Below are 72089 nucleotides of genomic sequence, written 5' to 3' on the forward strand. Positions count from 1 at the left end.
GGATTTTTCTATTTGAATGCAAACATAAAGAATTTATATATTTGTACTCGAAGGAAATTTTTTTATTGTATTGTAACGGCATTTACTCTGTCAGGGATATGTTCGTATTTTAATATCAAACAGACATGAGACTTGGTATTAACTCTTATGAAACTAGTTTAAAAGCAAAACTGTTGCATGATAGAAACACGTTGCTTTTGGTATCACTGGCATATTTTGTCAAAATGAAGGAAACATATGAAGATTTGTAATTTTTTTTTAAATAAAATTTATCACAACACATGGAAAAATTACTTCTGGCCTAAAATTAAATTAAACACAATTTATTAACTGTTTGGATTTTACATAATACTGTTTTCCCCCTCTGGGATTGGGATAGCATTTTTCTTCTTTTTTTTTGAAAAAAAAAAGACTGGATTTGTTATTTTACTGGCCTTTCCTAAATTAGGCCTTTTCAAAAACTTTGCAAAGACTTGGTATCACTGGTGCTGAATTCGAATACTTAAAACCAAAATTTCTACATATTATTGATGTAAAACTTAAAAAACGCAGCTATATTGCTAACGTTTTTGCAGCTTAACGAGACATAAAATGTGCTTTTACCATTTAATTATGGACTAACTATTATTTAATTACAATTTACAGATTATTTAATAACTGTTTAGTTATTGTTTAATTAATATTGGGCCATCCCACGAGAAAGTAGTCACTTTGTCCAGCACGTGATGGTTCATATGTTTCATTAAAAAGTAATTATTTAAAAAAGTAATGACGAAATCTTTTGCTTAAGGAATCACACATTTGTTTGTAATTTGTTAAGCAGTAAAATTTTTATCATTACCCTTTTAAGTTATTATTTTTAATGAAATATATGAGGCGTCACTTGCGGGACAAAGTTGCAATTTCCCGTGGAATCGCCTTATTTAATTAGTTGTTAATTACTGTTAAATGGGGTGGTTTCCTTCAGTCAAAGTACTACTTTTAGTCATTGAAATGGATAGAATGAGCAAAAACAATTACATGAACCCAGAAAATACTTTGATTTTCCCAAGAGTTTTTTTTAATTAATTTTTTAAAATGTCCGATTTTTCAAACAAGGCTTGGTCTTTGTGACGTCACAAATGATGCAATTTGGCGCATCTTTCTACTACGTTTCCACGTTATGATAATCAAGCAGCGAATTCAAATTGCGCTTTACGCTTGCTATCAACCATATCGTTGCGTCACGTATACACGTGAGTAAAGATGCGAATTAAGTATTTTATTCTGTGAATGGCAACATTGAGTGGCATTTCAACATTTGTGATGTCACACGACAGAAGTGTAAACAACGAAAGCGCACCGATTTAATTATTTTTTTAAAAATATTAAACTTAAAGAAATTATTTAAAAAACGGACAGATCCTATGTTTTTAAGCATGTTCTTTCAGAAAAAATACTTTTAAAATTTTGGGAACGACCCCATTGTTATTTAATTAATATTTAATTATTATGTAAGTACTTAAAACGTTTTCCTTCTTTTAGGCATGGAGCCGCAATTCGAGAAAAGGAAGCCGGAAGAAAATCAACTTTTAACGCCTTACGACTACGAGTCCATCATGCATTATGACAGTTTAGTCTTCAGCTACGACAAGCTTCGTGATCGAAAAACAATAACCCCGAAGCAAAAAGGAGTGGTTTTGAAGACAACCAGAGAAAAACTTCTTAGTCCTACCGATATCCTTAAAATCAACAAGCTTTACAAATGTTGAAAAGAAATTTTCTAGAATATGTACTTTTTTTTTTTTTGTTTGAATAAAGATTATTTTAAATATGTATTATCAATATGTATATAGCTTTGACAGAAGATTGTTTTAGAATGTTACTTGTTTCACTTAATTAATTTCAGTTTAATTTTTTCTTTTAAAAACACTAGTCAAGATTGGCAGATCTTGTGATTAAACGGAAATATGGGGCAGATTGAATTGATTGATTGATTTGATCTCTTTTGAAATGAAGACACTGAAAATTTTTAAATTGCACAAAGGAAGAACAATGTATTTTATAATAAAACTGGCATTGAAGCTTTTTTTTTTTGAACAAACACATTGCTTATTGTCTCATTTGACTGTTTTTGATTATCCTATGATTTTATTCCCCCCCCCCCGCCTCCCTCTGCCCACTGCAGCACCACCGTCGACCGGCCTCAACCGATGCTGCTCCACTGGCAAAAAGTCTCCAGGTTGCGTCCATATCCCACCACACACATACACACATACCTACACACATACACACACACCTACACACACACGCATACACAAACACACTCGCCTACATGCACACACACATACCTACACACACATACCTACACACACATACCTACACACACATACCTACACACATACCACACACCTATACACACACGCATACACAAACACACTCGCCTACATGCACACACACACACACACGTGATTGCGAAAAACCTTAATTTGAATTCAAGATGTCAAAATTCAAATTAGTTTTTGAGCAATCACGATTGCTAATTGCTTTCATTTGACTGTCCTTGATGTTTGGTTCCTTTTTCAATCCCCATCATCCCCTGCAGGCGCGACTCCTCCTTGTAGCCGCTGCTCTTGGTCGGTGGCGTCCATATCCCAGACACACTCACGCTCATACACACTCACACACATACACACACGCGCCTTTACACATATACACACAACTATGCACTCGTAACCGCCCAAGAGGAGGGACAGGAACCGTTTCTAAAAACAAGCGTGTGGGGTTGTAACCAATGAGCAGGGTCCTGTCGCAACTCGTGATTGCGAAAAACGTAATTTAAATTCATAATTTCAGAATTCAAATTAATTTTAAAAATTCGAAAGTTTTTTTTTTTTGTAGTAAATTTGTACAGTCAAAAAAAAAGTGGAAAATTATCACTCTTCTGTTTATGGGACAAAGGAAAAAATGAAATATTTTACTAATGAAACATTTTCTATTGGATTATGAAAAATATTTTTGATACAATGAATGAATAAATAAATGAAGAATGAGTAAATGAATAGATAAGGAAACAATAAACTAATAAAAAATTATTAATTATTTTAGTATGTCAGAAAAAGTAAATGCGTGAATAAAGTAATGAATGAATAAGAAGTTATGTGAATGATTGAATAAATAAGTGAACTATTATAAAGAGGAATGTAGATGGGCTAATTAATAAATTAATACTTATGTGGTTCACTAAATGATGGAATAAGTAAACGAAATGAACTATTTCACTTTGTCCTGTCCACTTGCCCCGCATGCACTTAACTAACTGTACACAACATTTAAAATAAAAATACGTAAGCTAAATATTAAATAAATACTGCACCGAATGCTAGTAGGTCTCAATTAATGTTTAAATTGTGAACAACAAAAACTTCATTGCTTTAAAATTAAAACAATGTTTTTTCACTTAAAACAAAATAATACAATATGAATATCAGTTTTTGAAAATTGCTTCTTATGATTTGGTCTTCAGAGATAACTTCAATTTTATAGGTGCATCATCTGCATTGGAAACAACAGAGGAAACGAGCTTATATCAATCCTAGAAAATATTAAATGAATGAATTACCAACGTTGTAATGCACAAAAATTGCAAATTACAGCAAACACGTTTTCGTAGTTACGAGGAACCTCTTTTCCAATGCAAAGAAGTGTGAGCTTTTGCATAAAAAGTCATTCGAGGAATAATGTGAACTTTTCCTCCAAAAGCTCACACTTCAAAGATGTTCCTTGTAACCCCGAAAAACGTGTCTGCAGTAATTTGAAATTGCTATGCATTAAAACGTTGGTAATTCATTCATTTAATTTTCAAGCACACAGAAATTTATTCGTTTCCTAGAATACAGAATATATTTGGTAGGGCGTAAGAACAATACATTGTCATTAATGGGCAAAACTCTAAGATTATAGATATTATTTTAAACTGTACTTTAAAATGTCTTAAAACAAAGAGATAATGTTACTAATATTATTGAAACACTTTGTAAACTTTATTTTTTGAAGCCAAAAGACCGCTGTAACTTGTAGCTCTTTAAAAATTTCTGAGTTCCAAAGTTACCCCGTGAAAAGAAGAAACTTTACAATGTAGAGGTTATAAAACATAAAACTTATAATAACATAGTTACTTCTATATTATACACTTGAGTTTGAGGAGGTACTTATCAATGTGTATTAACCTGAATGCAATTTGATGTGCATAGTTCTTGAGGCACAAGCGAAAATTTCACCAAAACAAGAATTTTGAAAAATAAATGGCAAGAATAACTTTGCTGTCTCAAGAACTGGCAGAGGACTATAGTCTTGCTGTCAGGTAGCAGCGCAATGTCTACTCAACCATGGCTTTCTCCGATCCAGGCTGATCGGAGAAAGCCATGACTCAACAGACGTGATTGTAAACTGAACCAAAGCAGTGTGTTTCTTATTCTAGAGTGCAAGAAACTGGCAGTAAAAATACAGTCAGATTTCAGCTTAAATTAAGTTTTCCGTAGACTTAACTTGCATTTGAATTCGTAATATTAAAATAATCATTCTCATTAGCGCGTTGAAATTTGTATGTTTTGCTTACTTATGAAGTTGAAATATTTAAAACAACATATATGGCTTACCGAAAAAATCTTAATTCTTGATTGGTCTAAGCCTAAGCAAAAAGATGGGTACTACATTTTTAAACCCTAAGAATATTCTTCATGCTGTCGATTGCTCTCTTTATTCAGTTTCTGGATCATCCAAAAAGACACTGCTTTAAAAATCGAAAATAGCCTTGTACGGTTCAGGAACTTTTAGATTTGGCGACGGAATCGACAGCCACTTGGTGTTATCTTGCCAATATTGTCATCAAAAATGGTTCAAAATTCAAAACAAATTATGTAGCATTATAAAGCATTCTCATCAAAGGATAGAGCATTTCAAACAAATAATGCAGCATTCTCATCAAATGATGGAACATTTAAATCAAATGGTACAGCATTCTAAGCAAATGATAGAGCATTGCAAGCAAAAACATGCTAAGCAAATGGTCTGATATTCTATGAAAATGATTTAGCCTTTTAAGCAAATGACACGGCATTCTAAGCAAACTATAAAGCATTCTAAGTAAATGATACATTATTCTAAGCAAATTCAATAAGTGCGAGTGAAGAGAAAAATATTTCAAGAGAAATATACGTTAGACATTATAAAGTAGGATAATGGGGTTGTTTCCTTCAGTAAAAAGTAGTACTTTTTGTCACTAAAATTGATAGAATAAGCAAAAAAAAAAAAACATGGACTCAGAAAATACTTTCATTTTTACAACAGTTGTTTTCTTAATTAAATTTTTTAAATGTCCGATTTTTCAAACAACGCGTGGTCTTGATGACGTCACAAATGATGCATTTTGGCGTATCTTTCTACCACGATTCCACGTTATGATAATCAACAAGCGAATTAAAATTGCGTTCTACGCTTGCTATCAACCATATCGTTGCCAATACACGTGAGTAAAGATGCGAATTAAATATTTTGGACCGTGAATGGCAACACTGAATGGCATTTCATCATTTGTGATGTCATCGGCAGAAGCGTTAAACGATGAAAGAGCACCGATTTAAGTAATTTTTTAAAAATATTAAACTTAAACAAATTATTTAAAAAATTGGTCAGATTTTATGTTTTTAAGCATGCTCTTTCAGAAAAAAATACTTTTAAAATTTTGGAAATGACCCCAATCCGATCCGATAAGCTAGTAGGATAATTCCGATAGGAAATTGTCAACATTTTCCACCATATTACACAAGTCGTTTTTCGATGCAACGGCAGTAAGAAAGTGATCTAAAACTACGAGAAATCCATATCCACCGTATCACCTGTGCGACGAAACATTCTCAAAAAGTATTAAAATTAAATATTTTCTTGTACATAAGTTAGTACCCAGGACTTCTTGATTCTGAAAGATCGAGAATACACTTACCGCTTTTGTAATCTAAAGTTCAAGGATATGAGCTTAAGAAATTTAATTATTAATAGAATGAAAACTCCTGAAAAGAAAGACGGAATTTAGAATCATCCTTCCATTCATATCATTAACATTTTAAATCTTCTTGTATAGTAAACCATCATAAATCTGGATCCTATTAAACTTGACGTCGAATAATCTGGACAGCTATTTGGATTTACATTAGTAGGGGAATGTGGGGCGAAGTGAAATGACTATAAGGTGACTAAGCTTTTTTAAAGTGAACAAATTGGAAATTTGTTTTTAAAATTACAGTACAAAAAGAAAGACCAATTTATTTATTTTTTTTTAACTTTCATCAAAATATAATTTTTTGTTTTTGGTAGTAGTTTTGAGTCTTTAAAAAATAGTGGAAATTTTTCACTTTTTTTCATGGGGCGAAGTGAAAAATAAAATATTTTTCTAATGAAATATTTTATAACCAATTATAAAACATACTTTTGTTCAAAAGAATCAGTAAATAAAATTTTGAATTAATAAATGTATAGAAAATGGAACAATAAACGAACAATTAAATAATTTAATTAATTAATGTATGAAGAAAAAAAAGGAATGAGTGAAAGAGGGATGAATAAGAAAATAAGATAATAAATGAATAAATAAAGGAATTACAAAAAGAAGGAATGTAAATGAATTAATCAATACATGAATACGTAAATGTTTTAGTAAATGATTGAGTGAATAAATGAAATAAGCAATTTCACTTTGCCCCATCAACTTTGACCCGCATGTACCCGACTACTGGAGCAAAATATTTAAAACACAAATAAGCTCAATATTAATTAAATAAATGTTGTACTGCATATTAGAAGGTCTTAAAATGTTAATAACAAGAACTTGATTATTTTATAATACCACAAAAAATAATAATAATAATAATAATAATAATAATTTGAATTTTGACCTCTTGAATTCAAATTATGTTTTTCGCAATCACGAGTGTGTGTGTGTGTGTGTGTGTGTGTGTGTGTGTGTAGGCATGTGTGTTTGTGTCTGTATGCAGGTATGAGTGTGTGGATAGTTGTGTGTATGAGTGTTCGTGTGTGGTGGGGTATGTGTATGTGTGTGTAGGCATATATGTTTGTGTCTGTGTGCAGGCATGAGTGTGATGAGTTTGTGGGTAGTTGTGTGTAGGCATGAGTGTGATGAATGTGTGGGTAGTTGTGTGTAGGTGTGTGTGTAGGTGAGTGTGTGTATGTGTTTGTGTATGTGTGTAGGTGTGTGTATTTGTGTGTGTGTGTAGTTGTGTATGTATGCGCATGTGTCTAGGATATGGATGCAACCTGGAGACGGTTTTCGCTATAGGAGCAGCATCGTGCGGAGCCGGTCGACGGTGATGCTGCAGAGGCTGCTAGCGGGAAAAAAAAAATCATAGGACATCAAAACAGTCAAGTGAGAACAATAAGCAATCGCGATTGCTCAAAAAAATTTGACCTTCAATAACTATTACAATAACAGTATCAACTTTTCAATATTGCATGTACTATCATTTGCTTTAATATTGGACAGTATTTTTGTCCTGACTGGAATGGACTACATGTGCAACTACATTGTTAAAAAATTACCAGATAGATGGCGCTAAATGCAAAGTAAATACAAATACAAATACAAAAGTGACGACCAGCAACAGGCTCTGGGCCCAGCTAGACTGGTCCTAGTCAATTTACAATCCCCAGTGAAGATCAATGGCCCTCTTAAAACTGTCTACTCCTTTGCTCATTACCACCTCTTCCGGTAAGCTGTTCCAAGGTTCCACTACCCTGCTAAAATAATAATTTTTCCTAATATCCATGTTAGCCTGAGATTTAAATAGCTTAAAACAATGACCCCTTGTCCTGTTTTCAGTGCTAAACTTTAGCCCCGTAATATTTCACCTTTTCACCTTGCGCCGCTATTTCACTTTGTCCCACATTCCCCTATATATAAATGACAAGTGAGTTAGTGCAATAATGTATTTTTGCAGGTCATTACAATAATGTATGTACATACTACGCTTAATTTTCACTTATGGAGTTTTCTATTTCATTCTCTTGAATTCAAAGTAGAATTTTTACGGAGTAGAGCAATTTGTTTATTTACCTTGGCTCAATTTATAGGTTATTTTGTTCAATCTCTACTTTCGTTACTTCAGATAACCTACATCCCTTATTAGTCGCGGAAAAGGATTCTACTGTAATTCTAATAAGAACTATACAGTATTCAAATGATTAATTTTTAAGTTTAAATAAAATTATATGATTTTGTTGATCTTTTTAGAGTTAAAATTTTGAATGTCTCAAGAAATATTTAGTATCACAAGCTATCAAATCTAAAAGAATTGTAATAAAAATATCTTTTAATACTTTTAAATATATCTAATATCACTATAACAAACAAAGGAAACATTAGTGGGCTCTTTAAAATTTAGATAAAGATATCAATTTCAATTTAATCTTTCAGCACTCAAGTATTTCAGCCCTAGTTTCCCATTTAAATTGACAAAAAAAATGCAAGCAAACAAAGATAAAATGTTATAGCGGTCATTAAAAGCCTCATCGTTTTGAATAATTCAGGTTAAATTGGTTAACTCTTATTAGAAGTACCAAGGAACTTTTAATATGTTCAAGTTTATTGCTTTTTGTGTTTTTCTAGTAGTTATTGAAGCCTTTCCAGTCGAACAGAATGGTAAGTATATTTTATAGCATTTGAATATTCAATAAGAGAAATTTGACTTGAACTCTTGAATGATCGCGGGACAAATGTGTCCTCTTAATTTTTTTTCCTTTAAGTTTGAATACAAGTAGGGGAGAGTGTAAATGAAGGGGCATTTCTTTCCTTTTATTTTTAAATTTTTTTTATTGGTCAGATTTGTTTCAAATTCTCAGGGTACTTTCCTTACACATTCGGCAATAAATGAAAAAAAAAATCTAAAATAGGAAAATAAATCATAAGTAATAAACAAAACTAATTTTATAAAATTTAAAAAAAAAACAAAACAATTTTTCCCATTCATTCCTATCTGTGGGGTTGTATGCGTCACTAGTACTAATGAATGGGGCTTAGCGTGATAAAAATACTAAAGAAATATATATTTTTTTAATTTATGTGATGAGTACTTACATGAATAAATAGCAGAAAAATACTACGTTAATAAGCTAAATATGCTTTGTGCTGAAAAGTAAAGTAAGATTTGTCGGATGTCTTTTCATCCATAAGCTCATTTCTTTCACATTGAAAAAGGCGTTCCTTGTAACGCCGAAACACGTGTCTGCAGTAATCTGCAATTTGTGCTTTTTGCGGTTGTTATTAATTACTTTACTGCTTTAATAGCTAAGTAAAAAAGAAAACAACAATACCATTTTATGCAAAACTTGTTTAATAAAATGACAAAGATTTAACTTGTAGCTGCTATTTTTAAAAATAGATTCAGAGAGACATTTTTCCACATAATATATGTTCATAATAAAAGTTTAACTATTATAAAAATGCTTTTGAAGTAGAATATATATTGGAAGACGATCTATTACTTCCTAATCACATTAGTACCTAATTAAAAATTCTTTAACTTGATTTCAAAACTTACTGCTTTCTCTGAGAACTTGTTTAACTACTCAGAGTTTTTGGTAACTCCCGTAATGGCGTAATAAGCGTACTAGTGAAATTTTGAATGTTTCGTCTTTTTTACTTTTCCGCATTAAAAATGTAGTACTTTTATAAAAAATAATTTACTTTGCATCACATTTCTGATGGGGCAGTAACTTTGAATAGCAGGAAAACTGTAAACCAGGCTAATGTTTAATTTTAAATTTATTTAACAATTATTGTTTTTTTTAACTATGGACAACAAACAATAGTGTTTAAATAAGCGTTAAATAAATAAATAAAGCAAAATATGCGTGGGGCAACTTAGAATAGAAAAATTGTTGCTCAATGTTTCTCTGAATGTCAAAACTACTTAAATGTTTTTTATTTATTTTTTTTTTTCTGTTTTTTGTTCAGATGATGAAAGTTTTGCCCTTGAAAATCCAGATTTGATTGAGGGGGACATAATTCCCGATGATGAAGACGATTATGTGAGTGATATATTTTTTTAATCTGATTTTTCGTCTCTATTTTTGCCTTCATGTGTCATTTCTGTCAGTACTTAGACATGCTTTTCTTGTATATGAATCTTGCATATGTTACTTTTGTACACGTATTTGCCGAATCTTGATTTTATCAAATTGAGATATAAATCCTCCATTGAAAATTTGCGCTTTTTCGCCCATAAATAATCGATTTTTTTTTCCGATTGAGCACTTTCAATGTACGATCTCTGACCCCTCCCCCGGCCCCCAATGCACACAATAACAATAGTGATATTGACAACGACTGATTGGTTTTTTCTTTGAATATTTCAGTTATATAAATTCTTGATTTAGGGAAAAGGTTTTGAGTTACTCATATAAAAATTACAATGAATTTGTACCGTAACCCCACGATAAATTGAAAGAAATATGTGTAATGCAGGTGAGAGAGAGAGAGAGAGAAAGTTGGAGCTAATTTCATCGTAATAAACCAAACACCGAATTGATTACAGCGTCATACCTTTCAACCATTATGATGTGTCAGATTATGAAACTAACACATGAGTTTCATTTCATTCTTCGGTAGCGAGAAAAATTACGTTCAGATTCCTAATTTAGAGTTGTGTCTTGTGCATCCATTTCTGTAAATCACATCACTTTATGACGTACTTACAGTAAGAAATATACAACATATGAACAGTTGTTTAATAAAGTGACTATTTATACAAAGCAGGAATACTCATCCTTGTATAAATAACTAGTGATACCCGCACGGCTTTGCCCGTAATAGAAAAATCAAAAGGTCTTTTGGTTCGCCTGTATATTTACAAATAATGTAATGGTGAATTTTCTCGCCAGTTGGCTTGTACCCATCTTACGGTTCCACGTTATGATAATTTCGTACCTCGCCAATTGGCTTGTGCCCATGTTACGGTTCCACGTTATTATAATTTCGTAATTTACTCGTCCATCTTATGATATTTTTTTTCTTAAAATTGGAATAGAAAAAGAACCACATCGAATTTTCAAAAAATCTCTTCGAGATGCACACCCCCATGCTACATACTAACTTTGTGCCAAATTTCATGAAAATCGGCCGAACGGACTAGGCGCTATGCGCGTCACAGACATCCTACAGACATCCAGATATCCAGACATCATCCGGACAGAGAGACTTTCAGCTCTATTATTAGTAACTAGTGGCACCCGCACGGCTTCGCCCGTAATAGAAAAAATTAAAGGTCTTTTGGTTCGCTTGTATATTTACAAATAATGTATGGTGAATTTTCTCGCCAATTGGCTTGTACCGACGTTACAGTTCCACGCTATGATCATTTCGTATCTCGCCAATTGGCTTGTGCCCATGTTATGGTTCCACGTTATGATAATTTTGTCATTTATGATAGTTTTTTTTCTTAAAATTGGAATAAAAAAAGAACCACATCGAATTTTCGAAAAATCGCTTCGATGTGCACACTCCCATGCTACATACTAACTGTGTGCCAAATTTCATGAAAATCGGCCGAACGGATTAGGCGCTATGCGCGTCACAGACATCCTACAGACATCCAGACATCCAGACATCCTCCGGACAGAGAGACTTTCAGCTTTATTATTAGTAAAGATAAAGAAGATAGCCAATGAAATTTTACTGGTAAGACTCATTTTAGGAGAATGAAGAAATAAAAAAGGGGTCAACAATGAACGCTATCTATTATAGTTTATGGTTTACCCACTGGAGTTAGGGTTAAAATTGCAATTATCAAAATATCACCAAACAGGCAATCGCTTTGTTCAAATGTGGAAGCAATTTTCACCCGTCATACCTTGACGGACGATTTTCAAATAATGTTATAAGTATCAATGCTTGAAAATTATCACATGCTTTAATCTTCAGAGATAACTTTTTCCTGCCTGGAATAGACTGGACGACTACATAGTATTACGAGATAAGGGGTGCTAGAAACAGAGCTAATATTTCACCATTTCCTTTTATCCTGCTAATTCACTTTGCCTAAGATTTCCCTACTGCTTAGAAATAAAAAAATATATTTTTGCTCAAAAGTAGAAGTTTTTACATCCAAAAGCTCACCTTTATTTCATTGAAAAAAAGGGAATTCCTTGTGACTCTGACATTCCTTGTCACCTGTGTCTGCAACTTCTTCCCAATTGTGCTACCTTATCGTTATTGATTATATTTTTATATGGTAGTACTGTTAATGCTTGTATGTGGTCCGAAAATTAAAAATCATAGCTTCGAAAAATGAAAATTAGAAAGAAATATACATGCATTTTGTTTCTTGCAAAGTCAAAACAAAGTATTTCATCTCTTTATTTTTCTTTTAACAGGATCGAAACGCGATTGCGAGTTCAAAGAAACTGTGGCCGAAAGGAAAAATTCCATACGTGATTTCTTCATCCCTAAGTAAGTTATACCAAAAAAAAAAAAAAAAAAGTGTAATTAATCTTCTGAAAACTTTCATCCACAAAAACACTTCCTCTAAAATGTAGTTAAGTTGCTCAAATTGACGAAGTATTTAAATTTATCATCATCAATTTCCATGCAATTATCATTCATCAATGTCCTTACCTTGAAACAATAACAGCATTCAATGCCATACGTGATTTCTTCATCCCTAAGTAAGTTATACCAAAAAAAAAGTGTAATTAATCTTCTGAAAACTTTCATCCACAAAAACACTTCCTCTAAAATGTAGTTAAGTTGCTCAAATTGACGAAATATTTAAATTTATCATCATCAACTCCCATGCAATTATCATTCATCAATGTCCTTACCTTGAAACAATAACAGCATTCAATTATTAAATTTTATAAAATTTGCAGAAAAATTTACTTTTTTCAAAAATTCTTGTTCACTGAGACACAGGGCAAAACCTGTAAAAAAAATTTTATTTTATTTTATGCTTATGAAATTTAAAATCCCAACATACAGGGTGTCCTGAAATAGACTAACTGTTTTTGAAAATTCGTAACTGGGAAATGATTAATCACAAAACAAAAATTCTCCCAGAAAACTCACGTGGCGGCCCATAAATCCCCCCCCCCCCCTATTTACAAATTTTAGTTCAAATTTTTTCCAATAGATGGCGCTGCAGACAGTGAGCCCGTTAATCAGGGAAAGATAGAGAAATGCAACATAATTTTGCGGAAAATGTTTTTAATGCACAAAATTACATAACAATATTTTCAAAATATTTATCTTTGGCTGAAATCACATGGCACAAACGGAAAGGCACACGGAAGGAAAATCGGAGTATTTCAATTCTTCGTCTTTGACTTATGGTCTTACTAGCTGAAGCGCCATCTATTGAAAAACATTTCAACTAAAATTTGGAACCCAGGAAAAAAAGTTACAGCCCCCTGCATGATTTTTCTCCAAAAACTTTTGTTTTATAATTAACCGTTTTCCTGTAATGAATTTTTGAAAACAGTCAATTTCAGGAAACCCTGTTTATACATACATTAAAGATAAGCAAAATTTAAAAAAATATATTTTCATAAAACTGAGATTTGTTGTTCTATTAGGTGACAAAACAGAAAATATCATAAATGCCATGAAACATATTGAAAGTCAAACCTGCATTCGTTTTGTGAAGCGCACTAAAGAAGCAAATTACGTCAGAATATATAAAGGAAGTGGGTAAGTTTTTTTTTATTTTGATTCTATAACTTTTCTCCTATTTTGAATGCAAGTGAATCAAATCTTCACTCAATGTAAACTTTTTTTTTATTTCCTTTTACAAAAAAGGAAATATTGTATTGGCGAAAAAATTTTCACTCAAAAATCGACCTTAATTTCCATTTTACTCATCTCCGAATGAATGTTGAGTTTTTTTTTTTCTACTCGACCACACGTTAATAAGTGCCTAAGAACGTATAGACACGCGAAATATCCATTTTGACAATTCCCGAGTTAGTTACAACGAGTTTTCTCGTGACGTCTGTATGTACGTATGTATGTATGTGCGTATATGCGGATGTGCGTATGTGCATATTTGCGTATATATGTCGCATAACTCAAGAACGGTATGTCAAACAATGTTGAAATTTGGTACGTAGACTCCTAGTGGGGTCTAGTTGTGCACCTCCCTTTTTGGTTGCATTCGGGTGCTTCTAAAGAGGTCTTTTGCCCCTTTTTGAGGGGAAATCATTGTTAATTTCAAAGTAAATTCAAGTGGTGTTATAATTTGGCGGATACTTGGCGATAAATCAATAGTCTTTTGGTCGCCAAGTTTTGTCGCCAACTTGGCAACAAATTTGGCGATTTTTTTTTTTAAATCTGGTTTCAATTGATCACTGTTGTTATTTAGAGAGTAAACTATTGAATCACATTAAAATTACCAATAATGGGAAAATGACATTAAATTGGAGTAAAAGTGATGTGAGGCACACATCAGCTCGTTTCAAACTGTTGTAAAATATTAGTAGACTGGAGTATTCAGTGCATAAAAATGATCTTCTGGCTAAAGAGAGAGAATTCTGAAGAATGTAGTACCAAAGAAGTATACAGTAAACTCCCAATTATCCGCTGATCTGGATGGCACAAGTGTTGCGGATAGTAAAATCGTGGATAAACCACAAAAAGGCTGAAATGAGGGACAAATGATGTAAAAATTGTCCTTCCTCAAAAACTTTGCTCTATTGATGCATAATACTTTCTACAGACAGTAAAAATATTATACAGTGCAGGAAAAATGTTTTGTATTTTTACGCAACAGAGCTTGACACCAATAAAAAAAAAAAGACCTGTGACCCCCACTTCCCCCAATCAACTCTAATTTGAATTCTGAAACTTTGAATTCAAATTATGTTTTTCGCAATCACAGGTTGCGACAAGACCCTACTCATTGGTGTTATTGTTTCCAGAAACGGCCCCCCTCCCAAGCATAATTCTTCTCCTGGTTATTTATGTGTGTAAAGTTGAGTGTGGGTGTGTGTGTAGGCTTAAGAGTGTGTGTGTTAGTGTGTGTGTGTAAAGGCGCGTGCGTGTGACTGCGTATGTAAGTGTATGAACATGCGTGTGTAGGACATGGACGCCACCGTCCAGCAGAAGTGGATTCTGGGGGACAGTGCTCAGGACCAGAGGAGCTGCGCCGGTGGACGGTGGTGCTGCAGAGGCACCTGGTCAAAGCTGAAAAAGGAACAACAACATCACATATGGTCAAGTAAGAACAATAAGCAATCGGGATTGCTCTAAAAAAAAATTTAAAAGAATGTACGATGAAGGCACAATAAAGGAATGAAACAAAACAACTGAGTTTTAAATTTACAATTTTTCGACAAAAAAGTTTTTTCTTGGTATTTGCATTTGCTGCGAAAATACATGTTCCTGACTGTCGATTGACTCGTGGACAATCCGCACCGTGGATAATCCGCACCGTGGATAATCCGCTCGCAGATAATCGCGGGAGTTTACACTGTACTTCTAAATATTGACTTGAACATAAACTTAAATTACAATTACACTCTAACTTGTTTTCGTGAGCTCCTTATTTATTTATTTATTTTTTGCAAATTAATTTTTAAAATTCAATTATTTTTTTTTAAAAGCTCGCATGTGTATTTGAAAAGAAGATGTAAACTGTTTTGTGAGATTCAGAGAAGCTGTTGTGTCTTTTATTCATTTAAAGAAGCAATTCCTAGTTACATCGCAATGTTTTGAGTTAATTTCAACGTCAGACTTTTTATATGCGGTTCCTTTTTTTTTTTTTAATTGTTGTGAAATCTATTTTTTTACAGCCATTCGCGAAGTTTGTGGCGATTTTTTATACGCTCCCTATCAACCGCACAAAAATAGGCTTGAGTGTTCTTAACGAAAATGAAAAGGCAGCCACTAGGGAAAGAAAAAAGCATCCGGCAATTATGATCCAATTAAATGCACAATTATGTATTTTTTTGAAAAAGAAGAAGTAGGGGAGACCGGGGTTAGTTGTGTCAAGGGCAAGTTGTGCCATCGAGCCTCCTGACTGAGCCGATAGGTTTCAACACCTGTCGTGTCATGTGAGTGAGCAAGTTGATGGTCTCAATGCCTTGTGTAAGTTTGGAAGTATAGCGTTGGACTGTTTTCAAGATATAAATATTTATCGTGTTTTCAACAGCAAAAGTAAATTTTGTGACCTGCATTGGAATTGTCTTTGCCACTAAGGATACTGAGGTGTGAAAGCTTTCCTAACATTATTTAAATACCTATGTCTTGAGCTGTTATTCCATGCATTTCATTTGTTGATTATGATAATATTTTGGAAACTATTGAGTAAAGTTTAGAATGACGTAACACGGGGCTAATTGTGACAAAGTCGAAGGGTCACGTTGTGACAGTGTCACTACTAACCCTGTTCCGTTATCCGTCAAAGATGAGAGCGTTGAAGACTAAAATGATAATGAAAATAATGAATATGAAGCTGTTATCAAACCCAGCACTTCAGCAATACGTTTAGTCAATGATATTAAGAGTGCAGAACAGTCTTCAGAAGTGAGAAATCTCATTGAATTAGGTGAGTCTATGACAGTTGACATTAGCATGGTAATTGCGATACGTTTTGTAGAAAAAAGATGGCCACCTAAAGCTGGAAATTGAAAGTGCAAGCACTCCGCTCGTATATGTTTTAAAACCTGTCATTCCAGCAATCGCACCTAAAGAGAAAATTCAAGCAGTTCTTAAAACAAGAGAACGCAAGAAACAAATTGAAGACGGAAATGTCAAAATGTGCACAAAAAATTGCACCAACGTTACTAAAAAAAAATTAAAGAAAACAGATTCGGATAAATCTGAAGATGATAAAAATTGATTATGTCTTTTACTTGGATCAATACAAAGTTTCTAGACCCGTAGAATACTGGGTACAGTTCATGACACTTAAAAACTGGTCTCATGTCAAATGTACCAAAAAAGAAACTTTTTTTTATTTGCATTAACAGCACATTATATGTTGAAACAAGCGATGATAATGAATGATTATAAAAATAAGTAGACCTGTAGGGTAAGATATGGGCCTACACATTGTACCGAGTCAAAGATTTATATAATCAAAAATTAGTGTTGCTCTACCTTTCATCTTTCCTGATTAACAGTTTTTTAATGTGTCCCTAAAAAAGAATTCACAAGTGTTAATAATTTAACTATTTTATTTTCATTTCGTTTTAAGTGTGGTTAAAACATGAAGACGTTCATTTTTATGTTAAGAGCATTATAAACGAATAACTTTTTCATTCTTCACCAAAAATATAATTAATTGCATTTCTCACGTAATTTGAACATGTTACAACGTATTTGTACGCATTTTTTGTGTCATAATGTGCCCCAAGCATGTTACTACTAGCCCCGCTACGGGGCAAGTTGAAACAAACTTCGAGGCTACGCAAATTCCATTTTACGTCATAAAAAACTTTTAAAATGTGAATAATTGTTTTATACATATATTGCTCAAGAGTTACTCTAAGATTTGAACCGATATGAAACATTTAGTGCATCATAAGATATGATGCACTAAATGCTTCACATCAGTTCAAACCTTACGGTAATATCAAGAATGACAAAAGTGTCACCACTAGCCCCGGTCTCCCCAAAGAATAAAAAAGGAAATAGTTTCATTTTCTCTTTTGTTGAAAAGAAATTTTTTGGAGAAGAAGAAATACGAATTAAAACGAAGTTTTAGTGATAAATAAGTAGCTAAGATTCGAAATACTAAGAGGAGATATTAATTTCCATGGAATAAAATTGGGCAAATATTTGTCTGGGTAAAGTTAATTCAATTGAAAGTTTCAAGGTCAGAAGTTAAAGTACGCCTGAGAAGAACCACATAAAATTTGAAATACTGGTACAATAACAACCTCTAGCCCCAGTGGCTTTGAATGTAAGCAAGTAAACGGACATGCTTGCGATAAACCACAACCATGCCTCCAAAACGGCAGTATCTCTAGACCAGCGAAGAAAAATCGGTCCTCAGAGTGTTTTTGTAAACTCACGTTAAAAATTTTCCTTACTCAATGAAATAAAATAAAAAGAAAGAAAACAAATTTTGTACCCTTTAAAAAGTTAAAATATTGGGCATTTTAGTTTTTTGCGTGAATTTTGGGATTAATCCTTGCATTTTCCTATGATTTTACAAATGTTTATTTATTGAGTTATAATTGAGTTGTTTTCAAAATTGTAAAAGTATTTTTTTTCTGAAAGAGCATGCTTAAAGACACAGGATTTAACTATTTTTAAATAATTTGACAAGCTTTAGTATTTTTCAACAATTATTTTAATCGATGCGCAGATTTAATTTCATTTTTTACGCTTCTGCCCATGACATCACAAGTAATGAAATGTCATTCACTGAAGTCATTAGCAAAGAACGCAATATCTTCATTCCCATGTACTGGCCAAGCCATTGACAGAAAAACGTAAACATTCAGAGCGCCAAAGTAAGGCCCATGGCTCTACGCCAAAGTACACTACTTGTGACGTCATAAAGACCACGACTTATATCTAATATCGGATAATTTAAAATTTTAAGTAAAAAATAACTGTTAGGATAGCAAAAAAGATTCTAGCTTCGTGTTTTATTTTTATTTGTTTATTTATTTATTTAATAATTTTTTTTACAAGATTTAAACGGTTCCTGAGTCATTCTTTTTTGGGCCAAAAAAGATTTAAATTAACGCCACCGGTCCGCGAAATTTTTCAAAAGATTTTGCCTCTCTACGGGTCAAAAAAAGTTTAGAAACGCGGCTTAAAACTGAAGTCATATGCTTAAAATGTGAAACATTAGACTAATAGTTTGCCAAGAAATATAAAAATAGATAACCTTACAAGATGTAAGAAATACTTTATACTTTATTGACACATCCATATAAAATAAATTGCTCAACACCTTTTCAAAGCTGTGCGTATATTACTAAATCTTTAACGCCTTCATTTCAAAAACTTTTAAATCTCGGTGTGAAATGTCATTTTAAGTGGGGAATTTATGAAGGAAACTATTTTCTCTTCCAGCTGCAAATCGAAAATTGGAATGGCTGGAAAAGCCCAAGATCTTTCCCTTGGCGAAGGCTGCCACAAGTCTGGAACAATTATCCATGAATTAGCTCATGCTATCGGATTTTTTCACGAACAAACTCGTTCTGACAGAGATGATTACATCGCTATTCACTGGAATAACATTCAGAAAGGTAAGACAGCAACTTTCTTAGACCAATGCAAGAAAAATTAACTATAGTACGAACCATACTTTTGCATATTATTAAAAACACATAGCCTCTTTTTTGAGCAATCACGATTGCTAATTATTTTCACTTGACCGTCCTTGATGTTCGGGTTCTTTTTTCAACCCCAACGTCATCTGCAGGCGCGGCTCCTCTGGTCCTGAGCAATGTCCCCCGGAATCCGCTTCTCCTGGTCGGTGGCGACCATGTCCTACACACACGCACGCTCATATACATACACACTCACACACATACACAGTCACACACACACACGCGCGTGCCTTTACACGCCAACGTACATTCACAGAGGTCTACGCACACACACAAGCCTACACATACACATACACAACTATACACACGTAACTGCCCAAAAGGAGAGGCAGGCTTAGGAGGACAGGAGCCGTTTCTAGAAATAGTAACTCCAATGAGTAGGGTCCTGTCGCAGCTCGTGATTGCGAAAAACATAATTTAAATTCAAAATTTCTGAATTCAAATTATTTTTTTTTTCAAATGTGAGCACTCTTTGTCATTTTGGCATTTGCCCTTTCAATGCCACGAAATAGCTGATCTTTTGCAAAAGCGCTTTTAATAGGTGAACCTTCTTTTTCCCTAACACAGATCTATGATAAACGCTGCAACCATCGGGAGATGGCGTCTCTAGTCAGCTCCTCTTGCATGAATTGGATCTGCGATTGTAAGAGAAGGAAAAAAAATTATTTAATGAGAAACTGCTCTTAAGTTACTATTTTACAATTTAAATCATTATGCAGAGTGAAATAAATGGACATGGTGCAGTAAACGAAAACATACGTATTACGTGCTTTGAGTTACACTCAAGGAAAATTGGAGCATCAACAAATGTTGCCACTCGAAAAAAGATGCGTTGTAGAATATTTCGCTGCAAAATTTTCAAAGTTTTGATTTAATTATAAAACATTTCCCTAGATGCACAAAAGATTGTAAAAATTTTTTAAATATTCGTTCAAAGGAAATTTTTTCAATTGGTTAAAAATATTCCATGTCCGGAAAAAACGTCCATCTAAATTTTCAGTCGCCCCCCACTGTTGTTTAAAACCTTACAGCTTTGTTTAGGGTTGATCATTACCGAATTAGGGTCATCCTTTCAAATTTTTGGCATCACCGAACACTTTGAAGAAATCTAAAGTGAATTGGTGCAAAGCATTCATTGCTTAGTATGGAGGCAATACTTGAAAAGATCTTCAGAAGAGGATATTTTCTTCTGACCGTATCACCAAAAACTCAAACCAAGGTGGAAATTTTAGGGGTTTTCCCATACAAAATAAGATATGTTTTAAGAAAATATGCGCGTCCAGCAAGTCTCAAATTATCAAATGTATATCACTGCTTAGTTTCTATAAATTTTGCAGTTCTGATTTTTCTTCAGCGATGTTCTTCGGAACTCATTTTATATTAAACTAGCAAATATACCAGGAGTTCCCTGGGTCAGTAATAATTATGAGAAACAATTGTTACTTGCCTTTGTTTTCTGTTTTAAGCGAAAGAGTTTAAAACAAACCTTTTTGACGTGATTAAAAATCGAGCTTCTTCCTTACTCATTAAACTAAAATAGCAATAAGTATAAAGAACAAAATAGTATTCAATTAGAAACGAAAGCACGACATTTAAGCATATACAAATTTGAAGATTTCCGAAATGTGAAATTAAACTTTACATGTTTAAAAAGATTTATCTGTTAGTACTTTTTTTTTAATCTAAAACCTTCTATGTGTGGCTATTGATGTACGAAGTGTTTTAAAAAATGTAGCCGCCCGTGTTCCCCTTACACTTGCTTTAGTTATTTTGGGAAATTTCAATTTTTGTGGGCACTTGGTGCGGTTTAAAATCTTACCAAATTTGCGAGAATCATTTTGGGACACTTTCGATAACACTCCCCCTCCTTACTAATTTTTATTATAGAAATATTGTTCCCAGATGCTGAGATACTTTTGGTCAAAAAAAAAATGGCGCTAAACGGTTTCATCCGAAATGTTTCCAAAATAAGTAGTAAAATTTGGCGATTGTTTGAAATCGTGCGAAAAGAAAAAGTAATGGAAGTTTTTGTGCGGTTTATGGATTTGCCTAATTTAGTTGTTGAATTATTTTACACAGTATTTTTTTTTTTTTTAAGTATCTTTGATTGGCGATATTTTGTTTATATGGTGAAAGTTGAGAAACATTATTACGTAGTCTTTGGGCTCAAAAACAGCGACAGTGGAAAAAACTGCCAAATGCATCAGCTACTGAAATCTTTCTAAAAAAATTCTGGCGATATTTCGGCTGGTTGGTTGGATATAGTGAGCAAGTGTCCAATCAGCATAAATAGTAATAATAAACCATTTATTACATAAGTTCCGTTTAAAAGTAAAATGATCAGCCAAATCCATTTATTTTTAGCCAATCTTGTGGAAAAAAGTTACTTTAAGATTTGACTTGAGAAAAGCCTCAAAAAGTCGGTCAAAACGCAAAAATATTCAACAATACAACAATTCTTGGGAGTTGAGATGACACACTAAATAATGACTTGGGTTAATGAAAGGCTTCGAACAGGGAACAAAAAAACTCATAACTCGTTTTTTATACAACTTAGAAACTTCGAACAGATGCTATCTTCAGCAGAAACATTGGCACTTTCGATGGACATATAATGTTAATATGTGCACGTTTTTTTCCACCCCCATATTGGAGCATTTATGCGAAAATTGGGACTAAAATTGGAATAAAAAGGGAACTATCAATCGGATTTTTTTCGAACTGGTCTATAAACCTTTCCAGTACCAAACTGAACAAACGGTGAAAGTTTCAGCCAAATCTGCCGGGTAGTTTCTGAGATCTTAGGGAACAAATTTACCAAACTCCATTTTTATATATATAGATTATTTCTTCGCCAATTTACAATTTCAAATCTAATAGTTCAGAATTCACTGTTTCGAAGCTAATACTTTTGATTGGCTACTTGTAGTTGTTGAAATTGTTTACGCCCCCCCCCCCAGTTTCGCCGACATTTAAACTTTCCTCTCCCCTTAAATACATTAAAAGGTATTACAGCTGAAAAACAGGGGAAAGGAAACTTCGTGTCGGCGAAACTGGGAGGACACCGTTGAAAATCTTCACTCTACATTGTCATTTTCTATGCAATACGATGCTATGAAATGAAAATAGAGAGTTTTCAAACAGTAAAAACTTTTATATTTCTGTGTCAAAACTACAAGATTTTTATTAAAATAATTTAATTTTTTTCCCCATCCATTTTTATTCATGGTTCAAAATCACCCTGAGTAGCAAAATAACTTTGAACCAGGTTAGAAACTCATTTTAAAGGTTTTTATTATTTTTATTTCTTAGTCTTGGGTAACCATACAATATAGTAACATTTCTTCTTTCGATGCAAATAGAAAAAATAACACTATTAAAATTTGAGTGGGCCAGTTGGAAATAGAGAAATTGAAGCTCAACGTGACTCTGAGTGATTGAACATAACATGTAAAACAGTAAACTTGATTAATCTAAATTTTCAAATCTAATTTCAGGTCATGAAGCTCAATTTGAGAAAAGAAAGCCTTCGGAAAATAAACTTCTAACTCCATATGACTATGAGTCGGTGACACACTACGACGGTTTGGCTTTTAGCAAGGACAAGCCCGGTAACCTCATGACGATGACACCAAAGAAAAAAGGAGTGGTTTTGCAGAAAACAAGTGAAAAGGTCCTCAGTAAAGATGATATTAAAAGAATTAAATTGCTTTACAAATGCTGAATATTGTAAAACACTTTCAAAATAAAGACATTTGAAAGTTGAAAATAAGTGAATTTAAATTACTTGTTTTCAATTAATAATTTTTTTATTCTTTCACAAGGTTCAGGGTTTAAAATAACAATGCGTAGCGTGACTACCGTGAGGTGGATCGAGTTCCTGAGTGACACTCTTCTAGGGGGTGACACCCAGAAGGGATTTAAAATTTTATAAAGGATGTAAATACTTCAACTCTAAAAATTTTCCCAAATATATCTTGGGGCAAATTTTGTATAAAATTCGTTCATAGTTTATACTTGTCTTTTGATGCTTGCTTTTGTTGAACAAATAAATGAAAATTTGTTTCTGGAAATTGCACTAACTCATCTTAATGTTGACACAAATTATTACTATTGGGGGAGGGAGGAGAAGTGACGTCAAAAATTACAGCCCCGTGTGACACCCACGCTAGGAATGCCACTGAATAATGTAATATCTTTCAATGTCCACTATTTTTTCTGTAGACTTAAAATAACAGTTCATAGTTGATTGAAAAGTATTTTTGAACAAACCATGGACACAAAACCGTAACACCGCAACAATAAAATAAGGAGAGTTTAATGGTGAAAAATAGTGAATTTATATTAATTGTTTCTATTTTATTGTTCCTTTTTCTTTCAAAAAGCTCAGGACTTCAAATAATATGTAATATTTTCCAAAACAAACCCCTTTTTCAATGCAATTTCAAAAAATGTATATTGTAGTTTGTTAAAAAATACTTTTGGACAAATCATTGCAAATACATCAAAAAATATTTGTGAAATGCAACTCTTTAAATAAAGCAAAGATTTTTTTCATAAAAATTGCTAGAATACGTACTTTGACGGAGCCGAAACCGATATTTATGAAACATGAAAAATAAGAAAACCAACATAAAGTTGAATATAGCAATAAAATTCGATTTATTACTGGTTTAGCATTTAGTACATTGATTTCTCATGCATTATTTCTGCAGGATATAATAAGCGTTTTACTTATATCAAAAAGGCGTAAATACTACACATTAACTGCAATATTTATTTCACAATTTCGAAGTTTTTTTCTTATCATTTTGCTTTGAGACTTTGCCAGTGAGAACTTCCATACTTAACCAATAAACTTTTTTCATAGTAAAATTTTTATGAGCATCAATGAAATAAATATAATGCTAAGCTTAAAGTGGAGGTCTAACAAATTTTATAAAATTAGCTTTTAACCGACATCATGCAAACACTGCAGATACATTTTTCTATACTAACACTGCTAACTGAAAAAAATGTATGATACCTGTATTGTAGTATATAAACGGAACACGAAAGTGACCTGAGTGAATGGCCATTGCAGATGAAGCAAGGTTTCTTTTCTAAGTAAAATTTTTAATATCACCTCTGGAATAAACACTATGTTAGCTCTAAATGGATTACTTAAGATCAAACAAATTTTACAAAATGAGCTTTTAACTTACATCTTGCAAACATTGTAGGTATATTTTTCTATATTACAGAAAATTGAAAAAAATACATGATGCCTGTATAGAGTGCACGTTTTCAAAGTAAAATGTTTACGAATATCTCTGAAATAAACATAATGTTAAGGTGAAAGTAGATTATTTAAGGTCTAACACATTTTATAAAATTGCTTTTACCTACATCCTGCAAATATTGTAGGATGCATATACAGGGTATCCCAAAACGACCGCATAAACTCAGCACAGCTAGATTACTCGTTGGGAGTACATAGAAACTGCCCAAAGAAGCGTTTCTATACGATCCATAGTTTACGAGAAAAAATACGAAAAAGAAAGTATGACTTCACTGCCGGTGCAAGAAAAAACTTTATTGAACACTAGTGGTACCCGCACGGCTTTGCCCGTAATAGAAAAATTAAAAGGTCTTTTGGTTCGCCTGTATATTTACAAATAATGTATGGTGAATTTCTCGCCAATTGGCTTGCGCCCATGTTACGATTCCACGTTATGATTATTTTTGTAATTTACTCGTCCATCTTATGATAATTTTTTTCTTAAAATTGGAATAGAAGAAATACCACATCGAATTTTCAAAAAATCGCTTTGAGGTGCACACCCCCATGCTACAAACTAATTCTGTGCCAAATTTCATGAAAATCGGCCGAACGGTCTAGGCGCTATACGCGTCACAGTGATCCTGACAGACAGACTTTCAGCTTTATTATTAGTAGGGGAGACCGGGGCAAGATGACGAGCCGGGCAAGATGACGAATGCCTTAATTTTTCCGTTTTAAACTAGGTAACTGCATCAACTGCATGCTACTGGCTCTCGTATCCGCTGTTCGTTCAGCAATAGTATAGAGACGCTGAAATCGCCATATTTGTGTTAGTTCTGAAGCTCTGATTGTTTACCGTTGCCACGATATAACTTTTATGCATTTGTAAATAAGCTCTGCTGCATATACATATATGATATATCGTGTCTCTTGAGTATTTATGAGTAACTTAGTTTAAATACTACCTATTACCTTGAATAAATGTCAATTAATCGCCTTTTTTTATGGCAATGGAGAAGAATCCGTTCAAACAGGCCTTCTGGGGCAAGATGACGGGCAGCAACGCGGGGCAAGATGACGAGCTTGCCTATTGCCCGTGTTTCGGAATTTATTAAACTAACTATGTTGTCCACTTTATTAAATTCCTGTAAACGCTGTCTGTTTGTTCACGCGACCTTGCGCTTCTCCTCTGGGGCTAAAGGACGCATTGAATCAAGGTAGGTATCGTTCGAAAGTGGGTAACCAAGGGCTATTTATAAACTAGTTGACCAAATGACTAATTGAATGAATTAAACCAAGCAAAGAATCTCCTGCTCTGCTGATTATCGACAATCGTAAACAAAGCTTTGCAGGCTATCTTATATCGCAGTGAAAAAACATTATCATGGTTGGGTTGCCATTTCACACATCCCATCGTCTCTAGCTCCTGATACGTCTTTTTTCTGCCCATTAAAAACCTACTATAGCCAAGCATGTGACAACTTTATGGTCATTCATCAAGTGCAAACTATCACAGAAAAAAATATTGGTGAGCTTTTGAGCACCGCTTACTTCAAAGCAGCTTTGGAAATGCCGATAAAGGGTTTAAAGAATAAGGTATCGAGTCTCATAATTTTCTTGTTTTTTAGCGGACTAGGACGTTGTTGGCTCTGAAACTGAATAATAGTGCTAATCCTCAGACCTTGGGAGTAGAAAACCAACATATAAACCCTCCAGACGAAGCAGAAGTTATGACAAATGCTGATTCCGATACACCAAAGAAGCATGTTAGTGTTTTTGATTTCAATGCATTGCCTAAAGCAACACAATGCGAGAAAACAAAAACTGAAGCTCAAACATTCTTACAAGCACACCCGTCAAAGAAATGTCAGAACAAGGAGCAAAGCGGAAAAAAAAGAATTATTTAAAAAAAACAGGGAAAATAAGCTCGTGAAGCTAAAAAGGGAGTAAAAAAAAAAAAAAACTCAGACCAAATTCCTGTAGGCCCAAGTCCATTAGTGCGGGCCCGTATTCATGCTAAGCAATGCAGTTGCAACAAATTCAAAGAATAGTGTTCTAAGATGCCTTGCTTGGAAAGTGGAATTTTGAGATCCTCCAACAGAAGAATGGATCCAGAGTTGTAAAAGCCAAGAGTGGTGGCATGAGGAATGTTCCAATCATGAAAATGGTATTTTTATTTGTGTCTGCTGCACAACTTAACACTTGAACATTACGCTACAACGCATTACGCTTAATTTGATACTTAGTAAGATGTTAAAACACAGTTATCATTTGTAAAACTAGGTAACATATTCAAAATAGAAAATATGTTCAACCTTTTTCAACGTTGTCATCTTGCCCCTAGGTCAAAGTCATCTTGCCCCAGTACTGGGGCAAGATGACGATTTGTTAAGGTCATGAAAAAATAAAAATATCCTTCGTTATTTTTATTTGAAAAATTAAATGGCAATATATTTAATACTACAAAGGACTACTCTAACAGCTCATGTAAAATTAATTTTTCTATCCTTAAAAATAAATTAATAAACCACGAAAATTGTTAGCATAGTCATCTTGCCCCGGTCTCCCCTAAAGATATCAACAACAGTATACGTACATTGCGTATGATAACAAACACGTGAAATGACGTTTTAAACATTATCGTCTGGATAGATATGAAAATACCGTTGTTGATGTGTCCAATAAAGTGTTTTTTACTTTCACCGGCAGTGACTTCATACTTTGTTTTTCATATTTTTCTCGGTTAACTATGAAACAGGAACTTTCTTTGAGCAGTTTTTATGTACTCCCAACGAGGAATCTAGCTGTGCAGACTTTATGCGGTCGTTTTGGGACATCCTGTATTAACACTGCAAATTTAAACGAACTGATGTGTGCATCACATGACTTCCTTTTACTCCAATTTAATGTCATTTTCCCATTATTGGCAATTTTAATGTGATTCAATACTTTGCTCTCTAAATATCACCAACAATGGTCAAATCAAAACCAAATTTTTAAAAAAAAATCGCCATATTTGTCGCCAAGTTTGCGACAAAACTTAGCGACCAAAAGACTGGCGATACATCGCCAAGTGTCTGCCAAATTATAACACCACTTGAGTTTACATCGAAATTAACAATGATTTCCCCCCAAAAAGGGGCAAAAGACCCCCTTAGAAACATCCGAATACAACCAAAAGGGAAGGTGCACAACTAGACCCCACTAGGAGTTCACGTACCAAATTTAAACTTTCTAGGACATACAGTTTTTGAGTTATGCGAGACACATACACACATACGCACATACATACGTACATACAGACGTCACGAAAAAACTCGTTGTAATTAACTCGGGGATAATCAAAATGGATATCTCGGGTGTCTGAACGTTCCTAGGCATATATCCACGTGTGGTCGATTCGAGAAAAAACCCAACATTCATTCGGGGGTGAGCAAAATAGAAGTTAAGGCCGATTTTTGAGTGAAAATTTTTTCGCGAATACTATACCTCCTTTTTTGTAAAAATGGGGTGCGTAAATGGGACCAGAGTAGAGTAGCAAGCTATTACGGATGAAATAGATCAATGTATTAATTCGTCCGAAGCAGTTCTTTCTTGATAAAAAATTGCAGCTTGTTTTTTATAAATGAAAACTACATGGAATACTGAAATTAACTTGATTATGTATAAATTTAAAATTTGCTCAGTTAGACTGTTCGTGAAATTGTACAAGGTATTCTTGGTACTTTTCTAATAATTTTTCCAAACATGAATAGCTTACTTAAGAACATGAAATGAATGTTATAGGGTCTGGTGGGGGAAAGTGGTCAATGGGGTAAAGTGGTCATACGTCGAATAAATAGCTATAGCTTAGAACTAAATTTTCGAATGAATGAGAAAATTTTATTTTAGAGTAGGGCGGTTAGAAATTACATTTTGAATACAAAATTTTATAACTGGCAAAATTTTATTTGGTAAAGAAAAATATTTTGTGTGAATATGAAAAATTTTAAAATCAAAACACCTCTTTTAACTTCGTTGAGAAATTTTGTTTGTTAGAATTGAGAACAGACTGACTGCACAGGAAGCTTCCTACATGTCTCAAGAACTCTTACTCATTAGCAGTTAGCTGAATCTAGTTTACATATTTTTTTAGAACAATTTAAGTAAGATGGGGTAAAGTGGTCATAATATTAGGCTTAAACGAATACTGTTCTTCTAATGTCACTTAATCTTTAAGTATAAGGCAGATATAAATTAAATATTAATTTCTCTTAATATGTATTGTTTATACAGTAAACGGAGTTGAGTATACGAGTATATGCGTATGCATAAGCATATATTCGTGTAGGCACGTATATAGACGTATTTACATAAATGCACCAATAAATACGTACAATGAGTATCTGCAAGTGTGTTTTATCAATACAAATATATATTCGACTATATACGTATATATTCGTTTATACTCATATTTATACGAACACATATATACTCAGGTAGACACGTATATACGCGTACGTATTCGAGTAAACGCTAACATACAAGCATGTGATATACAAGCATACAGAGTGAGTTTAAATTCTTGGGCAATTATTAAAAGATTTTAGAGGGGAAAACAAGAATAACATAAGAAATATATGGTCGCAAACACAATGCTGACGCACTACATGCACGCAAAGCCAGAAACTGATGGATGCGAAACAGATCACAAATTCACGTTACACAAAGACAATTTTACACAGCATTTTAAGTCTTAAGAAAGTTTTAAATCGATTGATGAAATTTGCGGCCTGCAGCTGCAATACATGCGTCGCAATCACAAAGTAATAACGAGGTTACAATAACGGGACTTTTAAAAAACTTTCATCGGTCCTGCGCTTTTGTTGCGATGCGTGTATTATAGACCTACTACAAGCCGCAACTTTTAACAACTGCTTCAAAAATTTCTTAAAAATTAAAATTGTGGGTAAAATCATATTTGTGCAACAAATTTGTGACCTGTTTTGCATCCATCAGTTTCTGGCTTAGTGTGCATGTAGCGCGTCAGGAACCATAAGTTCCTTACGATCCTTTGCATCTTATCCTCCCCTCCCACACACTTCTTAGATTTTTGTCCAAGAGCTTGGATTCACTCTGTATGCATACATGTATATAAGCGTATATACTTGTGTATACATTACATTTACTGGTTTATACACGTAAATGTACGTATATACGTCTATACAGGTATATAATCGTGTTTACACGTAGACATACGTATAAATACTCGTGCTTCCCTATAAAAATATATATACGTGAGTAGACACGTAAAAACACGTATTGGATGTATCGTCGAAATAACTCGTGATCGTGTATACTCGTATATGTAAGTATGTACACTTATATATGCGTATATACATCTACTATACACGTATATATCCAAATATGCACGTATATAATCGAGAGACAAGTGCATACGCGCATATAATGTTATATACGTATATACTCTTATACAGACGTGACACGTATATACACGTGACATTTTAATACTCATGTAGACACATATGCACTCCCTGTACGTAATTACGTATACATGCTTATACACTCGTGTATGCACATATATACTTGAGTAGGCACGTGCATGAATGTATCTGATGTGTACATGTATCTACTTATATGTGAACGTGTTTACTCATGTTGATACGACACGTATATACTCGTGTATACACACATATACTTATGCATATATTTATAACTATAAAAATAATCGAAACATAAAAATATTACCGTTATATATAACGGTTTTGCATCTGTTTTGAATTATGACCACTTTACCCCATGCTATGACCACTTTCCCCCACCCCGTGGGGTAAAGTGGTCATAAATACATAGGGAAAAGAAAGTGTTATAGAACTACTAAAATCAATATTTTTTTCCCCTAAAATTCGATGTATCGTATTCTTTAATAATGCAATGTAAAATAATATTAAAAAAAGTTTAAGTTTTTAAAGAATTCATTGGTATTTATTATTCACTTAAAGTGAAAACCTACGATTTTATGACCACTTTACCCCACCAGACCCTACTTTGTGTGGCAAAGTGGTGCAAGGATCTACTTTGACCATTTCGTTTTGCCTGATCACGTTAGCCAAAACCCCATTCAGGTTTTTACTGACCGTAAATTTACGCTTAACACACGACGAAGTATCACGTGTTCTAGCTGGTTTAGCTGACGTAGTATAAAAAAAATCATTTCCGATAATTCCATAAGTAATCTGATTGTAAATATTTTTAAAATACTGTCAAGCCCGCTTAATGGAATAACCATTTTTCCCCCCAAAAAAATATTCTAACAAGTGGAATATTCCATTAAAAGAGATTAAAATAATAGACAACAACAACGGTTTGGTACATTGAAAATGTATTACATTAAGCGGGATATTCTTTTAACAGATATTCCAATTTCGCGGGCTTGACTATAAGAGCAAATTTTCTTCCTATTTAAAGCAAGTTAATCGTAAATCACTCTCATCTCATCTGTCTTTCGCCATCATCTTGGTTTTTTACCTGACGTCAAGCAGTCTGAGAGATACTGGAAAACTCTAGAAAGATACTAGATACTCTACAAGTTAATCGTAAATCACCCTCATCTCATCTGTCTTTCTCCATCATCTTGGTTTTTTACCTGACCCCAAGCTATCTGAAAGATACTAGAAAACTCTAGAAAGATACTAGATACTCTACAAATTAATCGTAAATCACCCTCATCTCATCTGTCTTTCGCCATCATCTTGGTTTTTTACCTGACCCCAAGCTATCTGAAAGATACTAGAAAACTCTAGAAAGATACTAGATACTCTACAAGTTAATCGTAAATCACCCTCATCTCATCTGTCTTTCTCCATCATCTTGGTTTTTTACCTGACCCCAAGCTATCTGAAAGATACTAGAAAACTCTAGAAAGATACTAGATACTCTACAAATTAATCGTAAATCACCCTCATCTCATCTGTCTTTCGCCATCATCTTGGTTTTTTACCTGACCCCAAGCTATCTGAAAGATACTAGAAAACTCTAGAAAGATACTAGATACTCTACAAGTTAATCGTAAATCACCCTCATCTCATCTGTCTTTCTCCATCATCTTGGTTTTTTACCTGACCCCAAGCTATCTGAAAGATACTAGAAAACTCTAGAAAGATACTAGATACTCTACAAATTAATCGTAAATCACCCTCATCTCATCTGTCTTTCGCCATCATCTTGGTTTTTTACCTGACCCCAAGCTATCTGAAAGATACTAGAAAACTCTAGAAAGATACTAGATACTCTACAAGTTAATCGTAAATCACCCTCATCTCATCTGTCTTTCTCCATCATCTTGGTTTTTTACCTGACCCCAAGCTATCTGAAAGATACTAGAAAACTCTAGAAAGATACTAGATACTCTACAAATTAATCGTAAATCACCCTCATCTCATCTGTCTTTCGCCATCATCTTGGTTTTTTACCTGACCCCAAGCTATCTGAAAGATACTAGAAAACTCTAGAAAGATACTAGATACTCTACAAATTAATCGTAAATCACCCTCATCTCATCTGTCTTTCGCCATCATCTTGGTTTTTTACCTGACCCCAAGCTATCTGAAAGATACTAGAAAACTCTAGAAAGATACTAGATACTCTACAAATTAATCGTAAATCACCCTCATCTCATCTGTCTTTCTCCATCATCTTGGTTTTTTACCTGACCCCAAGCTATCTGAAAGATACTAGAAAACTCTAGAAAGATACTAGATACTCTACAAATTAATCGTAAATCACCCTCATCTCATCTGTCTTTCGCCATCATCTTGGATTTTTACCTGACGCCAAGCAGTCTGAAAGATACTAGAAAACTCTAGAAAGATACTAGATACTCTACAAGTTGATCATAAATCACCCTCATCTCATTTGTCTTTCGCCATCATCTTGGTTTTTTACATGACGCCAAGCAGTCTGAAAGATACTAGAAAACTCCAGAAAGATACTAGATAGTCTACAAGTTAATCGTAAATCACCCTCATCTCATCTGTCTTTCGCCATCATCTTGGTTTTTTACCTGACGCCAAGCAGTCTGAAAGATACTAGAAAACTCTAGAAAGATTCTTGATACTCTACAAGTTAATCGTAAATCACCCTCATCTCATCTGTCTTTCGCCGTCACCTTGGTTTTTTACTTGACGCCAAGCAGTCAGAAAGATACTGGAAAACATGGCATATCTCGAGCTAGTAAAGTAATAGACCCTTCTCCTTTTTTAGGACATTTACGTTGGCTTACTAAGTTATCTATCCTTCCGTTCTCAAGAGCTTGTATGCAAGTTTTTAATAAAAATGAAGGAATTCTGCAAAAGTCGTGTCTCTGCCAACGTAGTTTTAATGCAGTAAAACTCACATGCAGTTACTACAGTATGAAACTAGTATCTACTGTACATTATTAATGAGAGTAAAGGTTCTATTTTTAAAAATCTTTCGCCAATATCTGACTTATTTATTTCATGAAGACATTTAAAATTAAGTTTCCTGTCTCTGAAAATAGTCGGGATATTTTGGTAAAAATAGTTAATTCAGTTTAAAATGACTTTCTCCTTGCAAAAATTATTCATCAGGAACAATAAATTTTCTTGCAATATGAAAGTAAAGCACGGAAATTTTTATAGCCGAAGCAAACTTCTACCCGAAGTCATGTTCATTTTTTCTTTTAATGGAACTTGGGCCAAATTATAGCATGAATACTCAAAGTATAAAAACCTGAGTGATTTTTTGTAAATTGAAAATTTAACGAGAAGCCTACCACTAGAGACTTTTCTTTGCATGTTGTTAAAATAAGAGTGTAAGCATCTATCACATTAAACCTATGCATGCTTTACTATTACATCTTTTGATTTTAAAAAAATAGTGAAAGCTGAGTAAGTTATTCATAAAAAATGTTCTTTAATACCAAATTTATTACATTAATTCATACAACTGAAGTAAAAATAGATTTTTAGAAAACTGAAAATAAACTATTAATGCAGAAGAAATATATTTTGATCTGTTCTACCGAGAGCCGGTAAAGAGCAATAACTGCAAATATTTCATTTTTGATTTTACTTGTTTTTTATTTTTATTTTTTTATTTTTTATTTTTTTTTTGTCGTGTTACGTTTGCTTTATTATACAAACTCGCTTATTTAATTTCCCCTTGGGGAAAAAAAGCGTAAAAAAAGCGTCGAATTCCAACATTTCTCGATTGTTAGTGTGGAACCCAAAACGTATTTTTTCAAATATCTCTAAAATACATTTCTGCAGATATTGCACTTTACCTGCTCACGGCAGTTGGTTCATATGTCTATAAATCTTTGTCCCTCTAAACTAGTTATACTAGTTTGCCTCAGGCATGCTAAGTTATACAGTTCGGGAAGCATTTTCATACAGTATAACCCCGATTTAAAATTTGTCAACAGACTGGAAAAAAATCGTTTAATCAAGGATGTCGTTAAATTGAATAGCATAGACATTCAATGAGTAAAATCCGGACTAGTGAAATGTATCGTTGAATTGAGGAAATCGTTAAATCGGATATCGTTAAATTGAAGTTATTCTGTACTTAAAAGTTCTTTATTAACATGGTTCAGCGTTTCAGTGTCATGTTTCGATACTCGATTTTAAAGATTTTTTTTTTTTAATTTTGAAAAAAAAGAAACCATTTATGATATTAAAAAAACTTTTTTGATGTACATTTTGAAAAACATTTGATTTGAAGCATCAGTTAATATTTAGGTTATCTTAACTTCTGAACCAATAACGCACAAAGTGCACTGAAATTCAAAATTATTGTAAGTATTTCAGATACATTTCCCTGTTTTTATTCAATCAAATAGAATAATGCTGTCTCAAAAAAATTCCCGTAACCGTTATAAATGCGTGTAAACTCGTATTCTTGCATTGCTATATATTAAAGAAGTCCGTGACACATTTTTTATTGCATTAATAAATTGCATACTCAGAGACGTTCCATAAATCAATTCTTAGAAAGTGTAAACAACACATATTGTGTCTTGTTTCATAGGATTTTAGAAAACAGAAAATAAGAGTTGTACTTTGAATAATATTTGTTCAAAGGTTTCTAAGCAATTTCAGAAGCATAGAAAGTAAAAAAAACGCAGCAAATTTTAAATAAAATATTTGCAGTAAAACATAGCTTCTACCGATTTTTATTTTATTTTGTTTTCCACAACCTTTTCTTATCACTGAAACCTTAAATTTATAATCCCTTTCACAGGTATCAAAACTTGCCGTCCGTCGTGAATTCTATGTTACAACTAAACTTCGACGGCAGTTTGTCTGCTTCGACCTTGAAATCGTGACTGTCGCTATTGTCGAAGACAAAATGAAGACACGATTTGCAGAATTATTACCAACGTAAGAAAGACAGACGTTGTCACTGAATATAGCCGTATTTTATTCATTTGTTTGATGTTTGTCAACAGTTACGTGAGCGGCTAAAACACTATCTGAATTGTCTATTAAAATCTTGCCTGCTGATGGTCCGGCACAAAGTTCTAGCTGGATACTTCATTCTAAAACTACAGAAATGGGAAAGATAGCTAGGGACTTGTTCCTGTTATTGTTTTGTGTTGCATATTACCCAGGAACTGAGCCGACAGGTCTGTTGAAATTTTTCTAATTTTTAACAATAAATCCCTCTTTATATCGCGCCTTGTTATATGGCTCATTCGAATGTTTCGTACTTTCCCTTTTTCCCAAAAATTAATGGCTAAACATTAGAAAATTAAGGTCAAAAAATAATGTATTTATTAGAAAAATATTTTTGATTTTTCTTTCAACGAACCAAAAAGCACAAGGATTTTTTCTATTCATTAAACCTCTTCATTTTAAAGTACAACTGTTTAAATAATTTAGCGACCAAGAAAGAAAACTAATAATTCGTTTTACTAAAAGAAAGCAATCGGTTTTCTATGGGGTTTTTTCAAAGCTTTTTTCAAGGTAATTATGAACTAATTTCATTAGTTAGGTACACGAACTGCTTACTTGTAAGTTAAACGCTTTTGCAGCATGTCTTTTCCTCCACAATTTCACTTATTTTGAATTGAAAAAAGGGTTCCTTGTAAACCCGAAAAAAAGTGCCTGTAGTAATCTGAAATTTGTGCAATTTATCGTTGTTATTTCTCTTTTGCTATTTACTTGTATTTTGGATTAATTGCTACGTTTAAAGATTCCGATTACGGCTCCTTTTCGGATATAATTGCACTTTTTTCGTCTTCTGATGAGCGCAATAAATATAACGAGAAACACGATTTATCAGTAAGAACTTTACTCTTTTTTTTCCATTAGAATTGAAATTGAATACAAAACTATAAAAAAATAACTTTTTCAAAACTTTCCTTTTCAGGATATGCCTTGTACTATGATTCCTCGTATCTGGCAACACTGGATTGGACACGTAAGTTTTATATGTTTTTTAACGTTACGCTATCATCTTTATATAATCTACACAAAACATCTTTATTCCACCTTCTCCAAACTGGAGAACTCACCTTTAAAGTATGTTCGATATGAAAAAGATTGATTCGATTGTCAAAGAAATGTCATTTGCTCCCACAAAAGAATCGTCGTAGATTCTATTAAATTCTTTTTCAATCGATGATGCAAAATTACTTTTTTAATACCAGTGCTTTTTCTTCTCTATTTTCTCGCTATTTCTATAAAACTAAAAATTAATAGGGAAAAATAGTAGAAGTTGAAGTTATTTTTACATTGCATGAGAACTCACAAATGACAAATGCTTCAATATCTACTAGGCTTCACTGAACGCGTTTACTTTTTAAACGCGGAAGACTTTCTGTACGCTATCTTTTGGCTAGAAAAATTCCCGAAATTAAACGAATTTTGTTCAAAGCTTTTATTGATTTTATCTTAAAAGGAGATTAATGAACTAGTTTAATAAAACTTTATTTTGCAGTCGAGAAAGAAATGTGATGATTTGCACCATTTTCCGGATTTTAGTTTATCAGTGTTCACTGTAAGTTCATGAATGACCTTTATAAAGACCCCTATATATACCCCTATATAAGGCTCTATTAGGGATTACAATACCTTTTCCAAAAATTTAATACAGGTGTTCGGTATTTTTAAAACGTGATATCGGAATACCGGTATTAATACCGGTATTTGAAATTTCTGAAAAAATTCTTGAAAACATATTGTTTCGTAGCCATATTTCATAATTTTGTACGAAAATTGTATTATTTATGAAAACGTATTGTAAACAAATATAAAATGAAGGAAAAAAATGTCATAATAAAAAATTAAAAATAGTAAAAATCATAATGCATCTATTCATTGAATTGCCTCTAAGCCTGGAACTCATTTTAGTGCTCAACTTTCCTACAGTTGAAAATAATCTTTCTGAATTGACACAGGTCGGTGTTACTGTTAACAATGCGCGATACACCTCCTCTAATTGTCTAGAAGTCCTTCATCTTCAAATAATTCGGTCTCTTGTGCGTTATTTTTGGATTAATCCTTTTGTGTGTGTTTCTTTTGTATTGTGTGTATTTTTATTATTTTTAAAGAAAATTATAGCGAGTTGTAATTACTTTTCCAGTGACCATACTTTTCCTATATTAAAATCATTTTCTTTTGAGCAGGAGAGGTTTGGGTTTGCTTTTCATTTGCCCTTTGGTTAGAAATTAACAATAAACGTTACTAAAGTTAATCTTGTTAGTTTCTCTTATTCGTTTTCGCTTTCTTTTCAAAATTCGTCACAATTATAACTATGTAAACATCTGAAAATATGTTTCCATTGATTATGCTTTACCTCTATGCAAATTTTCAAGGCACTCTATAATTTCTAAATGTTATCTTGCCAAAGTCAAATAGAGCGACAAGACAACAAATCAATACTGGTGACAACAAATTGCCATTTTTTGTGCTAACAAGAAAAAGTTTGTCAAAATTTAATGCAGTAGTGACATATAATTAAAAAAGAAATCACAAAGTATTACTGCAATTAATGGTTAAATACATTGTTCATAGGAAAAATGCCTTCACAATCACACTCGATATTAACTTTCACAAAAGGCAAAGTGAATGATTAGGGAAATGAAGAAAATAAAAACATGCTACACAAAAGCACACGATAATGCGGTTCATCTCACCATCTAGTAATGACGATGCAAAGATTTTGCAATCTTTCCGCTACTTTTGTTTAATGATATTTTATTAGTTCATGCTTTTGAGCCAAACTGTTCTGTATCATGGAAAAAGAAATGTCCAAATAAAATAAAAGTAGATATTTAATAAGATAAATTGAAAATTCTTTAATTGAAACAATTTATTATTGTTTTCAAGCTAATACCGAAAATACCGTTATTTTACCTCATCAAATACCGGTATTACACAATTGCTCGAAATACCGGTATTCGGTATTCCGGTATACCGGTATTGCAATCACTAGTCCCTATATATAGGCATATATAGCGGCTCTAGCCTTTATAGGACAAACGAAGACTGATGCTGACGTAAACACGAAAAAAACCTCAAGTAGTGTTACTTAAAAACTTAAAATGCTTGAATCTAAACATCTCGTGTATACTTCAATATGAAGTCTATTTTCCATTAAAAAAATAGTTTTGTTAATTAAACACTTTTTTATAATTCTATAAATTTAATTTCTCTTATCTCATCAATGAAATTAGTTCGGTGCATCGTGCTTGCAACACAAAGCAGTGCAAGATATTTCCTCCAAACCAAGCACATATACTCCCCCTCACTCTCCGTAGTGAAGCTACTGATATACATATTGTTATAATTCTGCACTCACACGTTTAACAAATTATGCAACAAATATTCTGGTAATATTGATGTTTTTAATGTCTTCTTCATCCAACACTCGTCCGTGCCATAGCCGTCATTAAATGCCGCGTCGTGCACGTGTAGTCCAAGCAAGCAGCCTGGTCCGTCCTAGCAAGCTTGTTGCATAGTGAAAGGTGCCAAGTTGTAACGCATTTAGCCGCAAAAGCGTTCTCCAGGACGCACTACGAGGAGGCGAGTAACGTTGTACCCCAACATGTTTAATGTGAAAATGTTCAAAAAATTGGAATTTTTTTTTATTGAAGCTTTTTTTCTCCTTTTTTTTTCATTTTTATTCGAATTTGATTTTTTTTCCCCTATCTATGTACATTGTTTTCTATATTAGGTGGTTTTACTGCCCGTCAGAAGATTATTAAAGCACTATTATTATTATTATTTTATGAGCGTTTTTCATACCAAAATGATTTAATAATTTACTTATAATCGTTTAATTTCTGTTTTTAGGGTGGGATCCAGATCTCTGGTCGATTTTCAGCACTTTTGGCTGGAATCCTATCACAGCCGACACAGTACCTTTTGGTTCAGGTATAATCTTTATGTACCCTTTTATTCCACAAAGGGACTGTTTTTATAAATAATGCCATACTTTTTTTCAACAGTTTTGACCGCAACCCCGTTCTCTCCTTTTTTATAAAGTGTCACACTTCATCTTGTCTCCTCCTCCCCCTTCTTCTTTGACACGTGTCACGCTCTTTTTCATAAATACATCCTTCTGAAAATAGCGTGCAAGGCAAACTTATTGTTACCCTTCCCCTCCCCCCCCCCCTTGTCACAAACTGTCACGAGTTCATGAGCCCCTCCCCCTCAACGCGTGACATCATTTGTGGACAGCCTCAAACTCACATTTCTCAAGAACTGCACATGAATTTTAAATTAAAAAGTGTTTTAGAAAAGAGTTAATTGAATTGTTTTTAAACATGATTCGGTGCAAGAATTATTGAAACTTTGAATGCAAAAAAGTAAATAATTCTAAGGAAGCAAATTTCTAAAGAATATCAAATTTGAGTTGAATATATTACAGAATACATTACCTACACTGTGAAAACGATTCAAAAACATTCCTGGAAAATAATAAGCAGCTGATCTGCCCAATTTCAACCAGTAACATATCTTACAAAAACCAGGAACGTTTTCCGATAAAAGTCAGTATCCTTTCCTGAAATATTAGGAATCTCCCCTGTTAAAGCCAGCCGTGAACCTTCTAGAAAATTTAAATAGGTTTAATTTATTTGATTAGAACCTTCCTGATTTAGCAAGAAAGCTCCAGAAGTATTAGAGCAACCACGGCCAAAGCTGCGCGAAAACTGCAAGCAAGAACCAAGCACATTCCTTGTTTGCAATTCCTGCCTCGCAAAGCTGTAGCTATACAGTGACTTATTTGCTCCCATTGGAAGCTTAGTCAATCCGGACGGGCCATTAACAATCTAGAGCCACTTGATAAACACGCTCCGTCAATATTTAAACTGGTAGCAAAAAATATTTTTCACGCCAGTGCAAGGTCTACATTCGTGCATCTTTTTAGGAATTCAGGAAACTTTTTTGCGAAGATACTTGATTTTTTGGGGAAATAGGTGAAAAAACTTCTGAAATCACGAAACGTTCCACGGAAATAACCAGTAACGTTTCGGGTTTTTTTTTTTTTTTTTTTTACAATATACACAAGTTTCAGAATTACAATGATTTTTAAAAAAAAAATTTTAAGAAGATTTTTTTTTCTTGCTGAGGAAACTAAGCGACTATTAGAATCTCATACGAGCAAGATACTTTTTTAATTTAATATACAACGCTGGTTTCTCACTATTTTTTTGCTCCTAAAGATATGTTTTTACGTCTTATAGGAAAATTTAAAAAAAGAAGAAAAAGAATACATTTACAATATAATGAATTTATCACTAAAGGAAACTTAGAATTTCCTAGTTAGTTACATTTTACAATGGTATGGCAAATCTAGTATTTTCTGCCATGTTTAATTTTAAAAAAGTAGTTATTGGTCCATATGTTTTTTTGCTCAGTTTAATAGATTATTAAGTAAAAAAAGCCTTTAGACAAGAGTATAAGTTCCATTAAAATGTACAATAATTCGCCAAATAAATGAATTAGAAACCGTTAAAATGTAAAATAATATAAGCCAGATAGATAAAACAAGCCATTACAGAAATTTAACTTTCCATTAAAATATATAATAAAGAACATAAAGCAAAGAGAACCACCAAGCGAAGAGTTCAAGCAAACTGAATTAATGAATATTAAAAGTTTCCATTGTAATATAAAATAATCCGCCTACTAAATTACAGAAAATTAAGAAGTTCATTAGATTGTAAAATAACCCAACAAATAAATATTTAGAGTAATTAAAAAGAATTAAAAGTTCCATCAAAATATAAAATTGAAGCCAAATGAGCAAACATAGCAGTGATATAAACATTCCTTTTTTTTTCTTTGTTTCCTTCTTCTTTTTTCCCCTCGTACTTTGTCAAAGTAGAAAGTATGGCGTATTACGTCATCAAACAGCTAACATCACAATATAAGTAACTATTAACTACAGTTAAGTCGCGAAAACTCGCTTCTTAAAAATCCGAGATTCAGTTTAATTCGATGGGCTTTATGAAATTTAAGGTATTTTAAGGTATATTTTCAATAGTTAAGAAATGCTTTTTAATTCAAATATGAAAATTGTAATTTGTTGCTGTTGTAAAACTTCCTCAGATATGTGCAATAAAATAGTAAAAATTTATTCAGAGATAGGTGTAAATAACATTCAACAAATCAATCTCTGGTTTAGAAAAAAGTTTTTCTTAAACATTTTATTTGAATAAGAACGATTGATACTTTTTAATATATTTCTGTCTTACACCCATATGACAATAAATTTTGAAAATACTAGATTACTTAATATTTACCTCATCATAGGGTTTATTATTTATTTATTTATCGTTGTTTAACATTAAAAAAAATATATTTTTTCCTGCGTAGTTTTTGTACTCAATTCTTTTTTTTTTTTTTTTTTTTTTTTTTTTTTTTTTTTTTTTTTTTTTTTTTTTTTTTTTTTAAATTTACATTTAGAGCTGGAAAATAAGCACATGATGGGTGGTGACGTGATGCCTCATAAGAATGTAAGATTTCAATTTATGTAGTTTTACTTCATTTATTGAGCAATGACGAATTGTTTTTTATCTCATCTGACCATTTTTTATATGCTTATGATTTTTCAGATTGCCGTGACGACGAGAATAAGCCTAACTCGTTGTTTTTTAATGTGTAATTTAGAGAGACAATTTTTTTTTTGTCAAATTTAAAATCGTCTGCGTTCATTCAATGCGAAACTCAGTCATATGTTAGATTAAAATCTTTCTTTTTTTTCTTTTTGTGTGTGTGTGTGTGTAAAATCAAGTTTATTTCAGAAAAAACGCCTAAATAGATGAACTTTATAGCAAAACTTCATCTAAATACAAAACATCCAGAGTATTAATCCCCTTCATTCAGATTGATAAGAAATGAAATACCATAACGGTATACCCTGTAAATATGATCTTGATGATAAGTGTACTGGTGTATGAATGAATAATCTTATGAAAATTAATTAAATGACAACTTTATTATCGCATCCTAATATCACCATCCGTAATATGTCGAGTTCAAATTTCTTTTCTATTTATATTCCATTCTATTTATTTAAACAAGAAGCCCAAAGAGTAGGATCCTATCGCAATTTGTGATTGAGAAAAACATAATTTGAAGTTAAGACAACAAAATTAACATGAATGACAGGGGCAGGATGCTGAGTATTTTACTTTTAATGGGTTTTATTTTTGAACTTCATATCCATTTATTTTTTGGCAGTGATAATTCATAACTGCATCGTTTCTCTTCCGGATGCTGCAGGGTCGAACATTCAAGGAATTTACAGAGTAATCCAAAAGTGGGCTTACTCCCTTTTATTTTCGACATTATATCAATTATGGTTGAATGTTTGTTATACACAGTTATGTTGAAGCCTTAGCAGTCATAAACATCGGTACAACACCATTCATAACATAACACAGCTGAATTCTGCTCCATGTTCTCGCAGATGTTTTGCGGAGTTTCGGGGATTCAGAAATGTTTTGCGGCAGAGCAACTGAAATTTTAAACTTTGATTATGCTCTACTTTTCTACGTCATAACCTTTTCAACGATTTCTTTCGTTGATGCGACACCATCGGTATTTTTTTAATATAGTAAGAAGAACTAATAACAACGACCAACAAATTTTTTTTATCATGTACTTGTATTTTATACTTTACTAACTTGACTTCATTTTATTCGTTTTTACTTCCTTTTACAAAAAAGGAAGTATTGTATTCGCGAAAAAATTTTCACTCAAAAATCGCCCTTAATTTCCATTTTGCTCACCCCCAAATGAATGTTGAGTTTTTTTTTCGATTCGACCACATGCGGAAAAGTGCCTAAGAATGTATAGACACGCGAAATATCCATTTTGACCATCACCGAGGTAATTACAACGACTTTTCTCGTGACGTCTGTATGTATGTGCGTATGTGTGTATGTGCGTATGTGCGTATGTGCGTATGTGCGTATGTATCTCGCATAACTCAAAAATGGTATGTCCTAGAAAGTTGAAATTTGGTACATAGACTCGTAGTGGGGTCTAGTTGTGCACCTCCCCTTTTGGTTGCTTTCGGATGTTCCTAAGGGGGTCTTTTGCACCTTTTTGGGGGAAAATCATTGTTAATTTCGATGTAAACTCAAGTCAAGGGCGGATCCAGAAATGTTTCAAGGAGGGGGCGGTTGAATTTTTTCTCTTTACCTTTACTACGTATCTAATTACACATGTTTGAGGGCGGGAGGAAGGGGGGACTGCATTAACATTTCTATCTAAAACATAAAGACTTAGCCAAGGAGGTCCACAAATCCACCTGCTTACCTTTTCCATCGAAAGAGGTATTCTAAAACTGAGTTTTTTTTAAATTCAGTTTCGAAAAATTACCTGAGGAAAGTTACTGAACCCATTATTTCACCTAACACTACCAGAGACATCTAAAATCGCGACTTTAAGGCTTAAATTTTGCGAAATGCCAGGGGAAGGTCTCCAAACGTCTCCTTCTTACAGCCAAAAATCGTTTAAAATTGCCACTTTAAAACTTTAAATTCCGAAAAGTTTTCGGGCGGAAGATTTGAGCCTCATTTCTTTCCTTAACGTCATAAAAAACGGCCTACACTTGCGTTTTAGAGCTTCAATTCGGAAAAATTTCCGGTGCAAGCTCTCTCAAGGGAGGGGCGATCGCCCCCATCGCCCCTCCCTTGTATCCGTCCTTGACTCAAGTGGCGTTATAATTTGTCGGACACTTGGCGATATATCGCCAGTCTTTTGGTCGCCAAGTTTTGTCGCCAACTTGGCGACAAATTTGGCGGAGTTTTTTTTTTTTTTTTGGTTTCAATTTGGCCATTGTTGGTGATATTTAGAGAATAAATATTGAATCACATTAAAATAGCGAATAATGGGGAAATGACATTAAATTGGAGTAAAAGGAAGTCATGTGATGCACACATCAGCTCGTTTATTGATAGCCTTTCGCTAAAAAAAACTATGCTAAATTAGCCTAAAACAAAATATTTCTTTGATTTTCAGCCTTTGCGTTCATATACACTCTTCCTCGACTTCCATTACTTTTTAATGTATCAATGTACTTTAAATTGAAAGAAGTCATCATTAAAAAAAGCATATCCTACAATATTCAATATGCCAACCCATTTTATTTATTTGCTTTCTTTCTAAAACTTAGCCGATAAACTTATATTTTCAAAGCAACTCCAAAATGCAGATGGAAAATTAATTTCCAGAAATTTGCATAAAGTTTCTCAATTAATAAACACTGACGATGTCACATTAAATCCGAAATCAATTGTCGAAAACCAGTGCAAACGTGAAAGCGGAGTTCCTATACCGAACGTCTAATTATATATGTCTAGCTAGTGAAAAGGAATCCTTACATTAATTAGTGAATGCTTGATTAATTCTCTTTGCCGCAGGTACTATACTCGAACTGAAACTGTACGTGAGTAAATAACTGCACTATTGTTGAAAACGTCTTAGCTAAATTAGTTATTTAGCTCTTTGTTTAACGAAAAAAGAAATTGTGGCAGTGAGAAGGAAAGGGATGTAAGTGGACTTTTTCAAGTTTCAAGAAAAACGCATTTGAAGTTCAAAACCTAGGTCTGCTTTCACTGATTTTTTTTTCTAAATCATATTGTTCACTGTAAAAAAAAATTGTGTTACCTTACTCTCCATAAATTGGTGGCAGCTTAGCTGCCTTCACTGTTCTGGAGTAACTTAACTGATATAACTGGTGTCAGGCTACACATCGCTCGTGGAAGGTTACTCCATGGTAAAGCCTTGCTTTCCTAGGAGCGAATCGCCCATATTCGACGTCGCTCCTCGCCGTAACGCTGAAATCAAAGTCAAGTGGATTCCGGCGTGGCCATTCACGACGTCGATTTAGCTTGGACGCGCATGCGCAGAAGAACCAAGTTTTTTCCTCGGAGAGGAACGACGCCGACGATCGGCGAGTTGGCTGCTAGGAAACCAAGGCTTGATGCAACAATAGCGTAACGTCTCACTCATTTCTATGTATGGTTACACCGGAATTTTCTGTAGACTTACAGAAAAATTACTTGAAAAGTTATACATTAGCAAAAATTAACCTTTCATCTAACTTTCTTGAACAGGTAAGCATTTTTAATTGTAAGTAGACTAAAATTTCAAATTCGACCGTTTAAATTCAAGTAGCAATCTCTTTCTATATACGTTTTATACATATTGAAAATACAAAATGAATTGGTAGGTTACAATGCTTGAAATTTTGTTATAACAGTATTTAAAAAAATAAATAATCATCTTAGAAACGCCTCCTTTACAGCTCTTGCTTTTAATTATTTGTTTATTCAATGCTAGTGATACCCGCACGGCTTTGCCCGTAATAGAAAAATCAAAAGGTCTTTTGGTTCGCCTGTATATTTACAAATAATGTATGGTGAATTTTCTCGCCAGTTGGCTTGTACCCATGTTACGGTTCCACGTTATAATAATTTCGTATCTCGCCAATTGGCTTGTGCCCAAGTTACAGTTCCACGTTATGATAATTTCATAATTTACTCGTCCATCTTATGATATTTTTTTTTCTTAAAATTGGGATAGAAAAAGAACAAAATCGAATTTTTGAAAAATCGCTTCGAGGTGCACACCCCCATGCTACAAACTAACTTTGTGAAAAATTTCATGAAAATCGGCCGAACGGTCTAGGCGCTATGCGCGTCACAAACATCCTACAGACATCCAGACATCCTCCGGACAGAGAGACTTTCAGCTTTATTATTAGTAAAGATTTATCAAGTTCATGTATTTTCACAACAAATATACACCAACAATTTGAATTTTTAAAACAATACATTAGAACTGGTGTAACGTTACACCCATTAATACTGGTAACCTTACACATTTTTTACAGTGTTGTATCAGCGCGGAGGAGAGGTTCTCCTACCATTTATATTGGTTATCTCGATTTTTTTAGTTTTGAAACTTACATCCCTTTACTTCTCACTCACTCAATTGAGTCTGAAATATAGCGTGGTTCTCAATGTTCTTTTAGATTGAAGTCGCACAATTCAATCTGTTATTGGTATATTAAATTGCGTTTGTATAATCAATTTACTTTATACATCCTGGCCAGCAAGCATAAAATATTGCACCCAGTTTAAGTAAGATCAATGCCGAATCTAGGGGGGGGGGAGAAAACCGAAGTCCTTTTCCTTAGAGACAAATTCACACTATTTCTGTTGTTTTTTTTTTTTTTTTTTTTTTTTAAACCTTGAAATAAAAACGTGAAAGCAGTATATTAATGGGCGCAGTTTCAAGTTTTGTCCCTGGTAAGACAAGAGCAGTGGCGCACCCACTCTATAAAAAAAAACGTACAAAGAACCCCTAAGTGCGAGTAAAGTTGTGTTTTCAAAAACTGGTATAATTAAACCTTTTTCTGAAGAAAAAATAAAAAATAAACTGCCATAAGTCAAGATTTGCTGGCATATCGTTATTTAAATAAGTGAAATTTTATTCAAGGACTTTTGTTGCTTTCTGTGGATGTATACTGTACAGAACGAGATTTTAATCAAAGCTTTCTCATTTCAAATAGGGTATTTTTGTCCCAATAATTTTATGCACAAAAGGCAATAGCATCACAACGAGGGGCAAGAGGGGGGAGATATCCGCCCCAGGCGACACTCTTCTAGGGGGTTACACCCCAGATGGATTTAAGAGAGAAAACAGACACTTCAATTCTGAAAATGTCCCGCAATACATCTTGAACTATATTTAATCTAACAAATTTCAACGGTAAGTGGAGTAGAATATTCGGGCAGGATACATAGGATTCTGATGCAAATTTTACTTAAAATACGTTCGTAATTCACACTTGTATTTTAATTTAAATTTTTGTATACCGTATAAATAAAAATGAGTTATTTCTAAAAATTGCAAAGATTCTGATGTTCTGAAAATATTAAGATGCAGCATTAAAGGTTTTTTTTTTTTTTTTGAGGGGGGGGGGATGACACTACAAATTCCGTCTCGGGTGATGCCCGTGCTATGTACGCACTGATAAACTAATGCATATGCCTCGCAATGCTACATTCGTTCACTAGGTATGCATACTGATCTTACGTAAATACGTTCAAAATTATCATAACATATAAAATTACTTTGCATGTAAAAAAAAAAAATATTTTCTAGCACTGAAAACGATTTCTATACTGTGTCTGATTCTTACTTTTTTCCCCGCTACTTGTCAGTTGCGGAAAACGTGATTGAACTATTTATGCACGTACGCATACTTGGATTTCAATATTTAGTGAGAGAAATTTGAATAAAATGGTGATATATTGTCTACCTTACATCTTTTTGCTTCTTTCTCTCAATACTTTACAATTCTAATAAGGAAAGATGTTTCACGATTTAAAACATTTGGAAAATTTTCACGAGTACCTTAATGCAAAAGGAAGCATAGCTAAATTGCACTTCAGTGACCTTATATTTTCTGAAACACGTTAGATATTGTGTGACAATGCATTAAATGCCTAAAAACGATTCCGTACAAGATACAATTTAAGACAAATTTAAAATAGAAATACAAAGAAATTGAAAAATCAACACATTAAAAAAACTGAAAGAATAAATACAAAAGTGTGAACAAAGTTGTGAACTTTAGGACCAATCCCCCCCTTGATAAAGTGTTGGTCCTGGGTTCACCTTTTTCATTTTCCATTTTGATGTTCTCGCTTTTTTCATTTGCTTTTTTCATTTGTATTTTGACTGTTTGTGTGAATATGAATATATATATATATATATACATATATATATATATATATATATATATATATATATATATATATATATATATATATATATATATATATATATATATATATATATATATATATATATATATATATATATTCTTCGTAAACGTAGCAGCAATTTAATACCCATGATTTCATTAATTCTTGTTTTCAATGTTCCTAGTTTATTTTTTAACGTTCCATGTTCATTTTTGTTGTTGTTATTGTTGTTTATCTTCGTTGTTACATACACTTATTTCTGTGCTACCCGTGCATGTGAAACTACATACTTTACTATATATATATATATATATATATATATATATATATATATATATATATATATATATATATATATATATATATATATATATATATATATATATATATATATATGTGTGTGTGTGTGTGTGTGTGTGTGTGTGTGTGTGTATATATATTTGGAAAAAAAGGAGGGGGTTCAGGAACTCTATATGTAAAAATAGGCATGAAAATTCAAAATTTTACTAAGCAACAAGTGGCCAGAAAACACTTTAAATTTTGTTATGCAACGCAATTTTATTTTGAGTCTACTCTTAATCCAGGATATTGATTTTAGTGAAAAATAGATGACTGCGCTAAATGAATATTTTAGCACAACGCTGAGAGGTTGCGTGCAAAAAAAAAAGGGTTACGGCCCAGCAAATCGGCTGGAGGCTGTGTTTTCGCGTTTTCATAAAAATTAAAATTTCTGAATGAAGCGGCGACTAAAAATGAAAATGAGGATATATAACTATATTAAATGTGTGTTCTTCTCACTTTCTGCTAAATAAAATTTTGAATATTCAAGTCTACTTTTAAACATAAAAGAATTCCTGACAACCCCTGATTCGATGCCTCTAAAACCTGTTAAACAAAAAAGTGGAAACTCTCCTTTTCAGGGAATATAGTGCTTAGTGGTACTGATCAACAGTAAAAAATTAAAAGTTTTAAAATTGTCATTTTTAAGGAGGGAAATGTTTTTGAATTGTTTTTTTTTTCTTTCAAAATACTGTGGAAAGAAAACTTAACGCATGTTTCAAAACAATGCTTGCATTTTAAACAGAAAAAAATATCCTTTTAAATAAAATAAACCATATCAAAATATGTTGTACCGTTCCTGAGATAAAGAATTTTAAAGATTTTGTTGGAAATGGCAATTGAGAAATGATGCCCAGGCTGCCATGTTTTGCAGCCTGTATCTCGGTCCAGGAATTTTTCTGGACAAAACCTAAATGTACCCTGATTTTTCTTATTCATATGTTTTAATATACACACCATTCAAGAAATTCCGAGATTATCAAGGAAACACCCTGGTTGAATTGACATGGATTCTACCTTAACTGCTTTTAACAATTCGTAAAAAATAAAACATCCTCATATAAATAATAGCCGATGATCGAGTAACCCGCGTGTTTCAACAATGAAGCTCGCGCCACGTCATGATAATTTGATAATATGTTTTGGTAATGTTTAACATGCAGGAAAAGGCTTTATTGTAACAAGGCTGAACTCGATCCGGTAACTTTACTATTTTACTGGTAAGACTCATTTCAGAGGAATGAAGAAACGAATAAATGGTCAACAACGAAAGCTACCTACTGGAGTTTAGGGTTAATCCACTGGAGTTTGAGTTAAAAATTTCAACTATCAAAATATCACCAAACAGGCAATTGCCTCGTTCACATGTAGAAGCAATTTTCACCGACTTTCTAGTTATTGAAATAATAAAACAATATTACCGATATGGTTGGGCTTGTATTTGAGGAAAAAATTAGATCAAACCGAGAAGTCATTAATAATATATAGCAGCACTAAGCTCAGACACTAACGCGAAGCGATAATGTTTTTCAGATTATGATTTTCCAACACAAATTATTATTATTACTCTTATTTTGTGCACTCAAAAATAATAGTTTAGCAACAGCTGTGGGTCCCCCCAACAATAATCCTATTATTTCCTAAGAATTCATGAACCACAGACTGGAAACCACTATGGTATAGGATAAAATTCTAAGGATTTATCATAATGTTCTTTAATACCATGCATAAGACATCTACGTATCTTATCATTATTTTTATAAGAATTATAAGAAAATCATTCATCTATTTTTTCAACCTATTATTGATTGTTTATAAATTTTATTTTGTAGTAAAAACATTTTGCATCTACAAAATAGCAGTAAATATTTGGTCTTTCTTCGCAGAACAGTATCCCGCTTGATAAGCGTGTATGGCCAGACGGAGTAATACCTTACAAAATTGCTCCTGAATTAAGTAAGCCTGAATATATATTTCAGTTCTTTTTTAGACTTTATCACACTGTGAAAATAAAATTAATGCTTAACAGAAGCAATTCCACTGTTTCAAATTGCCCCACTCATGTGTTAAAACCATAGATGTAGCATAACTAGATGCACAACCCCGTAACGGCAGCCACTGGCCGCCATTGAACGCTTGAATCTTTAGTAGATCAGTGCATGGCCCCACTTAATTTTTATAGGCCTTGGCAATCTCTGAAACCTATGGCAACAAAAAGGGCGCTACAGGGCACCCTGTTTCCATTACTTTGCCATTGATTGATGGATGCAGGGGTTCCCTCTTGCAGTCAGAATGGGAGACGTCCAATCATAAATAAGCAAAGTTTGAAACATTGACTTTGATTGGTGGATGTATGAGTTGCATCGGTTTAACATAGAAAAGTCAAAAATTGTCAAGGCCCGTAAGCGAAAATTTAGTGGAGCCATGATCAGTGACGAGGATGGCTACAGCAAAAGTTGTTTGCGTGCATGAGCTCAGCCGTACGCATGCACTTTTCGGACGCTTGCCTGCCTACTTAATGGATACGGGTGCTCATGGAACCGGTTTCTTGTTGTGTATCTGGTTAATACTGCATCGTTGGTTAAAACAATAAATCATCGTTTATACATTTCTATAGATTGTATGTCTTTTACATTTATACGTCGCACAGTGGGGCATTTGAGCCAAAAAGCTGGCCATAAATCAAATTTTCCAAATATAATGATTATTCTGCTAGTTTTTCACTAAAAAATGGTTGCTAATAATAAACTCGGGCAAGTTACATGTATACTCTTAATTTTGCTTGCTCAAACGCAACCCATAAAAGTTATACCGATTATTAACTGGCTTAGATATGTAAAAGGAAACCAAACAATTTAACAATGTTGAAGTACATATTTACTAACTGTTAAACAGACATTCGACACAGTGAAATGTACAAAAAAATAAAGCAGAGCAAATTAATTATAGTTTTGCTGTTTTACACGTACATGGGATGATGGTGATGAAAGTCTACAAACTTTTGTCATCAGTATCACTATCTTCAAAACAAAAAGATTTTAAAAATTTTATGGCTTCCTTCGATATCGTTTGCCTTTTTCTCTTCATGTGAGATGATCTAACGCTACTCAAATATGGATCAGAAGTTAACAAGAGTCTATTTAAAACGTCTTCGTTACAATCCTTTCTGGAAATTGTTCTGGTGAATTTTTCTCTGTACTGCCGAGAATGCTTGTTTCTGGCTTCTGCGGCCTCTTCGGTCAACTGACCGATTGGTAACAAGGCATGCGATATAATACTCGGAGCATGAACTAGTATCTTGTGGACTGTTGGTGACATAGGTTGCCAGGCATACAAATTTACATAATACTTCGCAGTATCCATGGTATACATGCCAAATTGCTCCACATTTATGTCGAAACCCGAAGATATCACCTCCAATATTATTTTAAATCGGAGAATTAGTTCTAAATCTATCCCTGTAATGGCAGCTGTTTCATTCACGTCACCAAAAAATCTACGAGACGTGTTTCCTTCATTCGTGTTTCCATAGCCAACTTTAGGTACGTCAACCAGCAATCCCATTTTATTCTTGAATTCTTTTTGAATTATCACTTTGGCTGCCTTAATTTGATCTTTTTCATTTTTCTTTGTAATACGACCTTTGAATACTCCTGCTTTTATCTTATATGATAAATGTAATAAAAATTCGAAAAACCGAATCCTAGCGTGCAGAATAGATAGCCCGAATTTAAAAGTCTCTGGATCTTCTGTGCTTTTTGCTGATAAGTCATTAAAGGTTTTTGACGTGCTACCGCATATATAGCAGCGCATAGTAGATGCAGTGTCAGTGACCGCATTACACACTTTGCCGTCCACCATTGTCGGCAGTAACAAATTTTTTATTTTAATTGTTTCACTAACATTTGTTGGAACTAAGTTTTTTGCTTGATTTTCTATATACCAAATCTCTTCCTTTGTGATGTCTTTGTTCTCTTTAATAAACCTTATTCTAATAGGTCTGCAAAATCTAGGTGACGATGGACAAGGATTCTGCCAGATAACATTTTTGCCAGACATTAATCTAAGAGGCACAAGAGAACTGAGGAAAATGTGAGCATCAGTGCCATCCTCATTTTCACATTTTTGTTTGTACTGGCTTTGCTTTGATCCGTCACAACCCCACTTAAAAATCAACACAAAATCTGCAGCTTCTTCATGACTGTATGCTTGGAACACTGGCTCTAAATACATGCACAATCTTATGACTGTGTGATCTACTAAATCTTGCAACTGTATTTGAGCACAAGTTTCATCGACAAACATTCTCGCTTTGCTTTTTGTACATATTTATAACAAGGATAAACATCTTTGTTAGCCTGCTGTATGACTTCATACTGACTCCTAGACAAATTAGCTTCAACAAATATTGCTAAAGCCTTTTCCGGCGAGTGTTTTTTGATAGTAATGCAACCAGCAGTGACTGCTTTTCGAAACTTTGTTGCTCTGGCTGGAGACTTATTTATGTCTTGGATAACTTTTGCCACGTCTGTGTTGCCTATGGCACGATGACTCATTTGAGCAGCATACGTTAATTCATCAACAGCAACATTTTTTCTTAGTTCCGATGTTTTTCGGCGCTTCGTTCTTTCACTCGATTCTCCGAAATCCTTACTGGGTCTTCCTAATGGTAAAAGACCCGGAACTGAGTAGGTAGGTAACATAACCCCTTCTTTTAATCAATTTTGGTTGTTTTCTAGAAATCGGCTTTCCATTCTATTACATGCCATCCATTTTCGCATGTAAACAATTTTAAAACTGTTAATGGTGTTTTTAACTTCCGACAATTTTTCGCAAGGGCAGTTAGTAATTTTAGCTAGACTTTTAATTAGTTCTTTAAACTTTCCATCAAAGGACCTTTCTGTACTGCCAATTAACATCTTATGCAGTTGTATTCGACTCATAGATGTAACAGAAGCCTGTGAACCTAAAAACAACCGAAAAAAGAGAAATAAATAAAAATCACAACTGCCCTATTGATCGCGTTATTATTTTTTCGGGCAAATTCGGACAAACTTTTAGTTCAGATTATCACAATAGAGATTCTGAAGTATCACGGGGTATAATTTTCAATGAGTACAAATGAGTACAACATGTTTAAAAACCTTCACTTTTTTAGGAATTGCAAAAAAAAGCACATATAATTTTTGTGAAGTTTGACGAACCGTACTAATGTAAAAATAGTAGTTTAAAATAAATAAAAACTGATGAATAATAGTGCACAAACCTTGCTCAACCCCGTCCATAGTAAATTACTTTACTGGAGTTACTTCTGACGTGAAAATAGTACAAGGAAGTAACTTCGAGAAACTGTAATGACTCAAACGAAGACAGCCGTATTTCGAAAGCGCTAAGTTCTGACTGCTGGTAAATTCGACTGGTTAGTCTCAGTGCAGAGGGAACACTTCCACGTGATGCCAAATTTATCTACCTTTTCTGAAATTTAAGGTCAAAGCTACTCATTGAAGTTTGCATTTTCGACTTTTGGCCAGCTTTTTGGCTCAAATGCCCCTCTGTGCGTCGTTTTCAGCAAATTCGGATTCGTTCATATCAGTTTTAAAGCAAAAAGCGTCACGAAATGTCGGTTATACCTCACTTTCCTTTCCCTGAAATTGGTAAACATTTCTGCTTGTAATATCTTTGTTGGTTTCTGGTTCCTAATCTAAAATGACCCCCTGAGTATAACTATGACCAACGTTTTTCTCCATAATATACCACTTTATGGGAGCGGCTCTCTCCTATTTTTTCAGTTTTCTATAGTTTCAGAACCATTGTTTTTATTTTCAGGGAAAGAGAGCATTATGGCTAACCTAGATATTAGGAAAAATTACTACTTTAGTAGGGTCGAGGGCGCTTGGAACAGCTTACCGGAAGTGGTGGGAATGAGCAAGGGGGTGGATAGCTTTAAGAAGGCCATTGATCTTCTTTGGGGACTAATAAATTGACTAGGACCAGCCTAACTGGGCCCAGAGCCTGTTGCTGGTCGTCACATTTGTATTTGTATATTTGTATATTAACTACTAACACTCTTCAGAAGGCTGAAGAGCTGAAAAGTTCAAGAAGCAAGGAGAGTTACATTCACAGACATAAATGAGATTTAAAATTAAATTCAGCATGCATATAATATAGCGTTGATGTTTATTTATATTTCTAGGGATGCACCGCACTCATTGTTCATCCCTTCGTGGTGCTGTGCTTTTCTTTGAAAAAAAAAATCAAATTTTTAGCTAAAATTGTCACTTAAACATTTAAAACTAAAATGACTTAACCCCAGAACCCTGAATTTCGTGTTGCGGTGTTTTTACCTTGTTATTTAGTTATCGGAAAATTCCTTGTTGAAAGTTATTATAAATTTTTTCAAAACATAAAAGCTTCTTTTTTTTCCTTTTCAGATAAACAAATGCCTCATATACAGGCAGCTATGCTTTACATTGAATGCAAAACTTGCATAAGATTCTACCCACGGATACTCGAGAAAAATTATATTTTTTTGATGAAAGGTGTGGGGTAAGTTCTAACTTCAAAATTTTACATGTAACAAACTTCCAATAGATCGCACACGCGAAATCCCCTTTCAAGAAATATTCAAATATTTCCCCTACAGACGAAATGGCCTTTTAAATGCACTAAATATTTTCACAAAATTAATAATTTCGTGGGAAACTCTTTTGAATATACTAAACATTATTTAATTACATGTTTTAACAGTTGAGTACATGGACTCCCATGTTTCTTTTTTTACCAACATTTATAAAAATTAAACTTCATACCTAACTTTATTGCTTACTCACAGCTCATATTTGCTCAAGAATTGATTTAAAAAATTGTCTTTAAATAAACGAATTTAATATCTTTGTGGCCAGCGAAGTGAGTTTGCTTTGGCCAATAGTAATGATAGGCGACCTTCGTCTGATTTTAACTTTTTTTCCAAGAAGACTCTCATTCTGTACACATTCGGTATGTTATTCCCACATTCAGACTTTAATCATAAGAGTCCAACTTATTTTGTTTAAGTTTGTAAAACTAATTAAAAACTGAACTTTAAATTGTTAAACCATCACATGAAACTATATAGAAACTTCGCCTCGAGTATATACCTTCCAGAATTGACATGCATCAAAACTCCTTTACAAAACCTCTTTCTAAAAGCAAATTAACACATCGAAACAATAATTATGAGTAAAAAGATCTACGATGATACCTTTGACCCAAAAATCAGGCCAGTTTTTAATGAAAAAGCACTTCTGAAGAAAATATGTATTACTACAAGAAACTTATGAAACAAACATCGTATTCAAATGTACTCGATATTAGACGATACCTTATTCGGCAAACTTTTACTGTCCAAAATACTTTTATGCATCTGATACCGCGTGATAAGGAATAATTTACTTTTATTTGAAGCAAGCATTTCTCGGTTTAACATTCAATCGATTTGTATCAATCTTTTCAAAATAATACCAACATACTGAAACGAACAAACTACAGGTGTGTGCACATGCATAAGAGAAACTGCCTGAAAATGAAGAGATTGAACAGTAGAAAATACTTGCATTTGATGTTCATTAATAAAAAATACGCTGAAAAAATTGGCATAAACAATTTCTTTCTCGGACGCACAATGCAGTTATACATACGTTAATGGCATGGAAATATTTAAAACCGACAGAAAAGATATGATCGTTTAATATTTATTGCAGTCTTGCACTTATCACCGCAAAAAATACATATGCCACGGCTCTTAGTTACATTGACAGACATTGAAATGTTGAAGATAACGGATCATAAATAGTGCTTTTAACTACATCATACTAAAATTTACCAAAAGTTCAGGACAAATCATGATGATAACTAGAATGTCAAGACAAAAGGAAGACACTTTCCAATTCAGGACTAACTTCCCAAAGTGATATAATCCTGAAGAAATCTCTGTGTAGGGCCCCAGACTATCTGGGGCCCTACACATGAGTAATAAAGTATTTTTTATTTCGTTTCTATAATTTATTTGTTCATCGCTAAAGTATTGAATTTATGTCGCATTTATTTTTGTGATAAAACTAAAACCAAAAAAATCGTATATTTTTTCTTCTTCAGGTGTCATTCTCACGTAGGAATGGCAGGAGGTCTTCAAAATGTATCTCTGGGGGCAGGTTGCTACAAGGTTGGAAAAATTATGCATGAATTGGTACATGCTATTGGCTTCCAACATGAGCACCAACGTCCTGACAGAGATGATTTTATCACCATTAAATGGGAAAACGTAAGGCCTGGTAAGAATAAACCTGCAAAATATTCTGTTTTATAAATTATAAGTAGTAGGGAAAACTGAATCAACGTTTAAGTCCTATTTTATTTTTAAAAAATCATGATACCGTTCACTGTAAACAAATTCCGAAACGTTACTGGTTATTTCCGCGGAACATTTCAGGATTTCACAGGTTTTCACCTATTTCCCCATAAAATCAAGTATCCTCGCAAAAAGATTTCCTGAATTGCTGCAACTTGCATGAATTCAGACTTGTCATTGTTATGAAAAACAGTTTTAGCCACCAGTTTAAAGACTGATTAAGCGTGTTTATTTAAAGTATCGGCTTAGGATCGATTACGGCCCGGCCAGTTTGACTAGGCCCCCAGGAAGCGCTAATAAGTCATTGGGTAACTTCAGCTTTGCAAGGCAAAAAAAAAAAAATGCTTGGTTCTTACTTGCAATTTTCTATCAGCTTTGATCGTGGCGCTAATGCGTCTTGAGCTTTCTTGGTAAATCAGGAAGGTCCCAATTAATTACAGTAAACCTATTTTATTGTTCTGGAAGGTTTTCGATACATGACTGGCTTTAATAGGGGAGATTTCTAAATTCTTCAGAGAGTTTCAAGAATAAGTTCAGAAAGGTTTCTGACTTTTAGAGGTAAAGGTTCCTGGTCTTTGCAAGATATGTTACTGGCAGAAATTGGGCACATCAGCTCCCTATTATTTTCTAGACACGCTTCTGAATCGTTTTTAAAGTGTTTGAAACCAATTCATTATATCGCTTTTAGAAGATGATAGCTAAAATATTTTAATTGATATCGGGAAATAAGGGGCAAAGTGAAATGGTAAAGTATATTCAGTTTTCAGCGCTACCTATAGGGAAGGGTGACTCAAAGCGAGTGGGTAAACGAAGAACGATCGAAAATGTTAGTTTTTAGCTTTTTATCGTAACAATTTTGGTTTTATTTCCTAGAAGGGATCTTGAACTTTAAAATAAAAAGTGATTCTTTCACTATTTCAAACCCAATATTTATTTATTATCAAACATTACAAACACTTGAAAAATCCGCTCAGCCCAACAACAAGGGGGCCTAAAGCGGGTAAGCTTAACTAATTGTGATTTGGCACATTTGTCAGTCAAATATGAAGTAATAAATGATTAAATTAACTGACGAGAGCTAACTGCCATTATAAAGAAATAATAATAAAAAGTTAGATTTTCAATTTAAATTGTTTAAGCATAAATCAGCACATTTGTTTATAAAACATATAAGTAAATAATTTATTAAATCAATCAATAGACTAGCTAATTTCCATCATAAAGATAACTTTTTTATACATATCCTATTTTAATAGAAAATCTAAATCAGTACATTTACCAAAAAATGTAAAGAAAGCGAGCATACCCGCTTTGCCTACCCGCATTGCGCGAAAGCACGTTTTTTATTTCAATAAAACGTAATATTCTTGAAAAAAAAAGCAATAAGTTAGTCTTCGACTAATCACAAACAATAAGCTAGTCTTCGACTAATCACAAATTAAAAACCTTCAGTTTTTTATAGAAATTTATCATTTTTCTTTTTTTTTTTTTAATTTTAAGCCTGGCTACGCCATGCCACTTTTCTGCCGCTTCGTAGGGACTGATTGAAACTCGAGGGTATTCGGGTAAACACGACATACGTATGTATCGCAGCTTGCACACCATGCGGCGGCATACGAATGCCTATCCGCTTTGAGCCACCCTCCCGTATAACAATATTTTAAGTAAATTCCTAAGCATATAGTTGATTCCAGTCAAAGAAACAAGCAGCTCTAAAGATCGAATAAAATAATACTAAAGTTATTTTCAAAATTTGATACACATATTGTAATATTTTGTCGTTTATCAAAAATATTGTTTCTTATTATAAAATGATAGTTCTCGTAATTAACTTAGTGCAGTACTTATTTGGTTAATAATAAGGCAAAGTGAATTAATTCATTTCGTTATTTTTTTTTCCTCTCATTGAGATAGAATCGTCTTAATTGGCCCCTCGCCAATTCCATGGCAAACGTGATCAGACAGTACCTACATTCAATCTTCAATTTAAAAGAAATCTTGAATACAGGTAAAAGAGGAAGGATGTCAGCATGACTTCAGACGTGTTTCATCTGCCATGTTTTCAGAAAAAGATTGCAGAAGATTTTTTTCTGTATTTTTTTTCTGCTAAAATTAAAATTATTATGACTCAGTAACATTAAAAATATTGTCTCTAAATTATTTGTATTTGATATGTGTACTTTTTTTTTTAACTGAGGGAGCACATATGACTCACAGTCCTTAGAAGGTTAAAGCATAGGAATTGCATTTGACTTGGCTAAATGGGAAAAATGTTACTATTAGAGCCAAGCTTATATGAAATGCATATGTGCATATGCAATGGCATACTTTTGCTTCTTTCGACGTAAATGTATATAACTGAATTGAAACGGCAAATTTTCAGTATGACTGCATACTACTGCATTTCTTTTTAACTTAAAGATTTTTTTTACAAAAGAAAGATTGCAAAAAACTTTTGTTCGGTATAAAGAACAAATCTCTTTTGTCCTTTACAAAGAACGAAAACTCTTTTGTTCTTCATTAAGAAAAAAAAATATTTTGTTCTTCAGAAAAAACGAAAAAAAATTGTTCTTCATAAGAGCGAAAAATATTTTGTTCTTTATAAACAACGAAAATTCTTTTGTTCTTTAAAAAGAACAAAAACTCTTTTGTTATTCATAAAAAACAAAAACAATTTAGTTCTATATAATGCAGGAAGCTTTTTCGTTCTTCATAAAGTTCAAAAACTCTTTTGATCTTTACAAACAACAAAAACTATCTTCTTCTTCATAAACAGCGAAAACTCTTGTGTTCTTCATAAAGAACAAAAACTTTTATTCTTCATAAAGAAAAAAAATCGTTTGTTCTTTATAAAGAACAAAAACTTTTGTTCTTCATAAAAAACAAAAACTATTTTGTTCCTCATAAAGAACAAAAACTATTTCGTTCTTCAGAAAGAACGAAGCTCTTTTGTTCTTCATAAAGAACAAAAACTATTTCGTTCTTCAGAAAGAACGAAGCTCTTTTGTTCTTCATAAAGAGCCAAAACTATTTCGTTCTTTTTAAAGAACAAAAAATATTTTGTTCTTCAGAAAAAGCAAAATTTATTTTGTTCTTCATAAAGAACAAAAAATTGGGCAAACGCTGAGTTTTCTCGAGTTGCCCAATTTTTTCTGCACAGTATCGCCAAAAACCAGAAGTGTAAGTCATGGGCATAGCCGGGTTTCCGTTAGGGAAGGACAAGCATAGTGGCGCATCAAGATAGTGGATTTTAGTTGCTCTCCTCCCGCCTAGTGTGGACCTCCGAAACTGCTTGAAATTGTAATCGTTCTCTCCCCCTAAAAAAATAGTTTATGCTTTTTCTGTAGAAATGGGGGTCAGAAAAAGCAGCTACGAGGGCTCTCCCCCGGAAATGTTTCGAAATCGAAGTCCTAAAATTGCAATTTTAAATTATCTTTTGAGGAATTTGGAAGGAGCTTGGGTGTCAAAGGTTTTCTTCTAGGGAGAGACAGTTGCCTCTCCCCCCCCACCCTCTGGCTACGCCCACGGTGCAAGGGGTAGAAAGGATATTCGTGTTTTTGTTCAGTTGTGAAAACTTTTATTTGAGTGAATAAAACATTTTTAGAGCATATTTTAGGAATTTTAATCACATATCTGCATGCATATTTTGATGACTTTATTGTGCATATAATCCGGGTTCTGGTTATTATACACATACAAACTAATTGTCTCCCCCATTTTTCATCAGGTCATGAAAGAAACTTTGACAAGTTAAAGAAAAAAGACTTTCTTATTGATGGTCCATATGACTATTCTTCAGTGATGCACTACAGTTCCGTGTCATTCAGCAAAGACAAAGCGAATGGGCTGAAAACCATGGTTCCGAAGAAAAGGGGCATTGTTCTTAAACGAGTGGGGGAGAAAGTGCTAAGTCCAGAAGACATTAGACGAATTAAAACTTTGTATAATTGTTCATAGGATTTTTATTTGTAAATATTAGGAAATAATTAAAGGTTTTATTTGAGATTGTCATTTTTATTTATTTCCTTATCTTAGACCGGAGCTCAACAAATGCCGAGGTTAGATTTGCAGCGCTGGTGCCTAAAATTTTTGTGAGGAAAACGAGCAGAGATTTATACGGGCAGTGCTGCAAACTAGGTTTGTCGAAACTCAAAACAAGAATTTCGTTTTATCTTAAAATGCATTTTATTTATTCTAGTCGGAATATTTAATTTAAAACATATTTGAAAAATCAACATAACATTTTTTTCAACTTGTACGATGTAAACACTAGCATGTACTCAATCTTATTGATTCAAAAAAATAACTTTATAATCTTAAGAAATTTGAATACAGTTAATTCACAAGAAAAAGTTAAGAAAAACCTGAAATACAGTAGACCCTCGTTTTACGCGGGTTTATTTTACGCAGTTTCAATTATACGCGGTTTAAGATTTGACACCTTTATTTTATTTTACGCGGATGAGTTTCGGTTTTACGTGGATGCGGCAATGCAAACAGATAAAATTTTCCCCTCCTTCAAAATCCAAACTCCTAAAGATTTCAGATTATGCGTAATAAACTGCATTTTAGCGTGCCAATAACCAAACTTGGGCCACTGGAGACATTTTATGCGATTGGTCCCAGAGCTCTTTCCAGAAGTTAAAGTTATTAAACTCACACAGTTCAGAGCTCACGGGAGGATAGCTTTTAGGAGTGACAAAGGATGACGAAAGCAACGAGAACACCGACATCGATGACGCACAACCAAAAACGTTAGCATTGAAAATTGAGAGTCATTCCTTGCTAATAGAAATGATCTTTCTGATTTCTTAGCGAAGGATGATTCTCTCATGGATGGAATGTTCTATCATGGAAATGATCATGGATGCGTTGATGCTCTGCAAACTACAGAGAAAAATTCTTCACTGCCAAAAGACTATCATAGAAAAATTAAAAGGTCTTTTGGTTCGCCTGTATATTTACAAATAATGTCTGGTGAATTTTCTCACCAACTGGCTTGTACCCATGTTACGGTTCCACGTTATGATAATTTCGTGTCTCGCCAATTGGCTTGTGCCCATGTTACGGTTCCACGTTATGATAATTTGGTAATTTACTGGTCCATCTTATGATAGTTTTGTTCTTAAAATTGGAATAGAAAAAGAACCACATCGAGTTTTCGAAAAATCGCTTCGAGGTGCACACCCCCATGCTACAAACTAATTTTGTGTCAAATTTCATGAAAATCGGCCGAACGGTCTAGGCACTATGCTCGTCACAGAGATCCAAACATCCATACAGAGAGACATCCAGGTTTGTTATTTAAAAAGAAAAGAAGAAAGGTAAAGAAGTAAAGGAAAGAAAGATAAAGACAGATAATTTTCAGAACAAATTCTTTCCCATTTTAATTAATTTCTGTGAAAAATGGGCTTAAAATTGGAATCGAAAACGAACAAAATCGAATTTTCGAAAAATCGCTTCGAGGTGCACACCCCCATGCTACAAACTAACTTTGTGCCAAATTTCATGAAAATCGGCCGAACGGTCTAGGCGCTATCCGCGTCACAGAAATCCAGACATCCTACAGACATCCTCCGGACAGAGAAACTTTCGGCTTTATTATTAGTAAAGATAAAGAAGATGATTTCGTAGTGATAATAATTATTCAGTTCATACTTACTAAAGTTCATATGTAGAATACTTATATAAGTACATTCATTTTCTTTTACTTTATTTTTTACATTAACGTACAAAAAATACAAATAAAATTTTCTACTAAAAACTTTTTATTTTAACCTAAGTACGTATATACTTTGAAGAAAGAAATGTACAATAAAATTGTGATTAATATATTGGTACTTAATGTAACTATCATATTGAATCAATTTTATCCATCAGTTATTTGAATTTAAAGTGAGTATAGTGAATTCTAAGGAAAGGATGTCAGATGGCCACTACCGACTCATGCATCTGGCCACTACTGAAAATCTCAGATTTGGGAGTGGCCACTATTGGATCAAATTTGAAGTTTGGGAAAAAATGGATAAAAAATCGAAAAAATTGAAATTCTGGCATTTTCAGAAAATGGGAAGATTCAGGAATAGTTGGGCTATAATACGTTCATTGAGCTAAAAAATTGGAATCAATATTGTAGACCCACAGTTTAAAAAAGACATAAAATATGCTTAACTGTGGCCACTACTAGTGCATTACCTTAACTATATTCAATCTTCAATTTAAAAGAAATCTTGAATACAGGTAAAAGAGGAAGGATGTCCGCATGACTACAGACGTGTTTCATCTGCCATGTTTTCAGAAAAAAATTGCAGAAGATTTTTTTTCTGTATTTTTTTTTTCTTTTTCTGCTAAAATTAAAATTATGATGACTCAGTAATATTAAAAATATAGTCTCTAAATTATTTGTATTCGATATGCGTAAATTTTTTTTTTAACTGAGGGAGCACATATGACTCACAATCCTTAGCAGGTTAAAGCATAGACATTGCATTTGACTTGGCTAAATGGAAAAAATGTTACTATTAGAGCTAAGATTATATGAAATGCATATGTGCATATGCAATGACATACTTTTGCTTCTTTTAACGTAAATGTATATAACTGAATTGAAACGACAAATTTTCAATATGACTGCATACTATTGCATTTTTTTTTAACTTAAAGATTTTTTTTACAAAAGAAAGATTGCAAAAAAATTTTGTTCAGTATGAAGAACAAAAACTCTTTTGTCCTTTACAAAGAACGAAAACTCTTTCGTCCTTCATTAAAGAAAAAAAATATTTTGTTCTTCAGAAAAAACGAAAAAAATTTGTTCTTCATAAAAGCGAAAAATATTTTATTCTTTATAAACAACGAAAATTCTTTTGTTCTTTATAAAGAACAAAAACTCTTTTGTTATTCATAAAGAACAAAAACAATTTAGTTCTATATAAAACATTAAGCTTTTTTGTTCTTCATAAAGTACAAAAACTCTTTTGATCTTTACAAACAACAAAAACTATCTTCTTCTTCATAAACAGTGAAAACTCTTGTGTTCTTCATAAAGAAAAGAAAACTCGTTTGTTCTTTATAAAGAACAAAAACTCTTTTGTTCTTCATAAAGAACAAAAATTATTTTGTTCCTCATAAAGAACAAAAACTATTTTGTTCTTCAGAGAGAACGAAGCTCTTTTGAACTTCATAAAGAACCAAAACTATTTTGTTCTTTTTAAAGAACAAAAGATATTTTGTTCTTCAGAAAGAGCAAAAACTATTTTGTTCTTCAAAAAGAACAAAAAATTGAGTACCACTGAGTTTATCTCGGGTTGCCCAATTTTTTCTGCACATTATTGCCAAAAACCAGAAGTGCAAGTCATGGGCGTAGGCAGGGTTTCCATTAAGGAAGGACAAGCGTAGTGGCGCTTCAAGATAGTGGATTTTAGTTGCCCTCCTCCCCCCCTAGTGTGAACCTCCGAAAGTGCTTGATATTATAATCGTTCTCTCCCCCTAAAAAAAATAGTTTATGCTATTTTCGGACAGATGGCGGTCAGAAAAAGCGGTTAAGGTGGCTCTCCCCGGAAATTTTTCGAAATTGAAGTCCTAAAATTGCAATTTTAAATTATTTTTTCTGGCATTTGGGAAGAGCTTGGGAGTCAGAGGTTTTCCTCTAGGGAGGGGCAGTTGCCTCTCCCGTCCCACCTCCATCCTCTGGCTACGCCCAAGGGGTGCAAGGGGTTGAAATGATATTCGTGTTTTTGCTCAGTTGTGAAAACTTTTGTTTGAGTGAATAAAACATTTTTAGAGCGTATTTTAGGAATTTTAAGCACATATCTGCATGCATATTTTGATGACTTTATTGTGCATATAATCCGGGTTCTGGTTATTATACAGATGCAAACTCATTGTCTCTCCCATTTTTTATCAGGTCATGAAAGAAACTTTGATAAGTTAAAGAAAAAAGACTTTCTTATTGATGGTCCATATGACTATTCTTCCGTGATGCACTACAGTTCCGTGTCATTCAGCAAAGACAAGGCGAATGGGCTGAAAACCATGGTTCCGAAGAAAAGGGGCATTGTTCTTAAACGAGTGGGGGAGAAAGTGCTAAGTCCAGAAGACATTAGTAGAATTAAAACTTTGTATAATTGTTCATAGGATTTTTATTTGTAAATATTAGGAAATAATTAAAGGTTTCATTTGAGATTGTCATTTTTATTTATTTTCTTATCTTAGATCGGAGCTCAACAAATGACAAGGTTAGATTTGCAGCGCTGGCGCCTAAAATTTTTGTGGGGATAACGAGCAGAGATTTATGGGGGCAATGCTGCAAACTAGGTTTGTCGAAACTCAGAACAAGAATTTCGTTTTATCTTAAAATGCATTTTATTTATTCTAATCAGAATATTTAATTTAAAACATATTTGAAAAATCAACATAACATTTTTTTTTTCACCTCGTACGATATAAACACTAACTTGTACTCAATCTTATTGATTAAAAAAAAAAAAAAAACTTTCTAATCTTAAGAAATTTAAATACATCTAATTCACAAGAAAAAGTTACCTTAAAATCTGAAATACAGTAGACCCTCGTTTTACGCTGGTTTATTTTACGCAGTTTCAATTATACGCGGTTTAAGATTTGACACCTTTATTTTACTTGATGCGGATGAGTTTCGGTTTTACGTGGATGCGGCAATGCAAACAGATAAAATTTTCCCCTCCTTCAAAATCCAAACTCCTAAAGATTTCAGATTATGCGTAATAAACTGCATTTTGGCGCGCTAATAACCGAACTTGGGCCACTGGCCCACTGGAAACATTTTATGCGATTGGTCCCAGAGCTCTCTCCAGAAGTAAAGTTATTAAACTCACACAGTTCAGAACTCACTGGAGGATAGCTTTTAGGCGTGACAAAGGATGACGAAAGCAACGAGGATACCGACATCGATGACGCAGAACCAAAAACGTTAATATTGAAAATTGAGAGCCATTCCTTGACAATAGGAATGATCTTTCTGATTTGTTAGAGAAGGAAGATTCTCTCATGGAAGGAAGGTTCTTTCATGGAAATGATCATGAATGCGTTGATGCTCTGCAAACAACTACAGAGAAAAAAATTCTTGACTGCCAAAAAAATATCATAGCCAGCTCTTTTTCATAAACACTAAAGTAATTTGTGTTTTCTTTATGCATGTTGTTCATGGGAATCGATACAAGTACAGATTAAACTTATTATACAATTAGTCATCAGTAGAATGCAGTGTTTTTTTCTTTTTTCTTTTTCCTTTTTTTTAGCTACTGAACCTAACTTTTATTTTAACACTAATACACATTAAGTCTCAATTTACGCGGTTTTGATTTACGTTTACGTGACATTTCCGAGGAACGTAACCCCCGCGTAAAGCGAAGGTCTACTAACTTTCCAAGAAATTAAAATATTCTGCACTTTTTACTTTCTTCTATATCTAATATATAGAAGAAAGTATTGGATTCGTGCAAATTTTCGAATTTCGAATTTTGACGGATTCGAACGTTTTGAGGTGTGCTGAGTCCATTTCGACCATTTTTGGAAAATGTCTGTCTGTCTGTGTGTGTGTGTATGTGTGTGTGTATGTATGTGTGTCACGTCTGTGTGTGACCAGTTTTTTGTGGCCGCTCTACAACAAAAACTACCGCATGAAATCGAACGAAATTTAGTACACATATGTGCCCCTATGTGAACTTGTGCCCATTAGTTTTTGGCGCGAATTCCTCCAAGGGGGGTGGAGCAATGGGACGTTTTTCGAGTTACGCGTGCTTGCTATTCCTCAGGAAGTTACTGGCGGAATCAAACAAAATTTGGTCCATATGTTGGTATTAACAGGAACAGGTGCTGATTCAATTTTGGTGTCAATAACTCCAACGGGGGTTGAGCTATAGAACGTTTTTTGTCGTCAATTGTGACTGCTGTATCTCAAGAAATAATGAACGGAATGAAAGAAAAATTTATCGGCAAGTAGCCCTTAGTGGGTATAAGAACTGATTTTATTTTTGTGTCAACAGCTAAAAAGGGGGTAGCGCAATCACCCGTTCTTTTTTTCCATTTTGAGTGCCCTATCTCAAGAAGTAATGCTACGTTCTGGTTGAAATTTGGAATATATGTGAATCCATATGTAAACAGGCTTTGGTTCTATTTTGACGCCGATCGCTCCAAGAGGTGTTGATTTTTTTTTTTTTTTTTTTTTTTGCGAATAAAAATATTTTTATTAATGCAACAATAAGAAAGATAAACCGTAATAGATTGTCGTCTGCGTATTTCTCGTGATTTTAATTGTATGGAAATGATAGGAAATATTATCTCAATGATTTAAAATTTTTAACTGTTGCCATCTTATGTTTGTTAACAAATAAAATATTTGTAATTCATTCAAGCAAGGCTTTTAAAATAACTTTCAATTTTCGCTCTTTGCTTTGCTTTTGCAATTCGGAACTCCAGCGCTCGAATACGCTACCTTTTGCGGTGATTTACAAAACTGCAAATGAAACTAAAACATTGCCACGTTGCGTTCCACGTGTGTCTGTTGACGTAAACACAGGCAGTTTGTTCTGAGTATTTATTAACGCAATCGATGTGTCTTAGTTTGCTTTCAGCTACAGAAATTAATTCATCCCTTAGTAGTATTCTCGAGCTTCTCAAAACAATGTTAGTTTTCATTATTTCCTTAATAATTGGTGAAAGCGAAAATTCTGGATTAACAAACTTGGATAACGTTATACAAGGTAAAAAATTTTATTGTTTTTTATGAATTTGTAAGAATATGGGGTTTTTTTTAATCTTAAATTAATTAAACTTACCATATTTTACAGCAGCATTTAGTTGGAATGGACAGTATGCAAAATATTTTCTTGAATATATTATCGTAGAACAAAATGAATAACCGAGAAAGAATTTACTTTATTCCTTTTATTCTCAGCTGAAAGGTTTCGCCAAATTTGTTTAGGGTTATAGTTTTAGTATAGTGCGAGCAAAGTAGCCTTGGCGAGATTTCGCGTTTTTAGCTAAACCATTTTTAATTTTTATCATGAGTGGAATAAAATGGTAGTAAGATTACAGAATTCGATAAGTGAAAAGAAATAATGGTCAATCAACTGAAAAGAAAACTACCACCATATATCCGTGAGAATCTTGTTGATGATTTGCATAACATGACACAATTAAATCGTAACTCAGAAATTAGAAAAATCGAAACAGAAAATTTTTAAATTAACCGATTCGGGAATTCGAGAGAAATAACTCAGCTACAAATGGAAAACAATAAGCGCTAGCCAAGCAAGGCAAAAAAGTATCATCTTCTTTCGATAACAATTTGTAATGTCATATTGAATTTTCTAGCATTAATTGTTATTCTTGTCAGGCCACAATTATTATTTAGTTTTATCAAGAATTGATAAATATCGAATTCAACATCGTGGAAATAGCTGCTTAGAACTACGAACTACGTAGTTTGCATTAATCTTTGACGTTTAGTAATGCTTCTAGAATTCTCATTTCTTTCTACGTGGGCCAGAATATCCACAAGACCTTGAAAATTAATTTAAAAAGAATAAAGCGAAAAAATCATACGTACGAACAAAAATCACAACACTTTTAGCATTTTCTTCGTTACCATGTGCGTTTGTTTTAGTTTTTAAGTCCGCCATTAGACAGTGACTTCAGTGCCCCCTATAGTTCGTTGGAGTTGCGAATAATTCAGACATTGGGATAGTCGTCAAGTTTTTGCATGTGTAATTTTGTTTCTGTTGGGAATATTGCTTCCTCGTCAAGCATGGGGAGGGATCAGAAAAAAAAAAAAGAAAAATATAGAAGAAAGTTTCGTGATGGCCACAACATACTAGTTTTGAGAATGTTTTATAGCAGTAACCTCAATTTGTTCATAAACATGAATCAATTTTTTACATTACCTGTGACACTCAGTGTTAGTTTCAATAGAATGTTTTTTTTTTTTTTTTTTTTTTTTTTTTTTTTAAATCTGCATCATCACTTTGAATAACTGCACTACTTTATATAAACAAAAGCTTAGTTATTGCCTCTTATTTGGAGTTTGAAAATATTTTTTCCCATACACAAAAGTCTTCAAATTTCATGTGTAAAGATGATGGTTAATCTCAGAATTTGTTAGAAAATAATATTCTCATTCACATAAGAATGAACTGGACCCACACCGGTAGATGCTTGGCGCTGCGTGGAGCCTCTGAGGAAGTTTACTGTGTATAGTATTGTGATATGGACTGTTCACCTTTTGTTCAGAGTTATGTAAAGTTCATAAAACGTTTTGTGCTTCTGCTATTTGTAAATAAATAGTTTGTTGTGCTTTACATTTAGAATTCTTATCAACTAGAAAATCGCCCGTCAAGATATGATGGATGCAAATGACTTCTACATTTGAACGACGCAATTGCCTGTTTTTTGATATTTTGATAGTTGACATTTCAACACTAACTGTAGTGGCTTAACCCTGAACTCCAGTTGATAGCGTTCATTGTTGACCACATTTTAGTTTCTTCATTCGCCTAAAATGAGTATTACCCATTGAGAAGGAATAGATGGAGAGAGTGCAACCCTACTATCCTGATTCGGCAGCAGTACCATGTGACTTGGGGAGCAATTTCGAGTTGACCGTAACCGCTGAAGAAGTTTTCATTAGCTGAAGCCATGTAAGAAAACAAACTTTAACTGTAGAAGGGAAAAATTAGATTCATAGTAATAGTGCAGTATTCTAGCATTGTAAATTGTGAGGAAAAAGCCACACCAGGAGGTCCAGTAACTTTTCTCTAGCATGTACGAATGTTTTTTACCTCTAAATAAAGAAAAAATAACATTTATATGCATTCAACGAGTACATATTCCACAGTTGCCTATAATTTTTAAATTTTTGTACTTATTTTACCTATAAAAGTTATAAAACATTGTATATCTTGAGTGCAAATAACATTTTAGTTCCATAAAAACACTTTTTACTTAACTAGTAATTATTTTAACGGCTCTTAAGCATTTTGTGTACATTTGCTTTGTTGGCGAGAATCTTCTCGCCAAGCTCCTGTGAACAGCAGATGTGCAAGAATAAAGATTTGCTATTTTTATGCTTCAATTTAAATACTAGTATGCCTGCGTATGAAATCATTTCAAAACATTGATTACAATACATATGAATCCATAAATTTTCATTCAATAACAGAACACTTTAAACTATTTGTACATGCCCATCATTTCAAGGAATCAACATCAAAATACATGAAAAATGCAATTACATAATATTTTAAAATCCGGAAAGAAATAGGGAGAGGGAGTTTGAATGATTGGCCTGTATTTGTATCCGTTATTTATTTATTTATTATGCGGAAAGGAGTTGGAGCCAGAGTTGCTCTGATTTGTAGCCCCGATTTCATAATAAGCGCCGTCGCGTCGTCTGAAAAATATTTAATGCCAAAAGAGCGATTGCGTGCCAAAACGCGACAACTTCCCAGCCAAACAAGTCACCTGACCTGGGAAACATTGAGTCCCAAGCTTATTTCACTGAGACATTTGCTATGGCTCCCTCCATTAGTATTCCTTCTCAATGGTATTACCAGTAAAAAAGTTAAGGTACCGGATCCAGTTCAGCCTTGTTATAATAAAGAATTTCTCCGCATGTTACCAAAACATATTATCAAATTATCACGCCGTGGAGCGAGTTTCATTGTTGATGAAGCCAAGAGCGTTACTCGATCATTGGCTATTATATATATGAGGATTATTTATCGTCAGCTATGCTTTATATTTCATTGCATTATTTAATTTAACTATTGTCTGCTCTACTTTTTGCTTGTTTGTTTATTTGTATTTTGGAATGGCAGCATTGATTGAAATAAAGTAAAATATTTGGAATGTCATGAAGGAGTGTAAATGCTGATTTTCTTGTCCGTTGTTGGTGAAAAAAAATATTTTGCATTTTATGCAAATATGTAATCAAAGGTATTTTTATATAAATTAAAGGATTTGATTTTATTTAACAAAGAGAAGAAAATTAAGGTGTTGTTAAAATTCCGAAGAAGCAGAGTAGAAGAAACTGCCGTGATATTCTCAGCCAATGAAATTAATAAAAATATTTTCAAACAATATTCAGTTTAATATACATATATGTATAAATATACTTGTCTACCACAAAGAATTTTGCAAGATAAATATACTATTAAACAATATTTACATTGATATCAGTATCTATGCGAACTTATTTTAACACGTAATTTTTTTCATGAAACACACAAATTTATATTTTGTTTTGTATTTCCTAAAACGTATGATAATCTTATTACATTTTTCGACCAGAAAACTTAGCTTTGAATTTCAAAAAAAAAAGTTGCATAAATCGGAATTAAATATTTGTGATACCAGGATTAAATCGATCAGTAGGAACATGGCAGTTAAGTGCGTGGGATCCAATCTTTAACTTTTTTTTTTTTTCCCCAGCACGATAATCGGATCCTGAATTTAAGATGACATTCACAACGGTTTTTTACAAATTGCATCCCCAACACAAACTTTCCCATCATACATAAAGACCTTAAACAAGGCTTGAAATCCTTTACAAAATTCGATTATCTACACTGACTCATACGAAATTGAGCTTCCCATGAAGTCAACCCCAAAGCGGAACAAATTGCTTTGACAAATTTTCGTACGTACTGCAGAAATGGGTGTCAAAAAAACTCTAGTCAAAGAGAAACAGAGAACTAAAATCTGCTATTGGGGACTTACGCTGTTGGTTAACAGTGGGGTCGTCAATAAATTAAGTAATGCAAGATAATAACTGCTGGTTCCTTTTTTTTTTTTTTTAAACATTTGTTAGGTTGACCACTATCTTTATCTATCATGCCAATTCTCAAACTACAATCATAGAGCACTACAATTCCAATGGAAGTTATAGAAAACACCATCAAGAAGCTGCATCAAGAGAGAAAAAAATTATTCCTAATTTAAAGAAGATATCGACTAATTTTAATTTAAAAAGCATTGTGAAGTTATTGCTAAAAATCAGCCTAATCGTCTAAAAACTGATTAAAGTTAAAATTCTTTCAAAAAAGTACTGTTGACATGTAAAAAAAATTTTGAGTGAATTGTGTGCAACATATTTACATTGCTCTAATTTTTCGAACCATGTGAAGTTTAAATGAGTGTTTTACGCACGTTTTAATTCAGAAAAATTGCAAATTATTGCAGACACGTATTTTGAGGTTACAAGGTACCCCTTTTTCAATGCAAAGAAAGCCCCGAAACACGTGTCTGCAGTAATTTGCAATTTTTGTGCATTAAAACGTTGGTAATTAATTCATTTAATTTATTATGATTATTTCTATTTCATATAATTGATTATTAGTTTGCTAAATTAAATTTGCAGTTGCCTGGACCATATTTTCTTTCAATATTCTAATTTTTTGGATCGGAGCTGTTGTGTTGTAGTTACTAAAGGCGCAAAACATTGAATTTCATTCAGAAAGTATTCATTATTG

The 72089-nt window shown here is 33.2% G+C and overlaps 3 protein-coding genes across 3 annotated transcripts in view; all 3 read left to right on the forward strand.

Moving 5' to 3' along the window:
* The window catches only part of LOC129228273 (low choriolytic enzyme-like), a 5765-nt gene extending 3948 nt beyond the window's left edge, over positions 1-1817 (forward strand). Inside the window, exon 2 of the mRNA XM_054862942.1 lies at positions 1525-1817. Within this exon, the coding sequence (XP_054718917.1) occupies positions 1525-1751 (227 nt within the window). The 3' untranslated portion in view covers positions 1752-1817. The remainder of the gene's footprint in view (positions 1-1524) is intronic.
* A 6725-nt stretch (positions 1818-8542) lies between these two features.
* LOC129227794 (astacin-like metalloprotease toxin 5) lies at positions 8543-23113 on the forward strand. Its single transcript, XM_054862403.1, has 6 exons — positions 8543-8689; positions 10004-10077; positions 12421-12496; positions 13618-13732; positions 19073-19248; positions 22830-23113. Exons 1-6 carry the CDS (start codon positions 8623-8625, stop codon positions 23054-23056), a joined length of 735 nt encoding a protein of 244 aa, XP_054718378.1. The 5' UTR covers positions 8543-8622; the 3' UTR covers positions 23057-23113.
* Positions 23114-35084: 11971 nt separating this feature from the next.
* LOC129228036 (astacin-like metalloprotease toxin 5) lies at positions 35085-60583 on the forward strand. Its single transcript, XM_054862665.1, has 8 exons — positions 35085-35243; positions 35990-36040; positions 38917-38997; positions 41536-41585; positions 50084-50153; positions 54629-54743; positions 56331-56506; positions 60311-60583. Exons 1-8 carry the CDS (start codon positions 35171-35173, stop codon positions 60538-60540), a joined length of 846 nt encoding a protein of 281 aa, XP_054718640.1. The 5' UTR covers positions 35085-35170; the 3' UTR covers positions 60541-60583.
* Positions 60584-72089: the final 11506 nt, after the last annotated feature.

The sequence above is a fragment of the Uloborus diversus genome, chromosome 8 (assembly GCF_026930045.1).
Source record: "Uloborus diversus isolate 005 chromosome 8, Udiv.v.3.1, whole genome shotgun sequence".
Classification (NCBI taxonomy): Eukaryota; Metazoa; Arthropoda; class Arachnida; order Araneae; family Uloboridae; genus Uloborus; species Uloborus diversus.

Coding starts and splice junctions, on each gene's coding strand:
- LOC129227794 (XM_054862403.1), top strand. CDS start 8,623: ATGTTCAAGTTTATTGCTTTTTGTGTTTTTCTAGTAGTTATTGAAGCC. Junction 10,078..12,420: donor CCGATGATGAAGACGATTAT/GTGAGTGATATA, acceptor TTCTTTTAACAG/GATCGAAACGCGATTGCGAG. Junction 12,497..13,617: donor CGTGATTTCTTCATCCCTAA/GTAAGTTATACC, acceptor TTGTTCTATTAG/GTGACAAAACAGAAAATATC.
- LOC129228036 (XM_054862665.1), top strand. CDS start 35,171: ATGGGAAAGATAGCTAGGGACTTGTTCCTGTTATTGTTTTGTGTTGCA. Junction 36,041..38,916: donor GGCAACACTGGATTGGACAC/GTAAGTTTTATA, acceptor TTCTGTTTTTAG/GGTGGGATCCAGATCTCTGG. Junction 50,154..54,628: donor CAAAATTGCTCCTGAATTAA/GTAAGCCTGAAT, acceptor TTTCCTTTTCAG/ATAAACAAATGCCTCATATA.